Source organism: Arachis hypogaea, chromosome 13 (genome assembly GCF_003086295.3).
Source record: "Arachis hypogaea cultivar Tifrunner chromosome 13, arahy.Tifrunner.gnm2.J5K5, whole genome shotgun sequence".
NCBI classification, from domain to species: Eukaryota; Viridiplantae; Streptophyta; class Magnoliopsida; order Fabales; family Fabaceae; genus Arachis; species Arachis hypogaea.
Genome location: NC_092048.1, coordinates 115959429 through 116031517, shown reverse-complemented (window position 1 = coordinate 116031517; position 72089 = coordinate 115959429). Strand labels below are relative to the sequence as shown.

General features: G+C 39.4%; 1 non-coding gene across 1 annotated transcript; it reads left to right on the top strand.

Annotated features, from left to right (window-relative positions):
* Window positions 1-56060: 56060 nt before the first annotated feature.
* LOC112739618 (small nucleolar RNA R71) lies at window positions 56061-56168 on the top strand. Its single transcript, XR_003170550.1, has one exon. It is a non-coding gene; the product is annotated as a small nucleolar RNA R71 (small nucleolar RNA).
* The last annotated feature ends 15921 nt before the right edge of the window (window positions 56169-72089 follow it).

The window sequence follows — 72089 nt, the reverse complement described above, 5'->3', positions numbered from 1 at the left end:
AGCTATAATGGGGTTAGCATATGACCCCAGAGTCCTTCTGGACTGTTCATTTCCACTTAGGTCCATGATGGAGAAAGGGAGATGATGTGGATTGCAAATAAAATATATTTTTATTTTTATTTTATTTTAATTAAAATTAACCGAATAAAATAAATTAAAATAAATGGAAAATAAAATAAAGTTTTGAAAACAAAAAGGAAATAAAATAAAAGCAAATTGAAAACTAAATTAATTAATTAATTAAAAAGATTTTGGAAAAAGTAATAAAAAAGATATGATTGAAAATTATTTTGAAAAAGATATGATTTAGAAGATATGACTGCAATTTATAAAAAAAAAAATATGATCGAAAAGATATGATTGAAGAAATTAAAAAAATTTGATTTTTGAAAAAGATTTGAAAAGATCAATTTTTGAAATTAGAATTTTGACTTGACTAAAAAAAAAGATATGATTTTGAAAATCTTTGACTAAATTAATGCAAAATTTCGAAATTTATGAGTAAAATAAGGAAATGATATTTTTTTGATTTTTGAATTTTAATGCGGAAAGAGAAAAACAACAAAATGACACTAAACTTAGAAATTTTAGAACAAACACAGAGAACAAACAAGAAAACTTTGAATGTCAAGATGAACACCAAGAACACTTTTGCAGATCAAGATGAACACCAAGAACAAATTTTTGAAAAATTTTTAAGTAAATAAAAGCACAAGGGACACCAAACTTAAAATTTTTAGAAAATCAAGCACAATATTTTCGAAAAATTAGAGGAAAACACAAAGAAGACACCAAACTTAGAATTTTAAAAGATCAAGAAAGACTAAGAACATGCAAATTCGAAAAATTAAAAGAGAGTAAAAGCATGCAATTGACACCAAACTTAAAATATGAAACTAAACTCAAATAAAAGACTCTAAACCAACAAAAATAAAATATTCCTAATCTAAGCAACAAGATAAACCGTCAGTTGTCCAAACTCGAATAATCCCCGACAACGGCGCCAAAAACTTGGTGCACGAAATCACAATCACACTTTTGCAATTCCGCACAACTAACCAGCAAATGCACTGGGTCGTCCAAGTAATACCTTACGTGAGTAAGGGTCGATCCCACGGAGATTGTCGGCTTGAAGCAAGCTATGGTTATCTTGTAACTCTTAGTCAGGATATCAATAATTCTTAGATTTAATTGTAAAAAGTAAAAGAACATGAAATAAATACTTGTTATGCAGTAATGAAGAACAGGTTGAGGCTTTGGAGATGCTTTGTCTTCTGAATCTCTGCTTTCCTACTATCTTCTTTTTCATGCACGCAAGGTTCCTTCCATGGCAAGCTTTATGTTGGGCATCACCATTGTCAATGGCTACTTCCCGTCCTCTCAGTAAAAATGTTCCAAATGCGCTGTCACCGCACGGCTAATCATCTGTCGGTTCTCGATCATGTTGGAATAGGATCCATTGATCCATTTGCGTCTGTCACTACGCCCAACACTCGCGAGTTTGAAGCTCGTCACAGTCATCCCTTCCCATATCCTACTCAGAATATCACAGATAAGGTTTAGACGTTCTGGATCTCAGGAATGGCCGCCAATAATTCTAGCTTATACCACGAAGACTCTGATCTGAATCATGAGGCTAAGAGATATGCATTCAATCTAAGGTAGAACGGAGGTGGTTGTCAGGCACGCGTTCATAGGTGAGAATGATGATGAGTGTCACGGATCATCACATTCATCAGGTTGAAGTGTGAATGAATATCTTAGAATAGAAGCAAGCATGATAGAATGGAAAACAGTAGTAATTGCATTAATTCATGAAGAACAGCAGAGCTCCTCACCCCCAACAATGGGGTTTAGAGACTCATGTCGTAGAAAATATAATATGAAACGTGTAAAGTGTCATGAGGTACAAGATGAATCACTAAAAGTAGTTTTTATAGTAAACTGGTGACCTAGGGTTACAGAAAATGAGTAAGCTAGGGTGTTTAGTGTAAAAATCCACTTCCGGGGCCCACTTGGTGTGTGCTTGGGCTGAGCATTGAAGCTTTCATGTGTAGAGACTTTTCTTGGAGTTAAACGCCAGCTTTTGTGCCAATTTGGGCATTTAACTCCAGTTTTATGCCAGTTCTGGCATTAAACGCCAGAATTCTTGAGCTGACTTGGAATGCCTGTTTGGGCCATTAAATCTCGGGCAAAGCATAGAATATTATATATTGCTAGAAAGCCCAGGATGTATAATTTCCAACGCAATTGAGAGCGTGCCAATTGGGCTTCTGTAGCTCCAGAAAATCCACTTTGAGTGCAAGGAGGTCAGAATCCAACAGCATCTGCAGTCCTTTTTCAGCCTCTGAATCAGATTTTTGCTTAGGTCCCTCAATTTCAGCCAGAAAATACTTGAAATCACAGAAAAACACACAAACTCATAGTAAAGTCCAGAAAAGTGAATTTTAAATAAAAACTAATAAAAATATAATAAAAACTAACTAAAATATACTAAAAACATACTAAAAATAATGCCAAAAAGCGTATAAATTATCCGCTCATCAACCACCGAATCTACGGACATCCTACTGACAAGTGCTTCGACCTAAAGAATGTCATAGAGAAATTGACAAGAGAAGGGCAATTAGATCGGTACTTAGCCAATAAAGTGGATGAACCAAGAAAAAGAAGAAGGGACGAAGAGGTCGGACGAGTTGAACATCCACCTCACACCAAAGAGGTCGGACGAGTTGAACGTCCACCTTACACCGAAGAGGTCGGGCGAGTTGAACTTCCACCTCACACCGAAGTGGTTGGACGAGTGGAACATCCACGTCACACCGAAAAGGTCAGGTGAATTGAACGTCCACCTCACACCGAAGAGGTCGGACGAGTGGAACATGCACCTCACACCAAAGAGGTCGGACGAGTTGAACATCCACCTCATACCGAAGAGGTCGGGTGAGTTGAACGTCCACCTCACACCAAAGAGGTCAGACGAGTTAAACGTCCACCTCACACCCCTGAGAGACATGTTCATATGATAAATGGAGGATTCGCAGGAGGAGGGATCTCTAAATCATCTTGCAAAAGACACCTCAAAGAGGTATATTAAGGAAGGGAGAGAGGTTTGAAAAGGACAACGGAGTGCGAACAAGCCTTCCGAGATTTCAAAAATTCTTGGGGCAACCACCCATTCTTACCAGACCATGGGAAAGTGGAGAACTCATATTATACCTCGCAGTGGGAAGTCGAGCAATAGCCTCAACACTAGTCAGAGAAGACGAAAGTGTGCAACAACCCGTCTACTTCATCAGCAAAGCTCTACAAGGGGCCGAACTAAACTATCAAAAGATAGAAAAAGTTCACATATGCCCTCATACTCGCTTCTCGACGACTCCACCCATACTTTCAAGCTCACACTATCAGAGTTCGGACCAACCAGCCCATAAAAAGTATCCTACAGAAAACAAACTTAGTTGGAAGAATCCTACAGTGGACAGTTGAGTTATCCCAATTCCATCTTCGATATGAAAGCTCGGACAGCCATCAAATCCCAGTATCTGGCCGACTTCATTATAGAGTACACTAACACCCCGGGAACTCCTACAAAATGGAATCTCTACGTGGATGACTCTTCAAACAAAACCGGGAGTGGTGCAGGTGTAATTATAGAAAACGATCAGGGAAGCCAAAATCAAGCTAAATAACCAAGCTGAATACGAGGCACTACTGGCTGGTTTAAAGCTGGCTAAGAAGGTATGAGCTTACCGTGTCCAGTGATTCATAAGTAGTCACCTCACAAATAGAAGGGAGCAACCAAGCTAAGGATCCCACTTTGAAAAATACCTCGGGTAATTCGGGGGACCCTGGACAAAAGCAGAGAACAACTCGGGCAATTCGGGGGACCCTGGACAAAAATAGAAAACAGCTCGGACATTTTGGGGGATATGAGGTCCGACACATACCTCGGGAGCAAAATGCCCGAGCTGATGCACTTTCAAAACCAGCCAGCACCAACAGCTCAGACAATTCGGGGAATATGAAGTCCGACACATACCTCGGGAGCAGAATGCCTAAGCTGATGCATTTTCAAAACTAGCCAACACCAAACCAGGGGGCAATAATAGAAGCCTCATCCAAGAAACACTGCAAAATCCATCAATCTCGGAGGAAGAAAAGGTCCTAACCATATCAGGTCAGGATCATTCCCTCGGAGTCAAGGAAGGAAAATAAACCCTCTCCTCAGGGTCCGGCGACACCAACTGATGATTCTTCTCCTCATCCCTATCCCTACAAATTCTATGGAACCTCCTAAGTCGCACACAGTACTCAGGGTCAGCCACAGTAACACACATTAAAACTATGGAATCTAGTCAGTCAGACATGCCGTCCGGGATCTTAGTAGACATCTCAGTAATGTTAATGCGAGAAGACATAGGTCAACTATTCCTACAGTAAGAAAAAGAAAAATGGGGTTACTACTAAACAACTCGGGCAAATAAGGAAACAACTCGGACAATAACAGTAAAACATCAAGTGTCAGATACATCAGTAAAAGGGAAATCCCAGGACTCACACGAAAATCCAGGGGCACCCTTTGGAGGCAACAATAAGGCAAGAACATAGAGAAGAGAAGTCGGAAATCTATACCCAAACATTTCGAACACCTCTCAAAAAAAAGGTCAAAACAAAAGTGTTCTGTGGGTTACCTGAAACAGTAGGCCGATCTCGGATGAGATCTTCTGTACTGGTCGGAGATGACGTGTCCGGCTGGCTGGTGACGGCCGGAGCTGTTATGTCCGACTTGTTGGACTGGCTTCACTTCTGATCCGTGGTCACCGAAGGGTGGGGGGTACCTGCAAGAGACTCCGATGCTTAAGTTAGCACAGGTATTAAGCAGGTTTATTGTAGAATCAGAGTATGAGTTATACCTGGGTGCTCCAGTGTATTTATAGTGGTTGTAGAGTGACCTTTCTAGATAAGATAAGTTGGTTATCTTATCTTATCTTTATCTTTGAGTTGAGGTCAGCTTATCCTCAAGGAAACCGCCTTTATCTCTATAGGCTTGGATTACCTTTGAATTTTGGTCGTGTTCCTCTATTTGGGCCCTTTATTGGGCTTTCCTGTCGATTTAGCTGACCTCTTTGAGAAGAGGTCGGATAGCCTGACCTGAAGAGGTCGGTCGCTTTGTTACTGAACATCTCGGGTCGGATAGCTCGACCCAGTATGTGAACAGTGCCCCTGCTCGAGCTCGGTCTTTCTTTTTTGGGGTCGAGTCTTAGACTGCGATCCTTCTCTGGTGGAGCCGAACTCGAGCATTTGTCGACTTCTTTCTTTTTGTAGAATTTTTTGAATGTGGAACGTTTTCTTCTAAAAGCGCGCGCTTGTGTATTAGCGCTTTGTTCTTGGGAACGTGCGAGGGTTTAATACCTTCATTAATTGGTATTAATTTCCCCATTTTCTTTGGCTTTATTTTGAATTTCTGTACTCAGAAAACGGTTTCTTTTCTTCATCTTTCTTTGTAACTTCTCCCTTCGTTCTCTCATTTTCTGCTTTTCACCTACATTTTGCCTTTGCGGCGTCATTCAGTGATCCGGCGATTCCGTCTTTCTATCTTCAACCCTTCTGAGGCTCTGCTATTTTCCAGGTTGGTTCCTTTTGCAATTTCTTTTCGTCTTTATTGCTTTATCTTTAGTTTTGTGGTGAAGTTTTGATTTTGCTTAGAGAAAGTTTGGATCTTTCTTGTCGCGCCTGCTTGCTCTGTGTTCTGAGAGTTTCTTCGCCCTTTGCATGAACCTTTTTACCTTTCCTGTTTGTTTGATGCTTCTAGGGCTTTGCTTGTTCTACTGTCTCTTCTGTCCGATACCCAGAAAAACGGCATCTTTACTCACTTAATCGAAGATTGCTCCTTTGGTTTTTTGCCCTGTTGATAGCTTTTCCTGTTTGCTACGATATTTGTTTTGGTTTTTGTTTGATTCTGAGAAAAGGTTGCGCCTTTGACGATTTCTGCTTGGCATGATGCTTTTTGCTGATAAACTGTAAATAGATAGTGACTTTTTGTGTTCTGGCTTTCTTTTTCGAAATGTCTGTTATTTGAAATCTTTTCTTGTTTGAGAGATGCTGGGATGTAAGCTGTGGATTTTTCCTGAAACCTTGCTTTGTTACTGCCTCCAAAGGATGCCCAGGACTTTGGTTTGAGTCTTGGGATTTTCCTTTTCTGTTTGTTCTTCTGTATACTAGTCGAGTTATTTTGCCCCTCGTCTGAGATGTTTTCTGGTAATCCCATCTTCTTTTCTTATTGTAGGATTAGTTGGCCTCATGTCTTCTTGCAATAACATTGTAGAGATGTCTTCTAAGGTTCCCAAGGGAATGTCTGATTGGCTGGACTCCCTTGTCTTGATGCGTGTCTCTGTGGTGGACGCTGATTTTTGTGTAGAGCTGAGGAAACGTCATAGAATTTGTGGTAGCAGCGCCCGGGAGAGGGATTATGAGCTTGTAGCGCCCGATTCTGATGAGAGGGTTTGTTTTCCTACTTCGGTCGAGGGGGAGCGTCCCTTTTTCTATGCCTATGAATATTTCTTCAGTCAGTTGAACATTACCTTTCCTTTTACTACTTTCGAAACCGATTTGTTGTGGTCTTGTAATATTGCCCCATCCCAGCTTCATCCGAATTTCTGGGGTTTTATCAAGATTTTTCAGCTGCTTTGCCAAAAGTTAGGCATAACACCTTCTCAGACTCTTTTCCTCTATCTTTTTATTTCTGCTAAGCCCGGAGGGTCTTCCAAAAAGAAAGCTTCCTGGGTTTCTTTCAGGTCGGCCCAAGGGCATAAGGTTTTTTCCATGTATGATGAGTCTTTTAAAGATTTTAAGAATTATTTCTTCCGAGTCCGTGCTGTTGAGGGGGCCCGCCCCTTTTTTCTTGATGAAAATGATGAGCCTGCCTTTCTTCTAGAATGGCAAAAGAATGTGAGAGTGTCTCGCTATACCTGGGAGATGCTTGACGAGGTTGAACGAGCTTTTGTAGTTGTTCTTGAAGATTTATGGGGGAAACCACCCCATCTTGATACAAAAAGGTTTTTGAGTGACCCGTCTTTGGTCAGAACTGTTTTAGGTACTGTCCGACTTGTTTATATACTTGCTTTTTAGTTTTACTTCCTCTTTTTATGATTGTAACCCATTGCTGTGGTCGATTCTATATTTTTAGAGATGTCGAAAAACAACGATTCTATGAAGGCCTACAAGAAGGCAAAGAAGGCTGCAGCTGCTCAAAATATCTCAGCCAAGGTGGCGGGAGAGGGATCTTCCCAAGTTCCGGTGAAGCCACCTGTGCCAAGTTCTCCTGGCCCGAGGAGGGTAATTCCCACTCCTAGGGTTCGCCTGGCCGAGCCTCCGCAGTCTTCCACTGCTACTTCTGGTGCTCCTCCCAACAAGAAACAAAAAACAATTGAGCCTTTCAACCTTGATGCCCCTGATTTTGACGCGGTCGAGTTTGTAGATCAGCAGATCAGTCCATACGGTGTCCTTCCTATGGATGATGTATCACTTCTTCGTCATTTGGACTTTATAACTCGGAGTAGTGTAAAAATGGCACATATGGGAGCTGCCTTGTACCGAACTGCTCAAAATCTTCCTCTCCATGCCACCAAAGCCTTCATGGAGGACGCAAAACAGGAATTCGACCGGATGAAGGGCTTGAAAGAGGAGCTTGAGGTGAAAGTAGCCAAACTGGAGAAGGATCTGGGGAACGAAAAGGCTAGTTCTCTTACTCTGGCGGCTTTTGTGAGATTGACTGAGGACACTGCATTGAGGCATAAAGATAGTTATGTCACGTCTTATTGGGATGTGATACGTCTGAGGGAGGAGTTGGAGTCTGCCCGAGTTGACTATTCCGAGCTCCAAGGTCACCTTGTCGGCAGTGTAAACACTGCTTATGATAATTTGAAGGAGCAGGTTCAAGTTCTCGCTCCTGAGGTTGATCTTACTCTTTTTAGCTTGGACAATATTGTGAGGAATGGTAAGATTGTTCCCGACGACTAAGATGATGATGATGTCGAACCTCCCTCTGCGCCTGCTGCTAAAGTGTCGACCTCTATAGTTCCTCCTGCTGGGATTGCTCATCCGGAATTAGATCCTGATTGTCAAATTCTGAATAGGGACGACGGTATGGTGGATGCAGTGCCTCTCCAAACTCGCCCTCCTTCACCCCAGACTGATGCTACCGAGAAGGCTCCCTATCTTAACTAATTTTTCTTGGATGTTTGTGTAGATAGCCCGACTTGTGGGCTTTTTAAACTCTTTATTTCTATAATTTGAATATTTTACTGACTGTTGATACTCCTTTTGGTTGCTTGTTTAGCAACTTTTTATTTTGAAAAAACAACAAGTAGATTTTGGGCCTGATCTTGAAGCTTGTTTATAATATTACATTTTATATCATGCATGTTTGCACTTGTTTTTGGCACCTTTCTGGGTTTTGGGAATGCCGAAGCCTTGCTGCTCGGCCTCTTTGGATTGCTTTGTACTTATTGCTTGTAGCTTGGATCCTTTGCGGATGTGTGGATCCAACTCGTGTTTCGGTTTTCTGGCTCTTACTTGTATTTATTTCTGGCCATCCATAACCGATTTCTTTACGTTTTCCAGTTATTTTTGTAGTCCTCTTTTTTTGACCTTTGTAAGGTCTCTTTCAGGGACTACTTTTATAACTTGTCTGTTGTAGGAGACCAACTTCTTTGCGTCGTCCTTTCCTAAGTTATTTTTGTAATCCTCTTTTTTAGACCTTTGTCAGGTCTCTTTCAGGGATTACTTTTATAACTTGTTTGTTGTAGGAGACCGACTTTTTTATGTCGATCTCTTCTAAGTTATTTTGTAATCCTCTTTCTTGGACCTTTGTCAGGTCTCTTTCAGGGATTACTTTTATAACTTGTTTGTTGTAGGAGACCGACTTCTTTATGTCGATCTAAGTTATTTTGTAATCCTCTTTCTTGGACCTTTGTCAGGTCTCTTTCAGGGATTACTTTTATAACTTGTTTTTCGTAGGAGACCGACTTCTTTATGTCGATCTCTTCTAAGTTATTTTGTAATCCTCTTTCTTGGACCTTTGTCAGGTCTCTTTCAGTGATTACTTTTATAACTTGTTTTTCATAGGAGACCGACTTCGTCATGTCGATCTCTTCTAAGTTATAGCAATTCCTCTTTTATAGGGTTGGCCAGACCTCTTTCCAGGGATTTGCTGATAACTTGGGTTGACCTGGTCCGACTTCTCAACATCGGCCAGTCTTTAAGTTATTATTTAGCAATCCGTAAGACCTCGTCAGGTTCTTTTTTTGAATCACTTTCGATAAATTCTTGCATTATTCTGTGTTCATCTTTGCCGATTTGTAGAAGGTGGTTTCTATCTTCCTTTGGTCGACCTTTAGATGAATCGCATTTTCATCTTTATTGGTCTTTTATCGTGATCGTGCAGTGAATCTGTTTTTCACTTTCTGCCGATCTGTTGCTTTATAATCGGATGATGAATGCTTCAGATTAATGCATCTTGAGAATTTGTAGAATATCTAAAATATATTTTATTCAAAAGAAAGTGCAAATATATACATGTTAGAGTTTTTCATCCTTTTAAGTCGGATAATATCTGGATCTCAACTTGGTGCCTCATTAAAAAACCTTTTCAGGAAAAAGAGTGCATCCTATGATGAGATCTTTTACCTTCTCTAGCTATAGTACCTTCTTAGGTTGTAGGTGTGCCACGATCTGGGAAGCTCTCGTCCATTAAGTTCGGATAGTCTGTAGTAGCCCTTCCCAAGTACTTCTATGACTCGGTAGGGTCCTTTCCAGTTTGCTGCCAACTTTCCTTCTCCGGGTCAAGTTGTTCCAATATCATTTAGGATTAGGATGAGATCATTCTCCACGAAACCTCTTGGCACTACCTTTTGATTATATCTTGAAGCCATTCGGCGCTTTAGCGCTTCTTCCCTGATCCGAGCTCTTTCTTGGATTTTCGGAAGTAGGTCAAGTTCTTCTCTTTGAAGTTGAGAGTTGGCTTCTTCATTGTAGTGGACTACTCTAGGCGACCCTTCCTCGACCTCTACTGGGATTATTGCCTCCACTGCGTACGCTAATCGAAACGGTGACTCGTTTGTGGTGGAATGTGGTGTAGTTCGATATGCCCATAGGACATGTGGAAGTTCTTCAGCCCAAGCTCCCTTCGCATCTTGCAGTCTCCGTTTTAACTCAGCCAATATGACTTTGTTGGCAGCTTCGACTTGCCCATTTGCTTGAGGATGTTCGACGGAGGTGAACTGGTGCTTTATGTTCAAGTCGGCTACTAATTTCCTGAAGCCTGCATCTATGAATTGAGTGCCATTGTATGTGGTGATGGAGTATGGAACCCCGAACCTCATGACAATGTTCCTATATAGGAATTTCTAGCTTCTTTGAGCAGTGGCATTGGCTAGGGGCTCTGCCTGAATCCACTTAGGAATTTGACTTGTCCTGATCCCTGGAGAAATGGTCCGAGAAGATCGAGTCCCCATTTTACAAATGGCCAAGGCGAAGTTACGCTGATGAGCTCTTTTGGCGGGGCGATGTGAAAGTTGCCATGTTTCTGGCATGGGGGACATGTCTTTACAAATTCTGTAGCTTCCTTTTGTAGAGTTGGCCAGTAAAATCCCGCCCGAAGTACCTTTTTGGTGAGAGCTTGTGCCCCGAGATGATTGCCACAAATGCCACTATGTACTTTCTCTAAAACTTCCCTTGTGTTAGAGGTCGGCACACATTTTAACAATGGTATTGAAATCCCTCTTTTGTATAGGGTGTTGTTTATGATGGTGTAGTACTGAGCCTCCCGTTTTAACCTCTTTGCTTCCTTCTCATTTGTGGGGAGTGTTTCTTTTTTGAGGTAATTAATTATGGGGGTCATCCATCCTTGATCCTGACTTGTTATAGCTAGGACTTTTTCTGCTTCCGAGATTGACAGGTTCTGTAGCATTTCCTGGATAAGGCTTCTATTGTTGCCCTCTGGTTTGGTGCTGGCTAGCTTTGAGAGTGCATCAGCTCGGGCATTTTGTTCGCGGGGTATATGGCAGATCTTATATTTCCCGAGTTGTCCGAGTTGTTTCTTGGTTATATCCAAATACTTTTTCATGGTGAGATCTTTGGCTTGGTAACTCCCTGTTATCTGTGAGGTGACTACTTGTGAGTCGCTGAAGATGTTGAGTTTTTGAGCTCCAACCTCCTTAGCCAGCTTCAAACCAGCTAGTAACGCTTCATATTCTGCCTGGTTGTTTGAGGCCGGGAACCCAAATTTGAGGGAAAGTGATAAAACACTATTTTATGGTTTATCTTGTGCTCAATTGAGTGGATTTTATCAACTCTTTACCCACTTATTCATACTATTTGCATGGTTTTACATTTGCCTTCCTAATTATGTGCTTTGATTGAAAACATGCTTCTTTGGCCTTAAGTTCCCTATGTTTAAATCCTCTCTTATTACCATTAGATGCCTTGATATGTGTGTTAAGTGATTTCAGAGATTACAGGGCAGGAATGGCTCAGAGGATGGAAAGGAAGCATGCAAAAGTGGAAGGAATACAAGAAGTTGGAGAAATTGCTAAGCTGTCCAGCCTGACCTCTTTGCACTCAAACGGCTATAACTTTAGCTACAGAGGTCCAAACGATGCGGTTTCAGTTGCGTTGGAAAGCTAACATCCGGGGCTTCGCAATGATATATAATTTGTCATAGCTTCCCCGAATCTAGGCGACGCAAACTTGTGAATGACACGCATGTGTCGCATCTGTAAAACTGCAATCCACGCTAACGTGTGGACGACGCCTCCGCGTCGCTTTGCCGCAACCTGAACGTACCAGAAATCACTGGGTGTGATTTTTGGATTATTTTTGACCCAGTTTTCAGCCCAGAACATACAGATTAGAGGCTATAAAGTGGGAGAATGCATCCATTCATCGGAGAAGCTCATAATTCATAATTTTAGTTTTAGATGTAGTTTTTAGAAAGAGAGGTTACTTCTCCTCTCTCTTAGGATTTAGTTTTAGGATTTAGGATTATTTCTTCTCAATTTCCAGGTTTAATGTTTCTCTTATTTATTTTCTATTTTATTGTACACCTTTAATTATTATTTATCCTTCCAATTTAGCTTATGCTACATTCATGTTATGATTTTTTTGATTAATATTATTTGAGGTATTTCAGTTTATGATCGTTTTATTCTATTTATGAATGCTTTCAATTTAATTTAGATATTTTCTTCCTTTTGGCTTTAGTTGAGTCATTGGAGACACTTGAGTTATCAAACTCATTGTTGATTGAAGATTGGAATTCTTCAAGAATTAATTCGAGTTCCACTAGCTCTAGCCTTTCCCAAGGAAAGACTAGGACCTGAGGAATCAAAAATTAATTCATCCACTTAACTTACCTTCATAGTTAGAGGTTAACAAAGTGGAAGAAAAATCCAATTCTCATCATAATTGATAAGGATAACTAGGATAGGACTTCCAGTTCTAATACCTTGCCAAGAGTTTATTTTATTATTTCTATTTTATTTTTCTTATCATTTAACATACTGGTTTCTTACTTTCAAAACCCCCAATTTACAAGACTCATAACCAATAATAACATACTTCCCTGCAATTCCTTGAGAAGACGACCGAGGTTTAAATACTCGGTTATCAATTTTAAAGGGGTTTGTTACTTGTGACAACCAAAACGTTTGTAAGAAAGGTTGATTGCTTGGTTTAGTAACTATACTTGCAACGAGAGTTTACTATAACTTCTAAACCATCAATCTTCAGTTCTTCAAAATGGCGCCGTTGTTGGGGAATTGCAAACATGTGCCTTATTATTGGTTATTGTAAATATTTACTTTTTGCTTGTTTATTTGTTTTTTTTTATTTTTGCTTTTTCATAAATTAAGAGGTTATTGATTTTTTTTATTTAGTTATTAAAATTTTTTTTCAAAAAATTTGTTCTTCGTGTTCATCTTGACCTTCAAGTTGTTCTTAGTTGTTTTCTTCATTTTTGATCTAAAAATTTTAAGTTTGGTATCATTTTATTGTTTTTCTCTTTCCTCATTAAATTCAAAAATATCTTTTCTTTTTATTTTAATTAAATTTTCGAAATTTGCACAAAAAAAAAATTTCAGATTTTTATTTTAAAATTTTTATCTTATTTCAAAAATCAAATTTCAAAATTCAAATTTCAAAATTTTCAAATTTCAAAATCTCAAAATTCAAATTTCAAAATTTAATTTTCAAATTCAAAATTTAAATAACCTTTTAATTTAAAATTGTTTTTATTTTCGTTTTTAATTTTTATTTGTTACTATGAACTCTCACCCCTTTGGCTATGAGTCTGGTTACAATTATGTTGCAGGAAGAAGAAATTACAATGAGAACAGACATCAAGGATGGAACAATCAAAGATGGGAGGAGCCACAAGGATTTGATCAACCCTCATGGCAACAACCACCTCCAATGGACTATCAACAACCACCACCATATGCCTATAAACCCTTTCCTCAACATGACTTTGGACCACAATACTCATAAGCCCCTTTACACCATTTACCTCCATATGACCCTAATACACATCCACCATACCAATCACCCTATGAACCGAATTCGCCATACATAGATCCACCCCAACCTCCATTGGATAATAATACACTCATCTCTAACATCATTGGTCTCATCTCTACACTCCAAAATCTTATATCTCGCATGAACCAACCCTCTACCTCCAAAATTCAACCCTCGAGCTCTAGTGCACTTCCTTTTCAACCACATAATGATCTTTTCATCCCATCACCACCCTCCATGGAAGAGCACCCACATCCATCAATCCAAGAGCAAGATGATCCCAATTATGCTATTGATATGGAACAGGAAAGAAGGAATCATCTTCGCGAATCCATACTTCATAAAGAGCTAGAGGAGGCCCTACGGGTAAAGGTAGGAGAGACCCTTAAAGATGAAAGAGTAGTTGAAAGGAGTTGTCATGGAAAGAAAATCATCGAGGATGAGTACGATTTTTTACTTAAACAACTGGACAAAGCAGCAATTATTAAAAAGGAAGAAGTGGTTGCAGACTTAAGAGATGTTGTACTTCCATGGGAAAGTCAAGACATAGAGCCTCCTTCCAAGACGGTTGCATTTGATGTTGAGGAGGGTGTACAACCTCCAAGGCATGTCATGGTTAAGGACTTGGAAGAGGTCGATCAAGAGATGGAGATTCAAGAAAAAGAAGCACAACCTCCCATGCCCTTGGTGAGCATTGAAGAAGAGATTGAACTGGAAGAAAGCTACCAAGAGAAAGAGGTTGATATTAAGAAACTTGCAAAGAGGTGGAAGTTGTCAGAGAAGAGCACAAGGAAGTGGAGCCTGCAAATTCATTAGAAATACCTCCACCTAAGTCACCATCATCCTTCACAATATTCAAGTGGGTAAAATTCATATCCCTTAGCTTTCTAATTCCACTTGAATATGGGCTACTGGAGACGGATGGTCAACTTAGAGCTCTTTGTGGCATTACGAGTAAGAGGAAGATTGTTAGTGGTTGGAGTTGTCAAGCAAGGTTTAATATGGTTGCATACTCAAAGTTAAAATGCAAAGGTTGGTGTAAAGCTCAACTGAATGGGTCTAGGAAGTTGGTTGGCCGCTTTAGTGAGAATTCAGATTGCTTGCCACCCGGATGGAATCATGATGATCAACACAAAGACGGGTATAAAAGCAAAGTTTGGGATCCTAGAGTCTGTTCTGACATTCAGCATACTGGAAGCCTGAGAACCTGTTTAAAACTGCTCAAGGGCTTTACATGCCTAGTTTGGGATCCCGAAGGATATTGGAATCACAAACATTGGTGGAGATTCCTGGATGAGTTCAAGCATAAGCCACCATAACAGGAAGCTCATCAAATGTCCAACTTAAGGACTTTAACTAAAAGTGCTAGGTGGGAGACAACCCACTATGGCATGATCGTTCCTTTTTCATTTTTTATTTAGTTTTATTTGTTTTCGAGTTTTATTTTATTTTATTGTATTGAACCTGGAGTTTTGCATAACATTCATATTAGCATTGCATTCAGCATACTGCATTATTTAAAAAAAAAAACAACGCACGCGATGCGGCAGCGTCGCTGACGCGTCCGCGTCACAAGTGCATTGGGAGAAAAGAAAAGTGAACAGAGAGTCATGCGAGAGCGTAGCTGGAGGCGTGCCTTTGGCACAAATCGCTCCACGCGTCCGCATCAGGTGGAAAATTTGCCTCCCACGCGACCGCGTCACCCACGCGGCCGCGTGACCTGAAAATCGACGTGAACAGGGTGCATAGCCAAAAGTTCTGCTGGAGTGGTGCTGGACTAGCACTAGACGCACAGCCCTTACTACGCGAACACGTGCCCCACACGTCTGCGTCATATCCCAATATTGGCCACTCACGCAATCGCATGACCCACGCAATCGCGTCACCCATATTTTGGCAAAATAAGATTTCAAACAGAGACTTGTGCGAGCGCGAGGCTGGCCTCGCGCCAGTAGCATAAACTGTGTCATGCGACCGCGTGACCGACGCGACCGCGTCAATCTGCATAAGTGCAAGTCACGCGACCGCGTGTCCCACGTGTCCGCGTCGCTTGCGCCGCACAGCTTAACCTAATCTGCCAAAAATCTTATCTTTTCTTCCCCAATCCTAATTTTTCCTCCCTCCTTTCTTACTTACCTCTTCTTCCCTTCTTTCCCTTCCCATTCTTCTTATCTTTCATTTTATTTTACTTAATTTATTTGCATATTTCATTCATTGCATTTTAATTTTATGCATATTTTTATTTTCTTTTCTAAATTCATTATTTTTCCTTTGGTGTTAAAATTTTCTTATTTAACTGTTGCATCTTCTCTTGAATTATTTTGGGTGCTTCGTGACTTGTTTTATTTTGGTTAGGTAATATTATTTAAATCAATACCAATCTTTTATACCTGTATTACTTTTGCATTGACATGAATTTATATTATCTCTCTTTACCCACTCTTTTCCCCATTGTTGCATATTTTGCACCACTAGTATGCCATGTGCTTCTATTGTTTTCTCACGTACATGTTGAAGCTTCCATGTAAATGAGACCCTTATCATTTGGCATTAACCAACCCATATTTCATTTATTTTCTTATCTTTATTTCTGGGTTACTTTTCTTCCCTTTTTTCTTTCAGGATGGCCACCCGGAAGGAAACTGGAAGACGTTTACATGGGGAGACAACCAAGTCCATCTGCACAATCCTTGGAGAAGAGCATCAGTTGAAGAAACCCGTCCACTGACACATCTTATCATGCACCAAGGACGGTGCAATCTTTAAGTGTGGGGAGGTCGATACCGATCTCCATGGGTTAGTTATTTTCTTCTCAACACCAATGGTTTATTTTCCTTGCTAGTTGTTGCATTTACATGTTTGATTGCATATTTGTTTGATTTTGTGCATATTTTACCACTTGGTTGAAGAAATATTTTCTTTTTCAAAAAAACTTTTAGAGCATTTCACTAATTTGAATAAAATTTAATGTTACACTTGTTTGAAGAAAATTACTGGAACATGGTTTAGAGCTCGAACACACAAAACCTGTGAGATTTTTTGAGCCTATTTGAATTGGTTGCATTTTACCAACCAATATTTTATTTTTGGTGTGTGTTTTTCTTTCTAAAATTGTGATCTTTGTCTTGCTTAATTCTATATTTTCATTATTTGATGTATGCATACACTTACATGATTGAGGCCTTTATTTCACTGAGCTTACATACCCATATGGCCTTACCTTTCATTATCCCTTGCAAACCAATTTTGAGCCTATTTTACCCCTTTGTTCTTTACTTTAGCACGTCATTAATTCTAACGAAAAACAATAATGCCCTTAATGTGAATCCTTGGTTAGCTTAGACTAGTGAGAGTTCTTATGATTTAAGTGTGGAGAAATTGGCTTTGGAAACATTTGGTTTGAGAATTGAGTATGTTAGAATTTTCTGAAAATGTGAAAGAAATGTTTGGGACATGTTCATGCATTCAATAATTTAATCATATGTATTGAGAAAAACAAAAGAAAAAAAATAATATAGATATATATGAAAAAAAAAAGAAAGAGAAGTGAGAAAAAGAAAAGAAAAAGAGCAAATAAGAAAAAGGGGACAAAATGCCCCAAAGTAACTGATGAAAGCAATGCATATATACTGTACTCAAAATCGAGTGCATGAATATGTGAAAAAACATAGTTAATGGGTAGTTAGATTTTGCATTGTAATTACATGGATTGTCTTAAGTTAGGTGGGAAAAGTTTAAGATAATTAAGGATTCAAATTTTAGTCCACTTGGCCAAATATAATCCTACCTTGACCCTAACCCCATTACAACCCTTAAAAGACCTCTTGATATGTGTATCTGTGCATTAAATTTATGTTGATTGTTAGATGAAGAGCAAGCCTTGGAAAGCAAGGTTAGTAGAGAATTGAGAGAATCGAACCTTAAACACTTGAGTGATTAGAGTGTATACACTACCAGTGAGGGTTCGATGCTCAATCCCTTGTTCCCTGCTTTCATGAGCTATTTTCTTCTTGCAAGTCTGTTTGTACTTCATTTTCATGATTTGAATTAGTGAAATCCAGTTCATATTTCTTCTTGAAAGATTTGTTTACTTTTAACTAAGTAGGTAGCAACATTTTGCATGTAGTTGCATTCATATAGATAGGTTGCATTTCATATTAATCTACCATTCCTCTTCACTTCTTTATAGCTTCTCTTAAGCTTAGCATGAGGACATGCTAATGTTTAAGTGTGGGGAGGTTGATAAACTACTATTTTATGGTTTATCTTGTGCTCATTGAGTGGATTTTATCAACTTTTTACCCACTTTATACTATTTGCATGGTTTTACATTTGCCTTCCTAATTATGTGCTTTGATTGAAAACATGCTTCTTTGGCCTTAAGTTCCCTATGTTTAAATCCTCTCTTATTACCATTAGATGCCTTGATATGTGTGTTAAGTGTTTTCAGAGATTACAGGACAGGAATGACTCAGAGGATGGAAAGGAAGCATGCAAAAGTGGAAGGAATACAAGAAGTTGGAGAAACTGCTAAGCTGTCCAGCCTGACCTCTTCGCACTCAAACGGCTATAACTTTAGCTACAGAAATCCAAACGATGCGGTTCCAGTTGCGTTGGAAAGCTAACGTCTGAGGCTTCGATTTGATATATAATTTGCTATAGCTGCCCCAAAGTTAGCCGACGCGAACGCGTGAATGACGCGTCCGCGTCGCATCTGCGAACCTCAACCCGCGCAGCCGCATGGACGACGCCTCCGTGTCACTTGCCCGCGACCTGGACGTAACAAAAATCGTAGGGGGCGATTTCTGGGCTGCTTTTGACCCAGTTTTCAGCCCAGAACACACAGATTAGAGGCTATAAAGTGGGGGAATGCATCCATTCATAAGGGAGCTCGCCAATTTAGTTACTTCTCATGATTTAGATTAGTTTTGAGAGAGGCTCTCTCCTCTCTCTCTTTGGATTTAGGACTTCTCTTAGTTTTAGCAGTAACTCTCAATCCCAGGTTCTTTATTTTTATTTATTTTCCCAATTTAGCTTATGCACTCTTCCATGTTACATATAATTTTTTTAATTAATGTTATTTGAGGTATTTCAGTTTATGATTGCTTTCTTTAATTTATGTTATTGTTGCTTTATATCTGAAGGCATTTTTATTCCAGCAAATTTAATTTTTTCCCCTTTTGGTTTTGGTTAAGAAATCAGTAACTTAGGAGTTATCTTATCTCAACATAATCGATAACTGTTATCTTTGCTAATTGAACTGAACTTCAATAATCCCAACCTTTTCTTAGGAAATAAATAGGATTCAAAGATCAAACTAATTAGTCCCTTGACTTTCCTTTGCTTTAGTAAAGGTTGACTAAGTGGAATTAAGATTCGACTTTCATTGTTATTGATAAGGATAACTAAGTCTGGACTTCCAATTTCTCATACCTTGCCAAAAGTTTATTTTACAGTTATTTATTTATTTTTAATTGCCATTTAAATTACTTGTCATATTTGTTCCTCATTCTTGAAACCCCAAATTTACAATCTCCATAACCAATAATAAGAACATACTTCCCTGCAGTTCCTTGAGAAGACTACCCGAGGTTTGAATACTTCGGTTAACAATTTATTTAGGGGTTTGTTACTTGTGACAACCAAAACGTTTGTAAGAAAGGTTGATTGCTTGGTTTAGTAACTATACTTGCAACGAGAGTTTACTATAACTTCTAAACCATCAATCTTCAGTTCTTCAAAAAATGGCGTCGTTGCCGGGGAACTGCTAACGTGTGCCTTATTATTGGTTATTGTAAATATTTTTCTTTTACTTGCTTATTTATTTCTGTTTTTCCTTTTTAATTTTATTTGCTACTATGAACTCTCATCCCTCTCGCATTGAGTTTGGTTCTAACTTTGTTGAAGGAAATAGAAGTTACAGCAGGAATATGTATCAAGGTCAAACCAATCAAGAATGGATGGAACCAAGAGGATCTAATAAACCCTTTAGGCAACAACACCCTCCAAGATATCACGGACAACGACCATTCTACAATGCATACCCAGCTGATAGATATGGTGGACAACCTTGTAACTACCAACAAGCCCCACCCCGTGCCTATAGACCATCCTCTCAACATAACCTCGAACCACCACACTCACAAGCTTCTCTTAACCATTCGCCACCATATGATCCCTATTTACCCCAGTACCAATCCAATCACTCCCAAGCACCACCACTTTCCTATGTTTCATGTCCAAATCCATCACCCCGAGAATCAGAGGTTCGACTCAAGGAATCAGTAAACAAACTTCAAACAACCATTCGACAACTAGAGCAAGCAGTAATTCAATTAGCTTCTAGACGTTCGAACATTCAAAGACCAACCACAGCCCCGTGTGGACAATCTAACGAAGAACGTAGCATGAAGAAAATACTAGAAACTCCAATGGACAGGACAGAGAATGAATTCGTACTAGAACAAGTAGAAGAAGCTGTCATTACGCAAGAAGAATAGTTGATTGAAGATCTAGGAGACGCTGAACCTCCATGGGAATTCAGAGCTGAGGAGAAATCCATCAAGGACGTTACAGTTGATGCTAAGGAGGACAATACACAATCCCCAAGGCAGGTCGTTTATGAAAAACTAGACAGAATAACCCAGGACACAAATTCCCTTGATGATGATAGTCACAAGTCAAGTTCGCTTAGTGATGAACTTGCATCCGCAAGTGAACTCTCTGAGATCGAAGAATCTTCCCCAATTGAATACGAAGATGATGCGGAGGTAAACTTCTCTCAACCTCCAGTCTATGACTCAAGTGATGAGGAAGACATAGAAGACTTTGATCAGGACACAGATGCATTTGAAGATTCTTGCAAAGAAGTGGAGGAATTCACAGAAGAGCACAAGGGAGTAGAACTTACAGAACCACCGAAAACACCTATCCCAAGGCCATTACCACCCAATACAAGCTTCAAGTGGGTACAATCCTTAGCTTTAATCTTTACTTTTCCACTTGAATATGGTTTGCTTGAAACAGATGGCCAGCTTAGAGCTCTCTGCGGCTTTAAAAGTAAGAGGGAAATGGCTCGCACTCAGAGCTGGTGCACAAGGTTCAATAAGGTTCCACGCTTCAACTCGAAGTGCACGGATTGGTATCACGTTCAATCGAATGGATCTCGAAAAATGTTTGGTCATCTTGCTGAGAATCTAATTTCCAAACCGCCCGGATGGAAAAGTATAGATCAAAACGAAGGCGAATTTAGAACCAAAGTTTGGGATCCTGGAAAATATTCTGATATTCATCACCCCGGGAGCCTGAAAATCTGTTTGAAGCTGCTCAGAAGCTTCACATGCCTAGTTTGGGACCCCGGAGGTTGTTGGCATTCCAAACATTGGTGGAGATTTCTGGATGAATTTAAACACAAGCCACCATAACAGGAAGCTCATCTAATGTCCAACTTAAGGACTTTAACTAAAAGTGCTAGGTGGGAGACAACCCACCATGGTATGATCGTTCCTTTTGCAATTTTAATTTTATTTAGTTTTATTTTTTTTAATTTTATTTTTATTTTATTGAACCTGGAATCATGCATAGCATTCACATTAAGCATTGCATTCTGCATACTGCATTCTGCATTCTACACAAAAAAAAATCGCAGGTATTGGGAGAGAATAATGAACAGAAAGTTACGCAGGAGCAGCGCTGGAGGCGTGCCAATGGCACAAATCGTCCCACGCAACCGCGTCGCTGACGCGACCGCGTCATATCGGAATAATGACCTCCCACACGACCGCGTGCCCCACGCGGCCGCGTGACCCACGCGGCCGCGTGACCAGGATTTCGACGTCAAAGTGGTGCACACCCGAAAGTTGTGCGAGAGTGGTGCTGGATTGGTGCTGAACACATAATCATTCCCATGCGGTCGCGTGACCCATGCGACCGCGTCATATCCTTCTAAAGCCCACTCACGCGATCGCAGGCCCCATGCGATCGCGTCACTTAAAATTTGGCAATTCATGATTTTGAACAGAGAGTTGTGCGAGTGCGAGGTTGCCCTCACGCCAGTCGCATAAAATGGGTCACGCGACCGCGTGACCGACGCGACCGCGTCAATCAGTTTAAGCGCAATTCGCGCAACCGCGTGCCCTACGCGGCCGTGTCGCTCGCGCCGCACAACTCATTCAAAATATCTTATATCTTTCTTTTCCAAATCCTTATTTTTTCTCTTTTCTTATTTCTTTCTTCTTCCTTTCTTATTTTGTTTTTCTCTTCCATTCTATTTTATTTAATTTATTTGCATACTTTCATTCATTGCATATTTTTATTATTTTACCATTGGTGTTCAAATGTTCCTATTCCACTGTTACATCTTTTCTGGTATTTTCTTGGTGCTTAGTGACTTATTTAATTCTGATTGAGTAATATTATTTAAATTAATGCCAATTTTTTATATCTGTATTACTTTTGCATTGACATGAATTTATATTATCTCTCCTTCCTCACTCTCTTCCCAGTTGTTGCAAATTTTGCACCATTGGTATGCCATGTGCTTCTATTGTTTTTCTCACGTACATGTTGAAGCTTCCATGTAATTGAGATCCTTATTATCTGGCATTAACACTCATATTTTATTTATTTTTTATCTTTAATTTTGGGTTACTTTACTTTTTTTTCTCTTCTTCAGGATGGCCACCAAAGAAGGGAAAGGGAAAACTTCTAAAAGGGGAGACAAACAAGTCCATCTGCACAATCCTTGAAGGAAAGCATCAGTTGGAATAACCCGTCCACCTGCACATCTCAGCATGTACCGAGGACGGTGCAATCTTTAAGTGTGGGGAGGTCGATACCGATCTCTATGGGTTAGTATTTTCTTATCAACACCAATATTTTATTTTCCTTGTTAGTTGTTGCATTTGCATGTTTGATTGCATATTTATTTGATTTTATGCATTCAGCTACTACTTGGTTGAAGTAATATTTTCTTTTCCAAGAAATTTTTATAGTATTTCACTAATTGAAAAATTTTTATGTTAAAACTTGTTTGAAATTGTATTTGGAACATGGTTTTTAAGCCAAAGAACACACAACCTGTGAGATTTTGAGCTTATTTACATGGTTACATTATTTAACCATAAATTTTTATTCTTGTGTGTTTTCTTCTCTATAATTGCAATCTTTGCTTTGTTCCATTCTATATGTCTATTATTTAGTGTATTTACATGCTTTCATATGATTGAGGCCATTACTTGTTATTAGCTCACTTATCCCAAATAAGCCTACCTTTTACATCACCCTTGTTAGCCACCTTGAGCCTTTTTATCCCCATTTATTCTGTTCTATAACCACATCACTAGCCTTAAGCAGAAAAATAATTAAATATCCCAATTGAATCTTTGGTTAGCTTAAAATAGAGATTATGTATCAATTAAGTGTGGGAAAATTATGGGAACATGGGTTCATAAGGGAATGTATTAAGTTTTTACTTTGATAAAATATTGGAAATTTGGGTACCTACTCATGTGAGACCAAAAAAATTAAAAATCCATGTGCATTGATAAGTTATGTTTATTTTTCAGCTTTAAAAAAAAAGAGAAAAAAAGAGAAAAAGAAAAAATATATATAATATAAGTAAATAAATAAGGGGACAAAATTACCCCAATATTAAGTTTAATAAAAGATCAATGCACATGTGATAAAAATTAAAGAAAATTTGGTACATGAGTATGAGAATTATACAAAAGTGGGAATTATGGGTAGCTAGACATGAATTTAAAAGTATATAGAGTATATGTATATTAGGTAAGAGCTTAGGTTAATTAAAGATTCATATTATAGCTCACTTGGCCATACATATATCCTTATCTTTACCTCAGCCCCATTACAACCTTGAAAAAACCTCATGATGTTTGCATTGGTACATTAAATATTTGTTGATTGGTTAGATGAAGAACAAGGTTTAGAAAGCATGACTAGAGAAGAGTAGAGTGAATAACCCCATACACTTGAGAGATTAGAGTGATATACACTACCAGTGAGGGTTCAATGCTTGATTCTATGTTCCCTGCTTTCATGAGCTGTCTTCTTACAAGTTTACTTGCTTTTTATTCTACGATTTGAATTAGTGGAAATTAGTTTGTATTTGTCTTGGAGAACTTGTTTACTTTTAAACCAAGTAGATAGAAATATTTTGCATATAGTTGCATTCATATAGATAGGATTGCATTTCATATATCCTACCATTCCTCTTCATCTTTATAGCTTCTCTTGAGCTTAGCATGAGGACATGCTATTATTTAAGTGTGGGGAGGTTGATAAACCACTATTTTATGGTTTATCTTGTACTCAATTGAGTGGTTTTTATCAACTCTTTACCCACTTATTCATACTATTTGCATGTTTTTACATTTTCCTTCCTGGTTTTGTGCTATGATTGAAAACATGCTTCTTTGATCTTATATTTGCTTATTATTAATTCTCTCTTATTACCATTAGATGCCTTGATATGTGTGTTAAGTGTTTCAGAGATTACAGGGCAGGAATGGCTCAGAGGATGGAAAGGAAGCATGCAAAAGTGGAAGGAATACAAGAAGTTGGAGAAACTGCTAAGCTGTCCAGCCTGACCTCTTCGCACTCAAACGGCTATAACTTTAGCTACAGAGGTCCAAAGGACGCGGTTCTAGTTGCGTTGGAAAGCGAACATCCGGGGCTTCGATTTGATATATAATTTGCCATAGCTGCCCTGAAGTTAGGTGACGCAAACGCGTGAATGACACATCCACGTCGCATCTGCGAACCTCAACCAGCGCGGCCGGATGGACGACGCCTCCACCTCACTTGCCCGCGACCTGGACGTAACAGAAATCGCAGGGGGTGATTTCTGGGCTGCTTTTGACCCAGTTTTCAACCCAGAACACACAGATTAGAGGCTATAAAGTGAGAGAATGCATCCATTCATAAAGGAGCTCGCCAATTTAGTTACTTCTCATGATTTAGATTAGTTTTGAGAGAGGCTCTCTCCTCTCTCTCTTAGGATTTAGGACTTCTCTTAGTTTTAGGAGTAACTCTCAATCCCAGGTTCTTTATTTTTTCTTATTTTTCCAATTTAGCTTATGCACTCTTCCATGTTACATATAATTTTCTTAATTAATGTTATTTGAGGTATTTCAGTTTATGATTGCTTTCTTTAATTTATGTTATTGTTGCTTTATATTTGAAGGCATTTTTATTCCAGCAAATTTACTTTTTCTCCTTTTGGTTTTGGTTAAGAAATCAGTAACTCAGGAGTTATCTTATCTCAACATAATCGATAACTGTTATCTTTGCTAATTGAACTTAACTTCAATAATCCCAACCTTTTCTTAGGAAATAAATAGGATTCGAAGATCAAACTAATTAGTCCCTTGACTTTCCTTTGCTTTAGTAAAGGTTGACTAAGTGGAATTAAGATTCGACTTTCATTGTTATTGATAAGGATAACTAAGTCTGGACTTCCAATTTCTCATACCTTGCCAAAAGTTTATTTTACAGTTATTTATTTATTTTTAATTGCCATTTAAATTACTTGTCATATTTGTTCCTCATTCTTGAAACCCAAAATTTACAATCTCCATAACCAATAATAAGAACATACTTCCCTGCAGTTCCTTGAGAAGACTACCCGAGGTTTGAATACTTCGGTTAACAATTTATTTAGGGGTTTGTTACTTGTGACAACCAAAACATTTGTAAGAAAGGTTGATCGCTTGGTTTAGTAACTATACTTGCAACGAGAGTTTACTATAACTTCTAAACCATCAATCTTCAGTTCTTCACGGACCAACGAAAAATGTGCACTAAAAGGGACATAGCTTTGCCCAAAAAGCCACGGCTCCACAACAAGGCTATCGAAATTGTTTAGACTAACTAAAAAGGGTTCTACGAGAACACTAAAAAGTTGTCAGACAAGTTAGCCTAGAGGTCATCTCGCCCAAACAGGAGACAGACAAAACAAGATCTGATCAAAAAGAGGTTGGACAACAAAGTACCCACACTCTACAAAGACATCTCGCAACGGCCAGAGGAAGGCCAGGAATGCTTTGATGAAAGGTACGAAGTCTTGAAAAAAGACACTACTTAAAAGGCAAAAGCACAAATCAGAAAGGCGCTAAAAAGTCATCCAAACAAACTATAAAAAGGTTCCCCATCGGAACACTACCTAAAAAAGTTGTTGGATTATGACTAAAAAGCCCGAGCAGTGAAGACAAACAAGTCGGAAGAAGGCTGAAAAGTCCTCTCAACAAACTAAAAAGGGCAATACCAGACTCGCACAAGGAGAAACTACTCAAGATCGACCAAAGTCAGGATGCTTGAGCACGACTTCCCTAAAGAGATCGAAGCTCTGAAAGCACAATCTCACGAAAACGTCCAAACTCAAGTAGGGGAAAATTCGTACAGGTCGACGTCAGCTAAGAAGAGGCGCAAGTACGATCTCAAAAAAGAACAAGCCAAAAGGTTGGGAAACAACTTAAAGCTCAAATGTGCTTAGCTAAAAGGGATACAACCCCGCTCAAAGAAGGCACAATCTCAAACAGGGCTACGAACGTCATCCGAGACTAAAAAAAGGTTCTATATAAAGAACACTAAAAATTCATTGGACAAGTCACTAAAAGCCCGGATATCAAGCCGCAAGGATAACTTCGCCAGAGCAGAGGGTTGTCAACATAAAAGCAAGGCGTGATCCAAAAGGCAAGGGTAGAAAATCCACACTACCACTCAAAAGAGGTCGGACTGGGAAGTACCGAACCTCTAGAAAATCTGCAAGGATTGCAAAGCAATGAAGAAACAAGCCAGACAGATGCTTGAGCACGACTTTCCCAAAGAGATCGAAGCTCTGAAAGCACGATCTCACGGAAAGATCGAACTCAAGCAGGGGTACTGTTCATACATCGGTTCGAGCTATAAAGGACCGGGATGGCCGACCTCTTAGAAGGTTGGCCCATGTCCTACCTCTTAGAAGGTTGGCCCATGACCGACCTCTTGGAAGGTTGGCCCATTACCGACCTCTTCACCAAGACCTCGGCCAAATCGCCATAAGAGGCCCAAACAGGCCCAAACGAAGGAACACAACCCAAATCTAAAGGCAGCCAAAGCCTAGAAAGATAAGGGCGATTCCCTTAAAGATAAGATGACTTCACTCAAAGATAAGATAAGATAAGATAACTATCTTATCTCCAGAAAGGTCACTCCACACCACTGTAAATACACTGGAGCACCCAAGTATAACTCATACTCTGATTCTACTAAAAACCTGCTTAATACCCTTGCTAACTTAAGCATCGGAGTCCCTTGCAGGTACCACCACCCTCCGGTGACAAAGGATGAGCATCGCCACCAGTTCCATCAGGTCGGACACGACAGCTCTGGCCACCAGATCCAACAAGTCAGACACGACAGCTCCAGCCACCAGATCCAACAAGTCGGATACGACAGCTCTGGCCACCACAACAGATCTCATCCGAGATCGACCTACAGTTTCAGGTAACCCTCGGAACAAAAGGTCTTTCAAAATTTTTGACAAACATTTTCTACTCCACAATTGCTTCATATCAAGCTCGCAAGAAAATCGAATACATATTTCTTCCAAGCGGAAAATGCAAAGACAACAAAAGTAAACTAAACAATAAACAAGTCTTAAAAGAAAGATGAGGAAAATGCGAGAACCAACCTGGAAGAAAATGGGAAGAAGGGAAGAGCACGACAAAGAAATGACAAAACTCGAACGATCCCCTTCATGCTGGCAAAAGCAAGCAACCTTCCAAAACACCAAGATTGGAAAAACTTGAAGTAGCAGGGATGACCAACACGACACGAGGGAGCACTTGCAGTAAAGAAAACAAAGTAAAGTGATCTTTCAAAGGCAAAGAAAATTGAAAATAGCTCCAGGGATTACTTATAAGGTATAAAGGGATCAAAACGGCTCTCTCCCCCCTCATTGAGCGCGCGTGAATCCCCAGGAGTAACTGCAGCATGACATTCGACAGTCATTAAAGCTCCACTAACGTTCAAAAATTCAAAACACATCGGGTAGTGCCGACGAGGTCAAAAACCTGACATCCCAAGCAAAAGTCACAGAATGCTTGAGCCCGACCTATAACAAGAACGGACTCACACAAGGACACTGTTCATACCCTGGGCCAAACAAATAAAAGTCAGGCCCAATAATGCAAAAAGGGCCACCAATAAAGGCGAACTTCATCATAAGCCTGACCTCTTTAAAGAGGTCAGACAATTACATAGAGGTACAACTCTACTTGACTAAAATAAAGTAACTGCCTCCTTAAATCTCTACCTCATCTAGAAGGTGAATCCCAACAAACTCCCAAGATAAAGGGAATACTTATCTATCAGAAAAGATAGAACTGCTCCAACAAAAGTGGTTATCTACTCTACTAATAAATACACTGGCACCCCCAGGTAAAACTCACGTTCTAATCTACAAAATCTTGCTTAAAGCCCTTGCTAAATTAAGCATCGAAGTCTCTTGCAGGTACCACCCCCCACCTCCTCACGAGGAACCCGGACCGGCGGCACCTCGGCATCACAAGTCGGACGCTGCCACTCAAAGGGACATAGACCTCACGTTCAGGCCCAAATTGACATTTCAAGTAACCCTCGAAATGCCAACCAACATTATATGAAGAGCATCATCTCTTCTCCTTACCCAAGCAATGAAACACGTTTTTGGTTGCATGAGGAGAAGGAAGTATACTCCATAACCCTAACCTCTCATTCAAATCCCTATAACTTCTAATCTGGAACTTCGATTGATGAGCCATCAGCGGCCACGCGTTCGTCTCGAAATCTTCTATAAGACTCATTAAACAATTTGGTAAGAAACTTAAGTTCTCTTACCCATATCTTCTCATCTCAGTTTCCAAAATTTGGGATTTTGGGTATTAAAGAATTGAATGATTTTGATGATTTAGGTGAACTCTGGCAACGGAAAATTATCGGGTTGCCCAATTGCTCATGGGGAACCCTTGTAAACACTCTAATTATATGAGATTGGGTAGTGAAATTAGTGGTTGTGTATGTAACTGTGTGAAATTAAGTTGTGTAAATATGAATTGGAGTAATAATGATAATGTTAGAGACTTGTGCTCGAGTATTCAGAGCTGGAAACTCACTTGGAGAAGGTTTGGAGCTTTTGTATCGAGGGCTTGCAGTGCATTGTGTCTTAGGGAGAAATTAGCCAAGTTATGGTTTCGGTTTCTTGTAAATAAAATATAATGTGTCGTGAAAACTTAGCCTAGTTGACTGTAGGCTAAGTTGAACTAGACGGAATTATTAAGGTTTAGTAAGTTTGGTGAAATTGTTGAGTTTAGTAATGTGTTGATATATTGATGATAGTATTGCTTTGAATACAATTAGTATAGTTTTGTGTGTTAGTAATTGATGACTATGATGATTGAAAAGGATTGATGAATGATAATGAGTTGTGTTGAGGATTTATGATGGTAGTAATTAGTAATGATGATGGTTTGATTGATATTGAAATTGTCTAGTTTGATTTGTAGATGAATTTGAAGTGAAAATGGTAAGATTGAGTTTGGACATATTGTAGAAATAGTAGGGAATTGTATTGAGTATATTGAAACTGATTTGAGTGTAATAATCATGGTTGGAATTCAAAATTTGGAAAGGTTAAACGTTTTGGTATTTTTGGTAAAAGTAAATTTTTTATCAACTTCAACGAGCCATAACTCGGCCTCCGAACCCTCAATTTCTGTCAAACTTATTTTCAAAAGAAAATGGGTCCGTGAGGTTTATGCCATTCGAACAACGGACGAAAAATATTTAAAACAAAAGAGTTATACACATTTGAAGTGTGGTGTACGAAAAGTGAAATCTGCAACTTTGCCGTTTTTGGAAGAAAAAGGAGGTAGGCATACGCAGACCACCATATGCGACGCAGACAGAGGGCACTGCCCAGATGTCTCGCATACGCGGAGTAAGCCCTGCATACGCAAACCATTGGTTTCTGGTGGCTCGCGTACGTGGACACCATATCATGTACGCGGAACCCACTTTCGGCAGCATAAGTGAGTTTTTGAAGTCTTACCAATTCTCTAGTTTTCCAACTTCTTTAAATTACCCGTTAGGGTCCGATACCTAGTTTACAAGCCTAGGAGAGAGAGTGAACCTATAGAGGAGAGTTATGGATTGGAGAACTTGAGTTGAGGAGTATGAACTAAGTGGACTATGGCAAGAATTATGATGGACTAAATGAGAACGTTAAAGTATTGATAAAATGTGAGGAATGATCGAGTTAATATGAATGATTTGAGGAAGTGTTGAATATGATATGAAGAATGATGTAATGATGTGATGCCATGGCATTTTGGCCAGTTTCACTGACCTTTTCTTTACTGTTTTAGGGTAGTTTCATGCATTTTTTTAGTAAATAAGCAAGTTTTGGGTAGAAGTACACTTACATCTTGATTCAAGCAAACATGGTGAACTTTACATGATTTCATGAGAATTATGCATGAATTGAATGACTGATGCACGAAAACTTGTCTCTCAACAATTTTCTCTTCGGCAAGTATACCGAATTGTCGTCAAGTAAAAACTCACAATAGAGTGAGGTTGAATCCACAGGGATTAACGGATTAAGCAATCAATGGTTAATTGATTTTCTTAGTTAGATGAATCATATTGGAGTGATAAGTGATAAGGAAATGTAAATGGCATAAAAATAAAGAAAGCAATAAAGTGCAGAAAACTAAATGGCAAGAAAGTAAATGACTATAAAGTAAATGTAAGAACTAAAAATAAAATGAACATTGGGATCAAGAGATATTGCAATCCTCTGTATCAAGTTCATTCTCATCTCTTCCTCAATCAATGCATTCATTGATCTCCTTGGCAATCTTAAGTGATTGGATCCCAATTCCTTGGCAATCCAATCTCTCTAAGCTTGAACAATTTCCCAATTCCTTGATTTAATTACTCATGGGAAGAGATGAAGTTTGGTCACTGATTATACCACACACATTCATAGATCAAAGTATTGGTAGGATTAAATGTCACAATATCCATCCAACCCCCAACCTAATCCAATGTGAGATAGCATTTCTAGCATGATTTCCTCATTCCTTTTCCAAGGTTCAGAGGAAATCTAAGTATGAGCAATTTCTCTTCCGAGACAATTACCCAATTGGATGAAGATTGAAAGCTCTCTAGTAAAATCAAGAGAAAAAAAGAAGAAGAAGAATAAGAACTACAATTGATCCATTGAATCACAATAGAGCTCTCTAACCCAATGAAAAGAGTTAGTTGTTCATTGCTCTACTTAAACCAAAAAAAAAAGAAAGAAAGTGCGGAAAAATAAAGATGAAGGTTAAAACTGAAAATAAAACTTCAAAGTTCATAAATGAAAATTACAACTAAAATGAAACTACTCCTAAGGAAGAAAAGAAGAGAAAAGGAAGAAGAGTGGTTGAGGGGAGGGGTCCGAAGACCCACTCCCCTTGGAGTGTGCCAATTCACAGAAGTTCGAATCGGTCTTCACTCTCTCCCCCTTCCTTCAATTCTCCGTTCCCGAATTTATTCAATGCAGAAACTAAGGCCTTTTTATAGGCTCTCTTAAATTACAAAATGAAATAAAATTAAAAGCAAATTACAATGAAATGAAAATTAACTATTCTAGATGCTTCTTGTGGCCTTGATTGGTTGACAATTGTGGGCTTCCTTGCTTGAGCTTTGAAGTGGATTTGAGAGAGAAGTGAATCAAGTTGAGGTCCAGGTGATAATTGTTAGTACTACCGTTAGCCACACTAATGCTACAGGTGTGGCGTTAGTGCTGAAGCTAGTGTGGCTAACATCACACTTGCTACCCAGCTGGGGTTTTTGGGACTTAAAAGATCCCCCTATTTTGTGCTCCAATTTTATGTCCATTATAGAGTATTATATATCGTTTGAAAGCTCTGAACGTCAGCTTTCTAACGCAACTAAAATCACCTAAATTGGACCTCTGTAACTCAAGTTATGCTCCTTTGAAGTGGACAAGGTCGCTGGCATAATCGCTGACGTTATTGGAAAAAGTGAGTGCCAATAACGTCCACGTTCAGGGGATTAATATTGCCAGGTTCTGGAGCTTAAAATTAGTGTGCACCCCATACTATTATATATTGTTGGAAAGCCCTGGATGTCTACTTTTCAACCCTTTTGGAAGCGCATCATTTGGAGCTCTACAGGTCGAGTTACACTTCTTGGAAGGTGAAGAGGTCAGCTGGCCTTACTACAGGTTGATACCATGTTCATCTTTGTACTTTCGGGGCAGGTTTTCTCCCTTAATTTTAGTGTCCACTATGTACTGCCATATATGCTTGGAAAGCTATGGATTCCTACTTTCCAATGCCACTAGAATCACCTCATTTGGAGTTTTGTGGCTCAAGTTATTCTTGTTTGAAGAAGGCATGGTCAGGCTGCCGGGTGAAATTTTACCCACGTTAGTGGCACTAATGTGGCCACTAACGTAGGCCTTCTTTGCTTCGCAAACGTTAGTGGTGTTCACTTTTTCCACTAACTTTAGAGTTTTCCTTTTCTTCCACGTTAGTTCCCACGTTAGTGTAACTAACGTGGCCACTAACGTGGGTCTTCCTTTGCTTCGCTAGCGTTATTGGCACTCACTTTTGCCAATAACGCTGCTCCTTCTTCAAAGTTAATGCCATTAACGTTCTCACTAACATTCCAAACTTTCCTTCCTTCCACGTTAGTGCCCACGTTAGTAGCACTAACGTAGCCACTAACGTGGCTCTTCTCTGCTTCTTTTGGCCTGAATTCAAACAAACAAAGTGCATCAAGATAACATACAAGATGATCTTTATATACTAAGTGTGCTAATAATGCTCAAAATTAAAACTTCACTTAGTGTGATCTATTTTATCATATTTACCCTGTATATTAACTAAAATTCACCTATGCTTGAGATTTTGTTTCATGAAGAGTTTTTTCATGCTATTACTCATTTATTGGCAAAATTTGTATGAAAACTAAACAAAAATCTACTGAAATAACTACTAAAAATAGGTAATGATGCACCTGCATCACAACACCAAACTTAAATCTTGCTTGTCCCCAAGCAAGGAAAGAATTATGCACAAAGGATTCTTTTTATTGGAGTGTGCTGAAGAATATCTTATGATGCCTTGGTGAGTGAAGTGATTAAGTGATAATGAAGGCCAACTCCAATTATATGCTTATGCAAGGGTTCCAGTGTTCATTAGTCCTTACATCTTGGAAGTCTTAGATCTTAGGAGTGTCATTCAGATGCTATTATGGAGTCCTCTTTATAAATTATCACCTTGAAGTAGTATTTATTTGTCTTGGCCTCGACTCTAGGTGTCATATCTCAAAGCAGCCCTTTAGGATAAGTTTTCAATCAATACTCCCAACCCAGTTGGGTTAAGGTATTAGGTGATGAAGCACCCCTTAGGATTTACTTGCTCAGGCCTCTTTCTTTGACACAAATTCACCACAAGCATGTAACTAGGACAATAACTCCTTGAGTTTTTGTATCTTTCTTTTTCGTCCTAGTAATTGATGCTCAGAGCCTTGGGCTTTTTCCCTGTTTTTCTTTTGTTTTCTTTTGTTTACTGCTTCTTGGATCAATAGATTTTTGAAAATTTCCACAACACTTCTCCAAATTTCAATTCCTGTCTATGAGCTCCCATGCAAGTTTTCATAAACATGTAACCTCAATACACAATCATACAATCAGAACCTCCACTCCTCTTAATCTTTAGCTTGCCTCAAAATTGATAAAATTCCTCAACACTTTCCTTTCAAAAGAATGATTTCTTCGATGCATTTTTAAGTATAATGGGTGCAAGCAGATTAAAGATAAAGGTGCAATGATAAGTAGTGAACCATGCTTATTACTAAAAGCAACTTAACAGAACAGAGGTAGACCACAGAATTCAAAACAAGAGACATTCATGATTACAATTAAGTCTACTGGGAGTAAATGAGAAGGAAAGGAACTTTACAATCTTTGTAGCTCATCTTCGCCCTTGTTGTCCTTTCTTACAGACTTCCTCCCTCTAATCACCATCTTAGAATAAGTGCTTTGCCGGCAAACAACAAGTAGGAGCAGTGGTGTTGAGATTGTGATTCAACCATGAATGTCAAAAAAAGAGAAACAAGCTATGTGTAACGCATAAAATTAAGCAAGCTTGGTTAAGAATGACACTACAGGCCTAAGAAGCAAAGACACTATGATTGTACAAACAAGTGGTGTTGCTGGATACATTGCATAGAAAAATAAGTGGCACACCAAACTTAGTGTGACACTTTCTCTTAGAATTGATGCAATTACCTAGAAAGATTAAAAACATATTGTTGCAGGGAAACACCAAACTTAGAATGTGATCATATGCCAATTTTATTTGAAAAGAAGCTAAATAAAAGAAACTGTTGTATTAATAACAAAATCACCAAAAGTCAGAGCTGTCACGAACAGGGGCTTCTTGGTGAGGCATTAACACAAACAGTTACAGAGCATAAAAAACAAAGAACAAAAGTAATTATATGAATAAACCAAAACAAAAGAAAATGTCTAATCTAGGTAATCAACCAACCGGTAGTTTGTTAATCACAATTAATCCCCGGCAACGGCGCCATAAACTTGATGCACAGAAACTTGTCTCTCAACAACTCTCCCTTCGACAAGTATACCGAATTGTCGTCAAGTAATAACTCACAAAAGAGTGAGGTCGAATCCCACAGAGATTAACGGATTAAGCAATCAATAGTTAATTGACTATCCTAGTCAGATGGTTCAGATTTGGATGATGAGCAGCAGGAATTGTAAATTGATAGAAAAGAAAGAAAAAGCAAAAAAGTGCAGAAAAGTAAAATGGCAAGGAAAATAAATGTAAGGACTAAAAATAAAATGAACATTAGGATCAAGAGATATTGCAATCCTCCGGATCAAGTTCATTCTCATCTCTTCCTCAATCAATGCATTCATTGATCTCCTTGGCAACCCAATCTCTCTAAGCTTGAACAATTTTCCAATTCCTTGATTTAATTGCTCATGAGAAGAGATGAAGTTTGGTCACTGATTATACCACACACATTCATATATCAAAGTATTGGTAGGATTAAATGTCACAATATCCATCCAACCCCCAACCTAATCCAATGTGAGAGAGCATTTCTAGCATGATTTCCTCATTCCTCTTCCAAGGTTCAGAGGAAATCCAAGTATTAGAAATTTCTCTTCCGAGACAATTACCCAATTAGATGAAGATCGAAAGCTCTCTAGTAAAATCAAGAGAAAAGAAAGAAGAAGAAGAATAAGAACTACAATTGATCCATTGAATCACAATAGAGCTCTCTAACCCAATGAAAAGAGTTAGTTGTTCATTGCACTACTTAAACAAAAAAAAAAAGAAAGAAAGTGCAGAAAAATAAAGATGAAGGTTAAAACTGAAAATAAAACTTCAAAGTTCATAAATGAAAATTACAACTAAAATGAAACTACCCCTAAGGAAGAAAAGAAGAGAAAAGGAAGAAGAGTGGTTGAGAGGAGGGGTCCGAAGACCCACTCCCCTTGGAGTGTGCCAATTCACAGAAGTTTGAATCGGTCTTCACTCTCTCCCCCTTCCTTCAATTCTCCGTTCCCGAATTTATTCAATGTAGAAACTAAGGCCTTTTTATAGGATCTCCTAAATTACAAAATGAAATGAAATTAAAAGCAAATTACAATGAAATGAAAATTAACTATTCTAGATGCTTCTTGTGGCCTTGATTGGTTGACAATTGTGGGCTTCCTTACTTGAGCTTTGAAGTGGACTTGAGAAAGAAGTGAATCAAGTTGAGGTCCAGGTGCTAATCGTTAGTGCTACCGTTAGCCACACTAACGCTACAAGTGTGGCGTTAGTGCTGAAGTTAGTGTGGCTAACGTCACACTTGCTACCCAGTTGGTATTTTTGGGGCTTAAAAGATGCCTCTATTTTGTACTCCAATTTCATGTCCATTATAAAGTATTATAAATCGTTTGAAAGATCTAAACGTCATCTTTCTAACGCAACTGAAATCACCTCAATTGGACCTCTGTAACTCAAGTTATGCTCCTTTGAAGTGGACAAGGTCGCTGGTATAGTCGCTGACGTTATTGGAAAAAGTGAGTGCCAATAACGTCCGTGTTCAGGGGATTAATATTGCCAGGTTCTGGAGCTTAAAATTAATGTGCACCCCATACTATTATATATTGTTGGAAAGCCCTGGATGTCTACTTTCCAACCCTCTTGAAAGCGCATCATTTGGAGCTCTACAACTCGAGTTACACTTCTTGGATGGTGAAGAGGTCAGCTGGCCTTACTACAGGTTGATACCATCTTCATCTTTGTACTTTCGGGGCAGATTTTCTCCCTCAATTTTAGTGTCCATGATGCACGGAAACTTGTCCCTTAACAAATCTCCCTCGGCAAGTATACTGAATTGTCGTCAAGTAAAAACTCACAGTAGAGTGAGGTCGAATCCCACAGGAATTGATTGGTCAAGCAACTTTAATTAGAAGAATGTTCTAGTTGAGCTAAGCAGAAAGTGAGTTGAGAATTGTAGGAAATTAAATGGCGGGAAAGTAAATAGCAGAAATTAAATGACGGGAAGTAAATTGCAGAATCTTAAATGGGGAAGGGGAGTTTAGCATGAAAGTAAATGGCATAAAATAAAGAGAATGGGTAAGATGAGAAATGGGGAATTTATTGGGCTTAGGAGATGTTGCATTCTCCGGATCAAGTTTATTTTCATCTCTTCCTCAATCAATGCATTCATTGATCTCCTTGGCAATCTTAAGTGATTGAATTCCAATTCCTTGGTAACTCAATCTCTCAAATCAGATCAATAGCCAATTCCTTGGTCTAATTGCTCATGAGAAGAGATGAAGTGTGGTCACTGATTATATCACATGTATTTCCAAATCAAAGTATTGGGAGAATTATATGTCACCATATCCGCCCAAACCCCAATTTGGTCCAACATGAGAAAATATTTCTAGCATGATCTCTTCATCCCTTTTCCAAGGTTCAGAAGAGATCCAAGTATGAATAGCTTCTTTTCCAAGATAACTACTCAATTGGATGAAGATTGAAAGCTTTCTAGTAAAATCAAGAGAAAAGAAAGAAGAAGAATAATGAAAACTATTATTGATTCATCAAATTACAACAGAGCTCCCTAACCCAATGAAAGGGGTTTAGTTGTTCATAGCTCTGGGAATGGAAAGCAAAGATGGAGAGTACATTCTGAAAGTTAAACTAGAAGTGCAGAGAAAGTAAAATACAGAGAGTAATTCTAATAGTGTCCAAAAGCTCCTTCTCTAGTTCAAAGCTACTCCTATATATACTACTCTTCTGATCTTCTAGTTGATTCTTCAAGTCTTGGATATGGGCCTTTGGATCTTGAGTTGAAGCAGTTATCTTCTTCAGTGGGCTCAGCTTTACTTGCAGAGAAAGTGTGAAGTAGGCAGGGACTTTAGCTTAGGGCGTTAGTGGTGTTAACGTTAAGTGAAAATGTAGGGTTGAGAACGTTAGTGACAATCACCTTTTTCACTAACGTTCCTAACCCAAAGTGGTCCACGTTAACTTCAACGTTAGTGGCACTAACGTGACCACTAACGTTGACCCTTGGCCCTTCACAAACGTTACTGGGGTTTACCTTTTTCAATAACGTTGAGAGTACCCCTTTCTCCCTACGTTAGAGTTCACGTTAGAATAGTTAACGTGGCCTTTAACGTAGGCTTGCCAAATCTTCAAGAGCGTTAGTGACACTTACCTTTGTCACTAACGCTTCAGAACGCCCCTACTTCCCACGTTAGAGTTCACGTTAACTAGGTTAACGTGACTTCTAACGTGGTATTCATAGCCATCTCCAACGTTAATGACAAAGGTGAGTGTCACTAACGTTGGCTCATCATCCCTCTCTTCCACATTAGCTTCCACGTTAACATAGTTAACGTGGCAACTAACGTGGGCTATGATGGCTCACGAAGGCGTTATTGGCAATCACTTTTCTCATTAACGTTGCAAGCTAGCCTTCATTCCTCGTTAGTGGTCACGTTAGCTAGACTAACGTGATTCTTCCTTGCTTCCTTTATCCTGAAATCAAGCAATAAAGTGCATCAAAGCTCTAATCCAAGTTATGAGACATGCATCATTCAATTTGTCCTTTAATTCATGCATAATTCTCATGAAATCATGTAAAATTCACAATGTTTGCTTGAATCAAGATGTAAGTGATTATTTACCCAAAACTTGCTTATTTCCTATGGAAATGCATGAAACTACCTAAAAACTATAAAGAAAAGGTCAGTGAAACTGGCCAAAATTCCCTGGCATCACAACACCAAACTTAAAGCTTGCTTGTCCCTTAGCAAGTACTGGAACAAGAGAATGATGAATGAAATGACAAGAGGAATGAATCATTATTGTGGAAGTCATGTTCTTGGTTTTATGGGGTTTCATGCATAGCAACTTAGGTTCATTCCTTTACTGGCTTTCAGACCTTTATCATGCCTTGGAATACTCACTTGATTGTACCTTTTGAGACTTTTATTTATTGATCCCTTTGTCTTTCCAAGGTTTATTTCTTCCTTAGGCTAAGTGTTCTGTGAGGGGGCGACTCTTTAAGATAAGCTTTCAGCCAACACTCCCGAATCAGTTGGTTCAAGGTGCTAGGTGTTGAAACACCCCTAAGGACTTACTCCCTCAAGTCTCTCTCCCCATACATGCACACCACAGGCACATGGTTTGTTATTTTCTTTCCTTGAGGTCTTGGTGTCCAGCACCTCTTTGGGTTACTAAATGTTCTGTAGCAAGGTTGCTCTTGATAGTGGATTTTCAGTTGATAATCCCGGGTTAGTTAACCCAAGTTACCAAGTGATGAAGCACTCCTAAGAACTTATTCATCCAAGCAGATCCTTGGTACAAGAGCACCACAGACACATCCCTCAAGTTTCAAGCCCTTGGTGCCTAGCCTTATTCTTTATTAGCTTTTCTTTCTTTTTCAACTCTTATTGTTCTTTTCCTTTTTCTTGTTAGGATCTTATTATTTAGCTAGTCTCATGGGGTGTGTTTCAAGCATATGATTCAAGACAGATAGTTGCCTTCCCACCTTGTTGGTGAACCAACTTAGCTAAGTGATTACTACACCACAAATTTAAGGACCTACTCCACAACTTGAACATCACTCTGGTCTTTCATAACATCTCTTTTTATTGGACTTAAAAGGACAAGCATACAATAAGCAAGATGAGAATGAAAACAGGCAACTTGAACCAGCAAGCATAGACCTAAGTAGGGAGAATACTAAAGACAAAATTGAAATTCCTAAACTACCATGGAAGCATGTTCTATTTCATACATGATTTTCCTTATTTAAAAGACTTGAAAAAGAAAGATGGAACAATGAGGGAACTCCACCACCTTTTACTCTTGGGGGTGCTCATGCTCTCCATCCTGTTTGTCCTCCTTGTGTTTTTCTTGAGTGCTTGCACTCCCACTTCCCTTGCTTTTTCCAATCAATTTTTTCCAGAAGCCAGCATCTTCCATCTTCTTTTTCAATGTTTCCTTCTGCTGTTTCACCTTCCTTTCCTCTTGTTCTGTGAGATCTTTTTGGACCTCATCATACCTAGGGATTGCAGAGTGTAGATTATGCATATGACTAGACATATAGTTCAACTTGGCTTGAGTGTTTATGTTGAACTCCTCCCTATGTAGTTGCCGTCCTTCATTCAGTACGCTAAACTCATTGAATGCCTTCGCCTGAGCTAGCTATCGTTGATTGAGTTCTTGAAGGCGTTTGTCTTGACGCTCTTGCCTTTCAGTCACTTGATTGATGGCTTGAGTGAGCTGGGAGTAGTGTTCCATTTGCTGTTTCTGCCACTCCCCTTGTTGATTCATCCAATTAGAAAGCAGTTCTTCTTGATGATCCATCCTTTGGGCTTGAATGTGCAGTTGTTGTTCTTGTCCCTCCATATAACTCCTCGCTAGCTCCTCAATGGCTCCGTGAATGTGATTCAAGTTGATGTTAGTTGGATCATAGTACTCCTCTTGCTGATATTCTTCCTGTTGAGGTTCTTCTTGGTGAGGTTCTTCTTGTGGTGTTCTTCTCCCTATTTGAGACCTTCTTTGTTGTTGGGCGGGTGTCACATACGTTATACGCTGGAGTGTAACCATCCTTCCAGGGTTTACCCAAGTTGGATTGCTGTCCTCGAAGACTACCTTGGCTTTCGTACACAGCCTAAGAATGGTGTTGAGGAACCAAAGTCTAGCACCTGGATCATTCTTCTCGGCTGATTCTTGAATCCCCTCAGCTATAATTTCGTTCACATTGATTCCTCCACCCTTTACTAAGCAGTGTACCATAGTAGCTCGAGTAACGTTGACCTCAGAATTGTTTGTAGCTGGGAGGATAGATCTCCTCACAAGTTTAAACCATCCCTTGGCTTCCAGGATGAGGTCTCCTCTCCTGATGAACCGAGGTCTTCTATTTGAATACCTTTCCCAGTCAGATCCTATAACACACATATCATTCACAATTTCTTCAAGTTCATCATTGTCAGAGACATTACTTATTCTCACGTGATAACTGGGCTCATCAAAATGTGGTGATTTCAGCTGAAGAACCCTTGTTATGGCATTGGAGTTGAAGTCCACCTCTGTTCCTCTCACGTAACTTTTGAAGGTGGGGGCCTTGGTTTTGTCTTTCCTGACCACATTTGCATAGAATTCTTTGATGAGGTTTGCATTTATCTTTGCTTCTGGGTTCGTGAGCCTTTCCCAACCCCTTTGTTCGATCTTCTCTCAAATCTGTGGGCATTCATCTTCGTTGAACTGGAATGTTAACTCAGGCAATATCTTTTTGAGCTTTATCCGTTCAAATTCACGTTCATGGAATGCAGTTTTGAATTTCCCTTCATCAAAAGGGCTGCTCTCAACCGGTTCCTTTCTCTTTTGCCTCTCGGAGCTTGATGATGCCATGAGTAAGAGTTGATGTGTGAAAGTGTTGAGGGGTTGTGGATAAGTGGTGGAATTTGGTTAGGTTGGGATAGGATGTAGCTTGAAGAAATGTACTTCGAGAGTGAGAGGTTTGAAGGAGTGGTTGCTGGAATGTGAAGGGAAGTACGGACTAGGAATCACTTATATAGGAACATGATGAGTAAATGAAATGTGTGGATTGATGGGGTGGTTGTGTGATGGACGGATGGGGTTTTGAATGGGATGAGAACAAGGATCATCAACTTTATGATGGGGTTGGTTCAGTTTCCAAGCTTGTTCTCCTTCCAATGTTGCATGGCAACAATTTCCAATGCAATCTCCCTGGAGACACATGTATAATCTTCTCTTTTTGTGGTGGCCGAACCCTTCAATTTCCCCATCAATTCTCCTTCAAAATAAAAGAAATATGATTAAAAGAAAACTTGTGGAAAGTGGTGGCAAACTTTAAAAGACAAGAAAGAGTAACTACTTTTTAAATTTTTGTTGTTAACTACTAAATGCTATTCACAAATACAAACCAACTGACTAATTAAATTTCTATGTATGCAACCTTGGTGACACCAAACTTAGTTTGTGGCAGTGTGGTGTAAGATGATTTGTTCAAGGTGCTAAGAGTGACATGCTATGAGTTGCATTCATGTCCTCTTAGTGTGCCTTGAACACCAAACTTGTTCTTCACTATATGTTGCATAAAAGGATTTATTCAAGGATATGTCAAAGTTGATTTGCGATCCATGAACCTTGCTTTATTAACTACTTTAAAAGCATGTAAAACATGGGTTGCCTCCCATGAAGCGCTTCTTTAGCGTCACTAGCTTGACGTTCTTCCTTTGTCATGGTGGTTGGTAATGCTTCAGATCTTCCCCCCTTGCAGTAAACCTGTCTCCATTGGCTTCATCAATGATCTCTACATGTTCTAGGGAGAGAACTTTGTTGATGGTAAAAACCTTAGGTAACTGAGATGGGATGGTGGGGAGATGAGGTGGGATATATAGGAAGTAAGGTGAGATTACTTTATCCCCTGGAGAGAAATCTTCTGTAGGGATCTTTTTGTTCCTCCATCTCCTTGGTATCTTCTTCTTTATTTCTTTTGCTGTTATCCTGCTCTTTGTGGTCTCTTTTCCTAGGGGGATTTTGTTGCTGGTCCCATATGATTCTGGTGGTTTTGGCTCCACTTGAGTTTTCTTTAGCTGTGACAGCTGCTGATTATTTTGTTCATCACCCAAAGGAATTCCTGAGTGTACAGCTTGTGCCTCAATGCTTGTTTCTCCCACCATTGCTCTGTCATGCTCTGTCCTTAGTTCCTTGCCTTCCTGACCTGCTTCTTGTGAGGGTTTGAAGACATTGAAAGTGAGTTGTTCGTCATGTACCCTCAGTATTAGCTCTCCTCGCTCCACATCTATGAGCGCTCTGGCTGTAGCTAAGAATGGTCTTCCCAATATGATTGGGTGAAGATGACTTTCTTCCATTTCCAGTATGACAAAGTCTATGGGAAGGAAGTAGTTCCCAACCTTCACCAGCACGTTTTCAACCACTCCTATTTCTTGTTTTTGAGTTTTGTCCGCCAGCCTGATGGCTACGTCTGTGGGTATCAGCTCATTGATTTGCAGCCTCATCATAAGGGATAAAGGCATTAAGTTGATGCTTGCTCCCAGATCACAGAGTCCTTTATCAAACATTGTTTCTCCTATGGCACAGGGGATGTGAAAACTCCCTGGGTCCTTCCTTTTTGTAGGCAGCTCTGGTTGAATGAGAGCACTGCACTCCTTATTCATCACTATGGTTTGTCCTCCCTTGAGTGAACTTTTCCTGGTCAACAGCTCCTTCATGTACTTAATGTATGAGGGCATTTGTTGGAGGGCCTTGATGAATGGTATGTTTACATGGAGAGATGCAAATATGTCAAGAAACCTTGAGTATATTCTCTTCTCTACACCACCATTGAGTAATTGGGGAAAGGGTGCATAGAGTCTCAGCAGCTCCTTCTATGTAATTGTGGTTTCTTGATGATTCTCTTCATGCTTTCCTGCTGATGTATCTTCAGGTTGTTCTGATGGTTTGTTCGGCTTTTTCTCAGTCTCCTTATCACTTATAGTAACCATCTTGCAATCTTCCCATCTGACTTTCTTTGCTTCACCTCTCGAATTTTTCTCTGTGTCACTTGGGAAGCTATCAGTAGGTTTGGGAATCTTCTCAGATAAGTATCCCACTTGAAATTCCAGCCTCTTGATGGTGTCTCCCCGATTCTTGATATTGGCTCGCACCTCCTCTTTGAACACCTTGTTATCTTGAATCTCCTTGCATATGCCTTCAAGTAGAGTCTCAATCCTTGATAATCTTTCTTCCGATGATGAAGAGTTGAGATTGGAAGGATGAGAAGGGCCATTTTAACTTTGATATGGATGTTGAGAAGTGTTGTTGGGTGGGTGTTGGTATGACCTCTGTGTGGAGTGTTGGTGAGTTGCATTGTTGTTGGGGTTGTGGCGTCTCTGATCTTGGCCTTTGTCTTGTTGATTTTCCCACCCAAAGTTTGGGTGGTTCCTCCAACCAGGATTATACGTTTTAGAGTATGGGTCATGGTTCTGCCTAGGTGAATTCCCAATGTAGTTGGCTTGTTCCTGATCACCCTCTGCTTCTTCATTCACTCCTTCTTGGGTTGCTGCTAAAGTGGTAATTGCTGCTACTTGATTCCTCTCCATCTTCTTGGTGAGGTCAGCTAATTGCTTAGTAATCATCTTGTTTTGAGCTAGCAGTGCATCCACATTGTTCAACTCCATCACTCCTCTAGTATTGCCTCTTTCAGAAGCATAGAAGTAGTCATTCTCTGCTACAGTCTCAATGACATCTATGACTTCTTCAATGGTCTTTTTCTTGTTCAGAGATCCCCCGGATGAGTGGTCTACTGCCTTCTTTGATTCATATGAAAGACCTTCATAGAAAATATGCAACTGCACCCATTCATTGAACATATCTGGCGGGCATCTTCTTGTCAAGTCTTTAAACCTCTCCCATGCTTCATATAGAGTCTCACCATCCTGCTGCCTGAATGTTTGTACCTCAGCTCTCAACCAGTTGATCTGTTGAGGAGGATAGAATCTTGCCAAGAACTTATTCACCACATCTTCCCAAGTTGCTAAACTCTCCTTTGGAAAGGATTCCAGCCATTTAGATGCTTTGTCCTTGAGCGAGAAGGGGAACAGAAGTAGTCTATAGGTGTCAGGATGAACACCATTAGACTTCACAGTATTGCATATCCTTAGGAAGGTGGTTAGATGTTGATTGGGGTCTTCTTGGATACTTCCTCCGAATGAACAATTGTTCTGAATAAGGGTGATGAGCTGTGGTTTTAGTTCAAAGTTATTGGCATGTACGGTTGGTGTTTGGATGCTACTCCCACAGTTTTCTGGGTTTGGGTTAATGTAAGAACCCAGAACTCTTCTCTCTTGTCCAGCCTGATGCGCTGGACCTTCTCTGCCATGGTTATGAGCCTCTTCTTCATGATGGTTTTCCATATTCTCATCCATGTCTAGTTCAAAGTACTCTTCCTCTTCCTCAGCACCAACTACTCTCTTTCCTCTTGCTTCCCTCCTTAATCTAAGGAAGGTCCCCTCAGGTTCAGAATCAAAGGAAGTTGAAGCCCCGCTTCTTCTACCTGTCATACAACCAACAAGGCAAAAGCAAGAAAGATAGATGCAGACAGTAATTTTCACAGAAATGTTGTTAGCGTGAGTGATGCAATATATCAAACTGTTAGTGGGTTAGTGACTGAATTATAAACAACTAGGAAAATGGGTAGGGGAAAGGGAATAAAATAGCTAAACAGAAAGTAAATTACTCAAATGAACTTAAACAAAATAAAAACAAATGCTCAATCTAGTTATCCACCAATTTAATCATTGTTGATACAAAATCAATCCCCGGCAATGGCGCCATAAACTTGATGCACGGAAACTTGTCCCTTAACAAATCTTCCTCGGCAAGTATACCGAATTGTCGTCAAGTAAAAACTCACAGTAGAGTGAGGTCAAATCCCACAGGGATTGATTGGTCAAGCAACTTTAATTGGAAGAATGTTCTAGTTGAGCTAAGCAGAAAGTGAGTTGAGAATTGCAGGAAATTAAATGGCGGGAAAGTAAATAGCAGGAAATTAAATGGCGGGAAAGTAAATAACAGAAATTAAATGACGGGAAGTAAATTGCAGAATCTTAAATGGGGAAGGGGAGTTTAGCATGAAAGTAAATGGCATAAAGTAAAGAGAATGGGTAAGATCAGAAATGGGGAATTCATTGGGCTTAGGAGATGTTGCATTCTCCGGATCAAGTTCATTTTCATCTCTTCCTCAATCAATGCATTCATTGATCTCCTTGGCAATCTTAAGTGATTGAATTCCAATTCCTTGGTAACTCAATCTCTCAAATCAGATCAATAGCCAATTCCTTGGTCTCATTGCTCATGAGAAGAGATGAAGTGTGGTCACTGATTATACCACATGTATTTCCAAATCAAAGTATTGGGAGAATTATATGTCACCATATCCGCCCAAACCCCAATTTGGTCCAACATGAGAAAATATTTCTAGCATGATCTCTTCATCCCTTTTCCAAGGTTCAGAAGAGATCCAAGTATGAATAGCTTCTTTTCCAAGATAACTACTCAATTGGACGAAGATTGAAAACTTTCTAGTAAAATCAAGAGAAAAGAAAGAAGAAGAATAATGAAAACTATTATTGATCCATCAAATTACAACAGAGCTCCCTAACCCAATGAAAGGGGTTTAGTTGTTCATAGCTCTGGGAATGGAAATCAAAGATGGAGAGTAAATTCTGAAAGTTAAACTAGAAGTGCAGAGAAAGTAAAATACAGAGAGTAATTCTAATAGTGTCCAAAAGCTCCCTCTCTTGTTCAAAGCTACTCCTATATATACTACTCTTCTGATCTTCTAGTTGATTCTTCAAGTCTTGGATATGGGCCTTTGGATCTTGAGTTGAAGCAGTTATCTTCTTCAGTGGGCTCAGCTTTACTTGCAGAAAAAGTGTGAAGTAGGCAGGGACTTTAGCTTAGGGCGTTAGTGGTGTTAACGTTAAGTGAAAATGTGGGGTTGAGAACGTTAGTGACAATCACCTTTTTCACTAACGTTCCTAACCCAAAGTGGTCCACGTTAACTTCAACGTTAGTGGCACTAACGTGAACACTAACGTTGACCCTTGGCCCTTCGCAAACGTTACTGGGGTTTACCTTTTTCAATAACGTTGAGAGTACCCCTTTCTCCCTACATTAGAGTTCACGTTAGAATAGTTAACGTGGCCTTTAACGTAGGCTTGCCAAATCTTCGAGAGCGTTAGTGACACTTACCTTTGTCACTAACACTTCAGAACGCCCCTACTTCCCACGTTAGAGTTCACGTTAACTAGGTTAACGTGACTTCTAACGTGGTATTGATAGCCATCTCCAACGTTAGTGACAAAGGTGAGTGTCACTAACGTTGGCTCATCATCCCTCTTCTCCACATTAGCTTCCACGTTAATGTAATTAACGTGGCTCATAGTGGTTCAATCCAATGTTAGTGACAAAGGTGAGTGTCACTAACGTTGGTGATTCTTGCTCCATCCATGTTAGAGTCCATGTTAACTAGGTTAACGTGGCTTTTAACGTAGCCAATATGGGCTTAGTCCAACGTTAGTGACAAAGGTGAGTGTCACTAATGTTGGCATCATCTTCTTCTTCCATGTTAGAGCTCACGTTAACTAAGTTAACGTGGCTCTTAACGTGGCCAATTGCCCCTTTTGGAACGTTAGTGGCACTTACTTTTACCACTAACGTTGGAGTTCTACTTCTCTTCCACGTTAGCTTCCACGTTAACATAATTAACGTGGCAACTAACGTGGGCTATGATGGCTCACGAAGGCATTATTGGCAATCACTTTTCTCATTAACGTTGCAAGCTAGCCTTCATTCCACGTTAGTGGTCACGTTAGCTAGACTAACGTGGCTACTAACGTGGTTCTTCCTTGCTTCCTTTATCCTAAAATCAAGCAATAAAGTGCATCAAAGCTCTAATCCAAGTTATGAGATATGCATCATTCAATTTGTCCTTTAATTCATGCATAATTCTCATAAAATCATGTAAAATTCACAATGTTTTCTTGAATCAAGATGTAAGTGATTATTTACCCAAAACTTGCTTATTTCCTAAGGAAATGCATGAAACTACCTAAAAACCATAAAGAAAAGGTCAGTGAAACTGGCCAAAATGCCCCAGCATCAGTCCACCATGTAGTGCCATATATGCTTGGAAAGCTCTGGATTCCTACTTTCCAATGCCACTAGAATCACCTCATTTGGAGTTTTGTGGCTCAAGTTATTCTTGTTTGAAGAAGGCACGGTCAGGCTGCCGGGTGAAATTTTGCCCACGTTAGTGGCACTAACGTGTCCACTAACGTAGGCCTTCTTTGCTTCGCAAACGTTAGTGGCGTTCACTTTTTCCACTAATGTTGGAGTTTCCCTTTTCTTCCACGTTAGTTTCCACGTTAGTGTAACTACACTAACGTGGCCACTAACGTGGGTCTTCCTTTGCTTCGCTAGCGTTATTGGCACTCACTTTTGCCAATAACGCTGCTCCTTCTTCAAAGTTAATGCCATTAACGTTCCCACTAATGTTCCAAACTTTCCTTCCTTCCACGTTAGTGCCCACGTTAGTAGCACTAACGTAGCCACTAACGTGACTCTTCTCTACTTCTTTTGGCCTGAATTCAAACAAACAAAGTGCATCAAGGTAACATACAAGATGATCTTTATATACTAAGTGTGTTAATAATACTCAAAATCAAAACTTCACTTAGTGTGATCTATTTTATCATATTTACCCTGTATATTAACTAAAATTCACCTATGCTTGAGATTTTGTTTCATGAAGATGTTTTTCATGCTATTACTCATTTATTGGCAAAATTTGTATGAAAACTAAACAATGTTTTTCATGCTATTACTCATTTATTGGCAAAATTTGTATGAAAACTAAACAAAAATCTACTGAAATAACTACTAAAAATAGGTAATGATGCACCCGCATCAATGACAAATTGGATAATGCATAATCTCATGACTTGGAATAGAGCTTTGATGCACTTTATTTGCTTGATTTCAGGACAAAGGAAGCAAGGAAGAGCCATGTTAGTAGCCACGTTAATCTAATTAACGTGACTACTAACGTGGAATGGGCATAAGCTTGTAGCGTTAATGAGAAAAGTGATCGCCAATAACGCCTTCGAAGCCATCATAGCCCACGTTAGTTGCCACGTTAATTACATTAACGTGGTAGCTAACGTGGAGGAAAAAGGGAGCTCCAACGTTAGTGGTAAAAGTGAATGCCACTGACGCCCCAAAATGGCACACTTAGCCACGTTAAGAGTCACGTTAATTCAATCAACGTGAACTCTAACGTGGGAGGAGGAAGAAATTGTCAACGTTAGTGACACTCACCTTTGTTACTAACATTGGAGATGGCAATTGCCACCATGTTAGTGGCCACGTTAAGCTAATTAACGTGAACTCTAACGTGGGAAGGAGGGGCGTTTGGAGCATTAGAGACAAAGGTAAGTGTCACTAACGCTCTCGAAGCTTAGGCATGCCCACGTTAAGGGTCACGTTAGTTATACTAACGTGAACTCTAACGTGGGGAAAAGAGGCAATTAGCAACATTATTGGAAAAGGTGAATGCCAATAACGTTTGCGAAGGACCAAGAGGCAACGTTAGTGGTCACGTTAGTGCCACTAACGTTGAAGTTAACGTGGATCATTTTGGTTTGGAACGTTAGTGAAAAAGGTGATCGTCACTAACGTTCTCGAACCCATATTTTCACTTAACGTTAACACCACTAACGTCCATGCCTAACTCACACTTTTTCTGCAAGCAAAGCTGAGCCCACTGAAGACTATAACTGCTTCAACTCAAGATCAAAGGCCCATATCCAAGACTTGAAGAGCCAACTAGAAGATCAGAAGAGTAGCATATATAGGAGTAGTTTTGAACTAGTAAAGGAGCTTTTGGCATTTTGGAAAATTACACTCTGTATATTTTACTTTCTCTATAATTTCTAGTTAATTTGACAATGCATTCTTCTTTATCTTCTTCCATTTCCAGAGCTATGAACAACTAAACCCCTTTTCATTGGGTTAGGGAGCTCTGTTGTAATTTGATGGATCAATAATAGTTTTCATTATTCTTCTTCTTTCTTTTCTCTTGATTTTACTAAAAGGCTTTCAATCTTCATCCAATTGGGTAGTTGTCTTCGAAAAGAAGCTATTCATACTTGGATCTCTTCGGAACCTTGGAAGAGGTATGAAGAGATCATGCTAGAAATGCTTTCTCATGTTGGACCAAATTGGGGTTTGGATGGATATAGTGACATATAATCCTACCAACACTTTGATTTGGGAATACATGTGGTATAATCAGTGACCATACTTCATCTCTTCTCATGAGCAATTAGACCAAGGAATTGGCTATTAATCAAGATTTGAGAGATTGAATTGCCAAAAAATTGGAATCCAATCACTTAAGATTGCCAAGGAGATCAATGAATGCATTGATTGAGGAAGAGATGAGAATGAACTTGATCCGGAGAATACAACATCTCCTGAGCCCAATGAATCCCCCATTTCTGATCTTACCCATTCTCTTTATTTTCTGCCATCTACTTTTATGCTCATCCTCCCAATTCCCCATTTAAGATTCTCTAATTTACTTTCCGCCATTTACATTCTACTCTTTATTTCCAGCATTTACATTTTCTGTTTTTTACTTTCCCACCATTTACGTTTCTGCAAATCTCAACTAAATTTCTGCTTAGCTCAACTAGAACATTCCTCTGATTAAAGTTGCTTGACCAATCAATCCCTGTGGGATTTGACCTTACTCTATTGTGAGTTTTTACTTGACAACAATTCGGTATACTTGCCGAGGGAAATTTATTGAGAGACAAGTTTCCGTGCATCAAGTTTATGGCGCCGTTGCCGGGGATTGATTTTGTATCAACAATAATTAAATTGGTGGATAACTAGATTGAGCATTTTTCTTTTGTTTTGTTTAATTTCATTTGAGTGATTTACTTTCAGTTTTAGTTATTTTCTTCCCTTTATCCCCTACCCGTTTGTGGTGTTATCTTCAACTTTTTTACAATTCAGTTCACTAACCCACTAACTGTTTGATATATTGCATCACTCACACTAACAGCACCCCTAATAGGAGTAACTTCTCCATCAATTCTCTTTCCTGCTGTTTGCTCTGTTGGTTGTATGACAGGTAGAAGAAGTGGAGCTTCAACTTCCTTTGATTCTGAACCTGAGAGGACCTTCCTTAGATTAAGGAGGGAAGCAAGAGGAAAGAGAATCGTTGGTGCTGAGGAAGAGGAGGAGTATTTTGAACCAAACATGGAGGAGAATATGGAGAATCACTATGAAGAAGAGGCTCACAACCATGCCAGAGAAGGACCAGCAAATCATGCTGGGCAAGAGAGAAGAGTTCTGGGCTCTTACATCAATCCAAACCCAAGAAATTGCAGAAGTAGCATCCAAAAGCCAACCATACATGCCAATAACTTTGAACTAAAGCCACAGCTCATCACCCTTGTTCAGAACAACTATTCATTCGGAGGAAGTGTCCAAGAAGACCCCAATCAACATCTCACCACCTTCCTAAGGATATGTGATACTATGAAGTCTAATGGTGTTCATCCTGACACCTATAGATTGCTTTTGTTCCCCTTTTCACTCAAGTATCTGATGGAGCAGTTGGTTTGTTGTAGTGCTTGTGGTGTTGAAGGTGGAATGTCTTCAGCCAGTTCTGTAGGCTGACTTGTAGTGGCTGCTGGTGGTCTGATATATTTTTCGTTAGGGACGTACTGATCATCCCGTGGAAGTAAGAATTTGGTGTCCCCAGCTCTGTAGGAGGCTCCGACTACCGAGACGAGATCTGAAACAAAGGCAGGAAAAGGTAAGTTGCCCGCAATTTGTACGTGTCCCATTGCATTTCGGATGTGTCTTGGTAAATTGAGGTGCTGGTCTATAAGGATACACCAGAGTAAAACAGCCATGTCTGCAATGAAGGAGGACTCGTGAGTGCTCGAAAAGACGTAATGAGACATAATATGTGCCCATACTCGAGCCTCCAAGGTAAGTGCTGAAGCCGATATCCCTTTTGGTCGGGATCGATGGTATCTGTAGATCCATCTGTAGATCCATCTGTAGATCCCTATAACCCTGAGAACGGCGTCCTAGTCAAATTGGTATGTCTGGCACTTGAGTGAGGCTTCTTGAAATGCGTCCAATCTTTCTAGAGCAGGGGGGAGATCTAAATCTTGTTGAATGGCCTCTTCAGTTATGGGACTTGCTTCTAACGGACATAGACAGACTGCATGGTTCACATGTGAAAGTTGGAGTAGAATTCTACTACCCATGAGAGATTAACCTGCCGTGGGTGTCTCTATAGGAATCTCCATTGTCTTTGTTCAATTTGTGGCTCAACAAATTCAGCAATGCGGGTCGGGAGGATCAAAAGGTATTCATTGTTGTAATTCCTCTCTGCCAGGATGGGGAACATCTGCTCACAGTAGCGGTTAGGAAACCGCACAGTGTCCTTTGCTGGGAAGGCTTTTCTTTTTCATCGACCTTGATTATCCTCTTGATTCTTTTTGTTGAGGGCTTTACTGCTGATGAAGATGGCTCTGCCACTAATGCTCTTTTTGTTCCTCACCTTGCTGGTGGTTTGGGAGTAGCTTTCTCTTTGCCTTTCTTGGTGGCCATCCTGAAAAAAGAAAGAGAAAGTAATATGTAAAGCGAAGGGTTCGAACAAGGGAGCGAACATTATGGTTGATAATCAATGCACGTTAAAGAGGGATGTCGTTAACACATGGTCTAGACTACATATGAAAACTTCATCAAAGGTAATATAACAAGTGCATGTGATGGCAATTGAATGCGAGATGTTTATTGGCATGCCGGCAAAGGCATGAGTAGCATAGATCAAGCATTCAATGTCCAAGTTAGATTACCAAGTCTTTCAAACTAATAACCTGTTTGTATTGACAATTAAATTAAATTAATGAAATATAAAATTGGTTTTGTGAAAAACATGCATTAAAGTAGTAAGTAAAAATAATGTGTAATGCCATACGGGCATTTTCACAAACACTTGGCATGCATGTTGAATATGTTATTGGAAGTAGTAAATTTAGTCATGCAAGCAACCCTTTTGAAAAGTAATATATAATTGTCAAATAATTTATAATAACTCACAAGCAAAATATGAAAGAAGATAATGACCCAAATAAATTTCTAATACCAATTAAAGGAATAAAAATAAAAGCAAAAGGAAAATGGAATGTAGATAATGAAAGAAAAAGAAGAGGTAAACATAAATAAATAAAAATAATGGAAAAAAATGAAAATAAATAGAGAAAGAAAAGAACCTTGGTAATGGATGTGAAAAATAAGGAAGAAGAAGGTAAAAAATGAGAATGGGTAGAGAAGGGGGAAGGGGGGAGAAAGAAATAATAAGGGTAAAGAAAAATTAGGATTTGGAAGAAGAAAATATAAGATATTTTGGCTGATCTGGATATTCTGTGCGCCGCATGTGACGCGGACGCGTGAGTGACGTGGTCGCGTGATGTGTGATAAATACAGGTGACGCGGACGCGTGGGTCACGCGGTCGCGTGACCTGATTTGTGCGATTGGCGTGAGTGCAGCTTCGCGTTCGCGCAACTCGCTGTGTTAAACTCATTTTGCCAAAACTTATGGTGCCGCGATCGCGTGATCGACGCGATCGCATGAATGGTCATGTTGGAAAGATGACGTGGCCGCGTGGGGCACGCAGTCGCGTGATGAGGCTGGTGCTTCTAGCATCATTCCAGCCCAGCTCCATCGCAACTTGCTGCCATACACCATTTTTACGTCGATTTTAGTGTCACGCGTTCGCGTGGGTGACGCGGACGCGTGGGAGGCTTATTTTCCAATTGACATGGCCGCGTGGGTGACGCAGACGCGTGGGCATGTTTGTGCCTAAGGCACGCCTCCAGCCACGCTTTCGCGTGACTCTCTGTCTAATTCTCTTTTCTTCAAAACACACTGGTGACGCGGACGCGTCAGTGACGCTGCTGCGTCACATGCGTGTGTGTTTTTTTTTAAATATACAGGGATGATGAGAAGATTCATTAACATCATAAAAATAAAGTAAAAATAAAACTAAGACTGAAACGGAACGATCATACCATGGTGGGTTGTCTCCCACCTAGCACTTTGCTTTTACATCCTTAAGTTGGACACTTGTTAGGCTCATTCTGCTTCTCTTGGTGGGTTTTCCAAGAGGAAAATCTCTAGTTCCTTTTGATTCTTCATCTTCTCACCATGATAAAGCTTTAGGCGATGTCCATTGACCTTTAGAAATTTGGAGTTAGTAGGATGACGCAGGTGGAAAACTCTGTATGGCTCTACCTTTTCTACTATGTATGGACCTTCCCATCTTGATCTCAGTTTACCCGGCATGAGCCTCAGTCTGGAGTTATAAAGAAGAACTAACTCTCCTGGTTTGAATTCCCTCCTTTTAATGTTCTTGTCATGGACAGCCTTCATTTTCTCCTTGTAATGCCTGGAGTTGTCTTACGCTTCTAGGCGGAGGTTCTCTAGTTCTGCTAGTTGCAGCTTTCTTTCAGCACCAGCTTTTGTAAGATTCATGTTGCACTCTCTTACAGCCCAGAAAGCCTTGTGTTCCACCTCTACGGGGAGGTGGCAAGCCTTCCCGTATACCAGGCGAAAGAGGCTCATCCCAATGGGTGTCTTGTACGATGTTCTATATGCCCAGAGTGCGTCTTGTAGCCTGGCACTCTAGTCCTTCCTATGAGGTTTTACTATCTTCTCCAGAATACGTTTAATCTCTCTGTTAGAGACTTCTGCTTGCCCATTGGTCTGGGGATGATAAGTTATTGCTACTTTGTGAATTATCCCATGCTTTTTCAGTAATCCTGTTAGTCTCCTATTACAAAAATGGGTGCCTTGATCGCTCACGATTGCTCGTGGTGATCCAAAGTGACAGATAATATGGTTTCTAACAAAGAAAACAACAGTGTTAGCATCATCAGTGCGGGTAGGAATTGCTTCCACCCATTTAGAAACATAATCTACGGCTAACAGTATATAAGAGTAACCGTTAGAATTTGGAAATTGACCCATGAAGTCAATGCCCCAAACATCAAAAATTTCACAAAAAAGCATAATCTGTTGAGGCATCTCATCCCTCTTGGATATATTACCAAACCTTTAGCATGGGGAACAAGATTTACAAAATTCAGCAGCGTCTTTAAAAAGAGTAGGCCACCAGAATCCACAGTCTAGAATTTTTCTAGCTGTTCTTTGAGGGCCAAAATGTCCTCCACTCTCATATGAGTGGCAAACCTCTAAAATAAACTGGAATTCTAATTGAGGCACACACCGTCTAATTACCTGGTCAGTACCGCACCTCCATAAATATGGATCATTCCATATATTATATTTGGACTCACTTTTCAGCTTGTCTCTTTGATGCTTAGTAAAATTTGGAGGAAACATGTGGCTAACTAGATAATTAGCTACAGGTGCATACCAAGGGACTTCTTCAGATACTGCTTGTAAGCTATCAAATAGGAAATTATCATTTATAGGAGTGCAGTCACCCTTAATGTGCTCAAGGCGACTCAGGTGGTCTGCCACTAAATTCTGGTTACCACTCCTATCCTTAATTTCTAAATCAAATTCTTGTAGCAGCAATATCCAACGTATTAGCCTTGGTTTGGACTCCTTTTTAGCAAATAAATATTTTAGAGCTGCATGGTCTGAGTACACTACTACCTTAGTACCAAGTAAATAGGCTCGGAATTTATCCAGAGCAAAAGCAATAGCAAGAAGCTCTTTTTCAGTAGTAGTATAATTAGACTGAGCAGCATCTAAAGTCTTAGATGCATAAGCAATTACAAAGGCATTATACTAACACATGCTCTTAAATCGCACATACAGTCAAAAAATATCACACCTCCAATGGTACAACTAACCATACATGGACCTGGATCACTACATTTTTCAGGTATTCTCCCCCATTAAAGCAGATATAGAACTACCTAAAGGAATAGTTTCTAATTCATTAATTTTATCTTTATGTATGCACAAATCCTTTAGAAACTTTGCGTATTTAGGTAGGGGAACAGTTACCTCGACCTTTTTGAATATTTCTACCATTTTGGGGTCAAGTTCCATCTGTTTTCTGGGCTTCCTTGCAAGTTGTGGAAAGGGAATAGGAGGGGCGCGATTTGTAGCTTCAGCATCCCTTGGGGCTTCATTCTGTGGTTGAGTTTTTTCTTCTTCAATTATGTCTTGTACGTCCTCTTCTTCTTCAGCATCTTCCACTTCCACCACATCCTCTGCTGGCACGTTTTCTGGTGGGTTTGGCTCCTCATGGTTCCTCTCTTGTAATGTGGTTCCGGATCTCAAAGTGATAGCGTTGATGCCACCTTTGGAATTAGGCAGTGGTTGAGAAGGAATTCCATTAGAGCTTGAAGGTTGATGTGTAGAATTAAGTGAGGAATCTATCCGGGAGACGAGAGCTTGTAAAGTGGCAGTCAAGCCATTCAGACTAGAGTTCAGCTGTGCCTGCATGTCTTGTTGTCCTTGCACAAGAGAACGGAGCATATCGTCATTTGATGAGGAATTAGAATAAGCAGTCTGAGAAACTTGTTGCTGGGTTTGCTGGGATCCTTGTGACTATCTTAGGTGAGGTTCCCTGTAAGGTTGGTTCTGATTCTGCTGTCTGTTGTTGTTGTTATTCCACCTCTGGTTTTCATTATTGTTTTTGCCTCCTCTGTTAAAGTTGTCTCTCCAGCCATGGTTAGAATTATCTCTCCAGCTTTGGTTGGAGTTGTCCTGCCATCCATGGTTATTGTTACCACCTTGGTTGTAGTTGCCACCTTGTTGATTGTATCCTTGATTTGGGCGGTCATAGAAGTTGTGAGTGGCTGCCACAGTGTTGTCTTCCTGGAGCTGCGGACATTCATCAATATAATGACTATAATCAACACAGATCCTGCATACTCTTTGTGAAACTAATTGTTGGCTTTGTTGTGGTGAAAGCTGAGCTTGTTGTGCCTGTTGTTGATCTAACTGCATCTGCTTCAGTAGGTTGGTCATTTCACATATGTTCTGGGTGAGAGCAGTAGTTTCTTTGCTAGAGGAAATCTCTGCAACATCTTTGGGATGGTTGCGCCTCTGTCTGTGATTCCTAGTGGACTCAGCTAAGTCGCTGATCAGTTGCCATGCTTCATCTGCGATTTTGTACTTTTTCAGAGAACCATTACTGGCACCTTCTAGTGTAGTCTTATCCTGGGGGTTCATGCCTTGAGTGAGTAGTAGCTGATCAATACTAGTTTACCAATCATGTGATGGGGACATGCGTCTAGGAGATTGTTGAAGCGCTCCCAATATTCATAGAGAGTCTCTGATTCACCTTGAACAATGCAGGAGATCTCTTTTTTCAGTCTATCTGTGACTTCAGCTGGGAAGTATTTTTCCAAAAAGTCTCTCCTGAGTGTATCCCAGTTGGTAACAGTTGCTTCAGGTTGGGAGTAGTACCACTCCCTCGCCTTTCCCTCAAGAGAAGACGGAAAAGCGATTAATAGAATTGAAGTTTCATCTGCACCATGATGCCTAACAGTAGAACAGGCTGTCTAGAAATCCATAAAGTGCTTGATAGGCTCTTGAGCAGGTAAGCCATGAAACTTGGGCATCAAGTTGATCAGTGCGGTTTTTAGTTCAAAATCTGCAGCTGCAGTCGGGTGATGCACTTGATACAGCTGCAGTGTAAAATCTGGGACTCCTGCCTCCTGGAGAGTAATCCTCCTAGGTGCTGCCATGTTTCCTGCACGTGAAACAACTTGATCAGTAGTAAATGAGCTTGTCTCGCTCTCAGATGGCCGTTCAGATTCGCCCTCAGATGAGACTGGTGAATTGATAATAATCACTTCACCATCCTCAGAGACTAACCGAGGTCGAGTTCGTCTAATATGTGAAAGAGTTCTTTCAATTTCAGGATCAAATAGGACTAAACTCGGATCAGGCAATGAACGCGTCATTCAATGAGAAAGACATGTAACTCATGGTAACAGAAATAAAAATAAAATATGCAAATAAAAATAAAATATATACACTAATTAATAAATTGGCATACTATTGCAACTCCCCGGCAACGGCGCCAAAAATTGATGCGTGGCAGAAGTTAACCATTTTAAAGATTTCAATTAAGAGGACAGCGTTACACGTATAGCTCTTAACCGGCTAAGATCTGCCTCACCAATTTAAAAATGGGTTGTCACAAATTTTAGAAATAAAATACTGGGAGTATGAGTCCCAGGTCGTCTCCCAACGAGTTGCAGGAAAGAGTGCTAATTTATTAACTAAGGGTTTTTAGAAAAATTGAGTTTTGATAATGAGTAATTAAAATGATTAAAAATTAAAGCAATAAAAATAAACTAAGAATAGTTATTGATACTCTGAATAAAAGGCCTTGACTGGAGGAATAATTAAATGGAATTTCTATCCTTGTTGGAATCTTCTCAAGTGTAGTGTAATGTTAAAAGGTTGTTGTTCTCACTCGATTACCCCTTACTAAATAAGGAAAAGTATGGTGATTAAACTAACTCTCACCCTCAAATCCTAGTCCTCTCCCTTGGGGAGGTCTAGTGCTAGTAGGTGTGGAATTAGCTAACAACGTCCAATTCAACCAAGCACTTAAACATTCCAACTCAAGTATCTCCTCTTAATCAACCCCCATGTCAAGTAAAAATTCTACTCCATTGACATGAAATTAATAATAACAAAAATATGAGAATACATAATTAAATAAAATAAAATAGAGAATTAGAATTAATTAAAATAAAAATAACTCTATATATTAATAAATTCAAAACGCAGCATAATCATCTGAACAGAGTCAATGAGTAACTAATTAAAAATAAGGGAATAAGGAAACAAACTAAAGTAATGTCTTCAACAGAGGTAATGACTCTCAGCATCCAAAATTCCAAGCAAAAGCATAAACTATCAATGTAATGCAAATCTAGATTCAGATCTAAAACTAAGAGTAATCCTAATGTGATGAATCTGAATGTGTGTAGATGTGTCCTTGAGTTTCAGCATGTTCCCTAGGTTTAGTCTGTGTTTCTGGGCCAAAAATTGGGTCAAAATGCAGCCCGAAATTGCCCCCAGCGTATTCTGTTATTTCTGCAGATCGCGCAGGTCACGCATACGCGTCATCCACGCGTTCGCGTCATTCAACGTTTTTCCTTGCCACGCGTTCGCATCGTTCACGCGTTCTCGTCATTCGTGCAGACTCCAATCCACGCGTTTACGTCAGGCACGCGTCTGTGTCATTGCAAATTCTCCATTTCGCACGTTCGCGTGGGCCATGCGCTCGCGTCATTGCTCGCTGGTCATCTCCTTAGTTTCTTGTGCTCCTTCCATTTTTGCAAGCCTCCTCTCTAATTTCCAAATCATTCGTGCCCTATGTAGACTGAAACACTTAACACACGGATCACGGCATCGAATGGAATAAAGGAGAATTAAAATACATATTTAAAAGTCTCTAGGAAGCAGGTTTTCAACCATGGAGTGATTTTGGGAAGGAATTGTAAATACATGCTAATCATATGAATAAGTGGGTAAAGATTTGATAAAACCACACAATTAAACACAATATAAATCATAAAATAATGGTTTATCAATATGCGAACCCCTGTTTTTCAAAACATAAATTTAGGATTTTAAAGGCATTTCTCCAGCTTTCAAAACCCTTTTAACTCTTGTTTAAAGCCTGGTAGGTGGAATTTGGGTAGTGGAGTATAATTAGGACTGTGAGGAAGGTAACTTAGAGATGAAGAAAGTTTGAAAAGTGATGAATTATGTATGAGAAGTGTAGAGATGTGATATACATGTGATGATTATGGCCATGGCAAATGATTATGAATGATTATGAGTAATTATGAATGAAAATTGAATTATTATGTTGCTTATTCACTTCTTTATCTGGGATACAAGTTTTCCCGGTTAGATGCCGTGGCTTGCCACCACGTGTTTCAAATTGAGACTCGATACTCTATTGACCCTACGTTGCAAGATGTGGTTGGGAACTTTAATTCCCCGAAAATTCCTCGAATGAGCTGAATTTACTTATAAGTAAGAAAAAGCTATGCATAGTCTCTTGGGATGCGCACACGAGGGACTATCCAGGGTTTAGCAACCAGACATGTCGTGTTGGCTCGATAACTGAATGATGAGGCTCATCAACCATAGGGCATGCATGCATCATATGCTTCTATGTGCTTGTTTGGTGTGCTTTGTTTGGAATGCCTAACTGATCACATAAACTATTTGCTACTTGTTTATCTGCTGTATCTGAATTCTAATTGTGATTTCCTTGCATGTAATATCTTTGTTTGAAACAAATGATTCCAATGGCGGTTTGAAGATTCGGAGGAGTTGGAAAGGGGAGTGTTAGACTAGAATGAAGATCCTTAGTTAGTTGCCTAAGTTATTTTGGTTTAGATATGTTTTATATGATTACATCAAATGTCAAAAGTTTTAGGGTCACCTCTGGCTTTTTCGGGACCTTATATGTTAGTTATCTGGGCACTGTTACCATACTGAGAACCTCTGGTTCTCACCCCAGACATATTTTATGGTTTTCAGATGCAGGACGTGAGACACCTCGCTGAAGTATTCTGGGAGCTTCTGAAAGCGAAGATCTTTTGTGCTTTTGGGACTTATTTTGGCTTATATGTATATATGTAGATATTTATTATCTCCACTATTTATGTATATATTATGTTTTGTCCCTCTTAGAGGTCGATTTGGAGAAACAGGTTCTATAAACAATCTTTTGGGCCTTTTGGGATTCTCATGTATGTATGTATATATGTTTATATGCTCTGTCCGATTTTAACTTTGTGAGCCGAGTCAGAAGATTTGGTATCTATATCTTGGAACTCGTTTTGTGTATATTCATGTTTAGTTTACCCTTATCCTGTTTCGTTTACGTTAACGCTTTCGCGAGTGCTACGTTTTTCCGTTTAACGTTTTGTTTTAACTTTATTTCAAAGGCTCCTAGATACATGTATAAGATTTTACTTTTAGAGGTCGTAATACCTCACCACCTCTATTTTATGACTTATTCATAAGACTCCGTGTGACAGGATATTACATTATGGTATCAGAGTAGTTCGTTCCTGTAGAGCCTGAGGAATGGACTGACTATGCTTCTGTACAGACTCTGTGTGCGTGTCTATGTGCTATTAGGATATCTAACTGATATATGTGGCATAAACGTGCATGATCATGCATTTAGGACTTTGAACCACTAGACTTGAGATATTGAGACTGATCACTTTGATATCGATTGTTTGGTGTGTATAGGAACCAGATGGCACCTCATGGACGCGTTCGTGGTCGAGGAAGAAGTCCAACAAGTAATGAGGAACCCGAGACAAACATGAATAACCCAGTTAACCTCATGGCTACTTTGGAAAATATGGCTGCTGCTATGCAGGCCACTGCAAAAGTGTTGGGTCAGCAGGCGAATAACGGAAATGGTGAGAATGGAAATCAGGGCCCGATGACGTTGGTAACTTTCTTGAAAGTTAATCCACCAATATTCAGAAGGACCACAAATTTGACAGAAGCAGATAATTGGTTCCAGGAAATGGAGCGCGCATTACAAGCACAACTAGTGTCGGAAGATCAATGCGTTGAATTTGCAACATATCTGCTTCTGAGGGAAGCACTGCATTGTTGGCTAGGTACACGACGCCTTCTGTAGCAGGGTGACAATGCTATACCCTAGAATGCCTTTAAGAAATAATTTTCAAATTCAGTCCGGACGGTGAAGGAACTTGAATTCCTACAGCTAAAACAGGATACAATGTCAGTGACAAAATATACGAATAAATTTGAGGAATTGTGCCGGTTCTCTCGAATCTGTCAGAGCGCTTTAGAAGACTTCGAGAAGTGAAAATGCATTAAATATGAGGGAGGACTGTGGACCAACATTCTGAGCACTGTGGGTCCTATGGAAATTACAACTTTTTCTGAGCTAGTGAACAAAAGTAGAGTGGCTGAGGATTGTGCGAGGAAGGCTATGCTAGAGAAAGGAGATCACAGGGGATCCTTCCAGAGAAACCAAGGCAGAAATTTTGCACCAAGGGGCAAGAACTCTAAGCAAGGAGGCTATATTCCACCAATACCTCAGGGACAGAATGCTCATAGGAGAGGCAATAATAACAACAACAATCAGCAGGGAAGAAGATTTGGGAAACAGCCGTAGACTGTGACAACTTGCGTGAGATGCGGGAATTACCACCCGGGGACTCCGTGCAGAGCAGGGTTAGGAGTATGTTATGTCTGTGGGAGAGCCGGGCATATGTCCTAGAACTGTCTGGATAAGAAGAGATATGATGTTGGGAGAGCACAGCAGCCAAGACGAGTATTCACTACATCTGTCACGAGTGCCGAAGGGTCTGATATACTGATCCAAGGACTGAAATCTATTCTAAACTTTTCTCCTCCCCCGACACATTCACCGCTAATATAACATGATACCCTAACATTCATATCCAGAGCAATTTACTACCATAGAGTTCAAATAATACCCCTTTGCCACCACCTGTCCTTCCGACCCTCCTGACATAAAATGTATCGAACTTTCGGAACAATCAAGCATAACATGGTTCTTAGATAACAAATCCAATCCCAAGATGAGATCGAGACCAATCATTGGCAAACAAATCAAATCATGGACAAACTCTCGTTGTTGGACTCCTGAAGTATTTCCGGATGACATTCCTAAATTTCCTCCTTCTCGAGAAATCGAGTTTGCGATCGAGTTGGTATGTAGAGCAGAATATCGATTGCGCCATACAAAATGTCTCCTTTGGATTTAACTGAGCTTAAGTCTCAGCTTGAGGAGTTAATGAGCAAGAACTTTATTCGCCCAAGCATTTCACCGTGGGGAGCACCAGTATTACTGGTGAAAAAGAAAGATGGAAGTATGCGTCTGTGTGTGAATTACAGGCAACTGAACAAGGTCACGGTAAAGAATAAATACCCACTACCGAGGATCGACGATCTAATGGACCAATTACAGGGAGCTGGAGTTTTCTCTAAGATTGACTTACGATCCGGTTATTACCAGATAAGGGTGAGAGATGAAGACATCCCTAAGACTGCTTTCAGAACTCGATATGGTCATTACGACTACACTGTAATGTCTTTTGGGTTGACGAACGCTCCTGCAGTATTTATGGACTACATGAACAGAATTTTCCATACGTCTTTGGATAAGTTTGTTGTTCTCTTTATTGATGACATACTGATTTATTCTAAGACTGAGGAAGAGCATGCAGAACACTTGAGAACTGTGTTGCAGATTCTGAAGGAAAGAAAACTCTACACAAAACTGTCCAAGTGTGAGTTTTGGAAAGACGAGGTGAAGTTTCTGGGCCATGTAGTAAGCAAACAAGGGATAGTTGTAGATCCTTCTAAGGTAGAAGCAGTAATAGATTGGGGGCGACAGACCTCAGTGACTGAGATAAGAAGTATTTTGGGTTTAGCTGGTTATTATTGAAGGTTCATAAAAGGTCTTTCACAAATAGCTTTACCAATGATGAAGTTAACCCGAAAAGATGCGCCATTTTTCTAGACGTCCGAGTGCGAAGAAAGCTTTCAAGCTTTAAAGCAGAAGTTGACTACAGTGCATGTGCTCGTGTTACCTGAACCAAATGAACCATTTGTGGTGTATTGTGATGCCTCATTGAAAGGTCTAGGGTGTGTGCTGATGCAACACCGGAATGTTGTGACGTATGCCTCACGACAGTTAAGATCTCATGAAGTCAATTATTCGACGCACGACCTGGAACTTGCTGCGGTTGTGTTTGCGCTGAAGGTATGGAGGCATTACCTCTATGGGGTTAAGTTCCATGTTTTCTCTTATCATAAGAGTTTGAAATATCTCTTTGATCAGAAAGAGCTTAATATGCGACAGAGGAGGTGTATGGAATTACTGAAAGACTACGACTTTGAGCTGAGTTACCATCTAGAAAAAGCGAACGTTGTGGCGGATGCCTTAAGTCAAAAATCACTATGTGCTACATGGATGATGCTTAAAGAGGAGCAACTGTTCAATGCATTTGAAAATCTGAATTTAGGAGTTAAAGAAGTAGCTGGGGTGTATGTTTGAATCAATTACAGATCTCGAGTGCCTTTAAGGTTGAAATTGAGAAATCTCAACAAGATAACCAAGAATTACAAAAGGTACTGTCGGCAATTGAAACAGGGAAGCAATGAAGAGTCTTGTGGGGCAAAGACAGAATCTGGAGGTACAAGGAGAGAATTTGCGTACCGAATGTTGGGAATTTGTGACAAGACATCCTAAAAGAAGCCCATCAGAGTAAGTTCTCAATCTAGCACAAAGATGTATCACGATCTAAAGTCGATGTTTTGGTGGCCTGGTATTAAAAATGACGTAGCGGCACATGTTTCAAAGTACTTAACTTGTCAGAAGGTAAAGATTGAGCATCAGAGACCATCAGAAATCCTTCAGCCTTTAGAGATTCAACAATGGAAGTGGGAGAGTATCACGATGGATTTCGTATCTAGTTTGCCGAGGACCAGAATCGGATTTGATGCAGTATGGGTAATTGTAGACCGACTAACTAAATCTGCTCACTTCTTGCCCATTCGAATAAAATGTACCTTAGAGGAGCTAGCACGTTTATATATAAAAGGAAATTGTGTGACTGCACAGTGTGCCTACCACCATAATTTCTGACCGAGATCACCGTTGCACTTCAAGATTCTGGGGGCATTTTAGAGAGTTTGGAACCCAGTTAAGCTTGAGTACAACTTACCATTCTCAAATAGATGGTTAATCTGAAAGGACAATCCAAACTCTAGAAGATATGTTGAGGCCTTGTATTTTTGACCAACCGGTGAGTTGGTATCGGTATATACCGTTAGTGGAGTTCGCGTACAACAATAGCTACCATACGAGCATCGAAATGGCTCCATTTGAGGCTCTGTATGGTAGGAAATGTCAATCTCTGCTATGCTGGTATGAAGCTGGGGATCAAGTTTGTTAGGGTCTGAATTTGTAACTGAAACTACTGAACAGGTCAAGAAGATTCGAAACAGAATACTCACTGTGCAGAGTCACCAGAAGAGCTACGCCAATCAGAGGCGAAAACCATTAGAGTTTGATGAAGGGGACCACATTTTCCTTAAAGTTACTCCAACAACCATAGTGGGTCGAGCAATTAAAGCAAAGAAACTGAATCCTCGTTACATCGGTCCGTTTCAGATTCTGAAGAGAATTGGGCCAGTAGCCTATAGAATTGCATTACCACCACAATTTTTGAACCTGCACGACGTATTTCATGTGTCACAGCTTCGGAAGTACACTCCTGATGTCAGTCATGTGTAGGAACCTAAACCCATCCAGTTGAAAGAAAATCTGACATTTCTAGGGACTCCGATCAGGATTGACAACTCCAGTATTAAGCGGTTGCACGGAAAAGAAGTTATGTTAGTCAAAGTTGCTTGGAGTCAGGATGGAATAGAGGAGCATACATGGGAAATCGAATCCGATATGCCGAAGGACTACCCACACCTCTTTTTAGGTAATTGAATCTGAATTTTGATGGCAAAATTCTTAATTAGGTGGGTAGAATATAAATCCCGAATAATTAGCAAATAATTAGCGAATAAATTAATTATTAATCAAGAAAATTAAAAATGGAATTTTATAGTTTAATGAGGTTGAGCTAATTAAAATAAGAATTTTGACAGTAATTTTAAAGAATTTGGCCCAAGATTAGGTTGAACGGGCCAAACCAGGCAAACCGAACTCGTATTGGGCTTAAGGCCCAACCCAATCTAACCCAAACTTAACAACTTAGCATCCCTTCTCTTTCTCCATGTTCATTTCATGCTGTAAACATTTGAAGAGGGGGGGAGAACATATCAATTCCCAAACCCTTGAATCCAATTCAAATCTAAATAACTTCTCGCTCTGATTCCCGCACTGTTTGCGGTCACACGACCACAGCGTCGAGCTCTACGAATCCATCAGAACAATTTTATAGATAAGTCTCATTCCTATCTCAGATGCTTTTCCCCTAAACTTTCAAAATTTATGAGAGTGTATGTTGAGATTTTGTTGGTTTAGTGTTTTAAATTCGAGTTAAACTTGCGGGAATTGTCGGGTCTAGCTCGCTTGAGTTGTGGGCAAGGTAAGCACCCTCAAACCCTTGGTGTAAATATTGAATTAATGAGCTATATATTAATTGTGGTTGAAATTGTGATCTTAGATTGGAAATTCAATGTTGGTTGGAGTAAAGATTGAGAATGTGGGGCTTGGATTGAACCTTGGTGATTAGAGGGTCTCTTGGTGAAGTTTTGGAATCTTGGAAGTTTGGAGAAAGTCAAATTGTGAGGTGTTCTGGGTTTATCAGGGAATCGGCCAAGGTATAGTTTCGGTTTCTTGTAAATAAATATAATATGTCGTGAAAACTTAGGTTAGTCGACCGTAGGATAAGAATTGAATTATTGATGTTGTTGATGACTAAGGATGGTTAATATGTATGCTAGTTAGTGAATTGAGCTTGTGATTGATGCTATGATGACTTATGTGCTTAATCTTGTATATGAGATTGGTAAATGATGATGATGTATATTGTATTGAATTGAATGTAGAATGGTTGAGTTGGTTGTTATTTGGCATGAGGAAGTAGATGGTGTTGATAATATATGTATATGTATATATGAGTTGTTGATATGATTATATTGTTATTGGGAATGAATTATTGTGTGAGGGGAATTATATATGTAAAATTGGTGTGTTGAGGAATGTGGAGACTTGGTTTGACGTGGTTTGGTAAGTTCTAAGAAGGGTTGATTCTGTTATGGTAAGGTTTGGTTTGGTTTTGAAAGGTTTGATATTGGTATGTTTTGAAAGTTGTGATTTGTAAACTTAATGAAATCTCTGATTTTTGACCAACTTTGACAGAGCATAACTTGGCATCCGAACTCCCAAATTTTATCAAACTTCTAGAAAGAAAATTTGGTCCGAGTGGTTTATACTGTTCGAAGAATGGATGAAAAATGTTTTAAAAAGAAAAAGTTATGCGCGTCGGAAGTTCGGCGTGTAAAACTGAAATTCTGCAACACTTGAGCATTTTGGCCACCCTGCATAACTCGCGTACGCGAGCCTCGCACACGACGCGGCCATTCTCTTCAAGTTTGGAATCTCGCGTACCCAAGCAAGTGTACGCGTACGCGAGCAGTCGAAAAGTGATACATAGACTCTTGGAGATGCATAGACTCCCCGGAAATTCCCCCAATGAGTTGAATTTACTTATAAGTAAGAAAAAGCTATGCATAGACTCTTGGGGATGCGCGCACAAGGGACTGTCCAGGGTTTAGTAACCGAACATGTCGGATTGGCTCGATAACCGACTGATGAGACTCATCAGCAATAGGGCAGGCATGCATCATATGCATCTATGTGATTGTTTGGTGTGCTTTGTTTGGAATGCCTAACTGATCGCATAAACTACTTGCTACCTGTTTATCTGCTGTATCTGAATTCTAATTGTGATTTCCTTGCATGTAATATCTGTGTTTGAAACAAATAATTCCAATGGCGGTCGGGAGGTTCGGAGGAGTTTGAAAGGGGAGTGTTAAACTACAATGAAGATCCTTAGTTAGTTGCCTAAGTTATTTTGGTTTAGATGTGTTTTATATGATTACACTAAATGTCGAAAGTTCTAGGATCGCCTCTGACTTTTCCGGGATATTATATGTTAGTTATGTGGACACTGTTACCATGCTGAGAACCTCTGGTTCTCACCCGATACATATTTTGTGGTTTTCAGATGCAGGATGTGACATAACTCACTGAGGCATTCTAGGAGCTTCTGAAAGCGAAGATCTTTTGTGCTTTTGGGACTTATTTTGGCTTACATGTATATATGTAGATATTTATTTTCTCCACTATTTATGTATATATTATGTTTTGTCTCTCTTATAGGTTAATTTGGAGAAACAGGTTCTGTAAACAGTATTTTGGGTCTTTTGGGATTCTAATGTATGTTTGTATATGTTTATATACTCTGTCTGGTTTTAACTTTGCAAGACAGGTCAGAAGCTTTGTTATATGTATCTTGGAACTCTTTTTGTGTATATTCATGTTTAGTTTACCATTATCGTGTTTCGTTTACATTAACACTTTCGCGAGTGCTGCACTTTTCTGTTTAACGTTTTGTTTTAACTTTCTTTCAAAGGCTCCTAGATAAATCTTCTTTTCAACTATATTATATATAAGATTTTACTTTTAGAGGTTGTAATACATCACCACCTCTGTTTTATTACTTAAGCATAAGAATCCGTGTGGCAGGGTGTTACAACTACCGGATGGCACAGACACGATAACGAGGCCTAAAGTTCGACCAAGCAACAAACACGGAGCACAGCGCCAGAAGCACGCTGAGACAAAGAGGGCGGAAGCTCAGACTATACGTGGAAACTCAAAACTGATGGAAAAATGTGGCGACAAGATGCGTTGCGACGACAATGACATAGTGTAGACAACGGCGAAGGTGCAGATCACGACAACAGCGGCAGAGTACCAGGCAAAGGGAGCACATACAAAGACCAAAGTGATGCGATTAGAAGCAACCACGACCATGGAGACGCGATGATACAAGCGAGCTGAGACAACGTTGAATCAATGGATGGCGACGGTTGGACCAAACTCAACGGCGGCCATTGGTCGGTGGCGGTGATGCGACTTTAAAAAGAGAACAGCGATGCAGGCTAGGGTTTTTTGAGAGAGGGTGTCCCTTCTTGACTCCTTTATTTCCAAAATTGGGTTCTATTCTATCTTGTTTTTGAATTTTGTTTCTCTTTTTTTTTGAATTAGGTCCAATAATGAAATATGAATAAATGGTCAAATTAGTCCCTGAAAGATCATTCATTTTTTTAAATTAGTTCTTAAAAGATTTTTTTAATCAAATTCGTCTTTTAAAGATTTTAAATTAGTCATGTTAGTCTTTTTGCCATTTTCTTTGTTGATGGTGTTAAACTTTACTAATATGGCATGTTAAGTGACACCACAATACACTCTTAGGAGTTTCAATTGACTATTAATATAATAAATTTATAAAATTAGATCAAATCAAAACTTAATTAAGGAGAGAACTTGAGATATTGAAATCTTTCAATTTGGGGTTAATTTGATCTAATTTCATAAATCAATCATGTTAATAGTCAATTAGGACTACTAGGTATGTATTGTAATATTATTTAACGTATCACATCAACAAACTTTGATATCGTTAGCAATGAAAATGATGGAAGAATTAACATGACTAATTTAAAATATTTAAAAGACTAATTTGATTAAAAAATCTTTCAAGAACTAATTTGAAAAATAAGTGATCTTTTAGAAATTAATTTGATTATTTACCCAATGAAATATCTTAAAATAAGATGGATCCTAAACTAATATAATCAAGCTCAAATTATAACATTAACAACAGATAAATATTGTGGCCTCGGGACCCACACTCTACATGCCTTGGGAGACTCTCACACGGCAACAACTTCTTGAAGCTCTTACTCCTTTACGTGGAACACCCAAAATTTTGCCATGCAGTTTCAGCACCTAAAATAAATTTAACCTCTCATCACAGTAGAATCTTCTTTTTTTTTCTTGGATAGTTATCACTCAGCTAATTTTTTCAGATATTATCAAAGGATGAGTGTAATACGGAGATATTATACTAATTTAGTGTAATGCACCAATATGGGGGATTGAGAATACAATAAAAAATCATTATTAACAATTTCAGGTATGGACAAAATGCTATGAAAATGAGACTAATAATTTGTGAATAGGACCAAAAATATAGAAAATGAGACTAACGATTTCAAGTAGGACAAAAATGCTTCTGAATTCTATGCCATCATGAAATTGATAGTGTAAGAACCGAGGCTAATTAACCGTTTAAGTAAATAATTAATATTCCCAAAATAGGATCTTAAAATTTAGAATGAGAATTTGAGGATTTAAATATGATTTTTGGACTCAATAGATTTTTCTGAGTCAAAAAATGTATTTTCTACGAAAAATCGAGTAAAACTGCGAACAGACAGCCGAACCGGTCGAACCGGTTTAAGTCTGTCTGGTACTATGCGAGAAAAATTAAAAACAGTTGAAAACCTTAGAAAAATATTTGAAATGAAAAACCGGGCGTTAATTTTAAAGGTTTGACCCAAAGTTAGGCCAAACGGGCTAAAAATGCTAACGGGTTGGACCGGGCCCAAGTTGGGCCCAAGCCCAACATATATATAGGGTCATTAATAAACCCATTTAGCCTCATCAACACAAAAACACAACACATTGCAGCTAAAAAGGGAAGAAGGAAAGAAACCCCCATTAACATTATTCATCCTCATCTTCCCAAGCTCATATCTTGAGCTACAGAGCTCCGATCGGCGCACCGTTTGCGGCCACGCTATCCTCGCGAAGAGCTCTACAAAACCCAACCAAGAAATTGGTAAGAAAATCATGAAATCCCTCTCAGTTTTTCCATCCAAGATTTTGTATTTTTACGGTTTTGGATTAAGTAAGATTTTAAGTGTTTAGGTACACTCTAGCCCTTGATTGACATTGGGTTTTGGCTTCCAAAACTGTTGGATAAGGTGAGTTATTCTTGAACCCTTGTGAAATTGTGATTAAATTGAACCCTAGGTTGATTGGTTATGAATTATGTGTATTATAGCTTGAAGTTGTGATTATTGGCAATTATTGGAGCTTATTGATGATTGTTGGTGCTTGTTGGAGTTGATTGGTGGCTTGGATTGTGGTTGGAAGCTTGAATTGTGCTCTATTTGGGTTTTGGTACACATTAGGAATCAGCCAAGGTATGGTTTCGATTTTTTCTATGTAATATATAATATTTCTGGACACTTAGGCTAGTGACCCATAGGATAGGTTTGAATTGAATTGATTGTTAGATTTTGATGATGCATGATGATGGTGTTAAGTTGATAGTATGTGATGATTTTAATACTTGTGATGATTGGATATATGGAAATGAGAATTTTGATGATGCAAGATAAATGAAGTTTGTGAGTGGTGAGAATTGGTATAAATATGTAATATTGAATGTTGATATGCAGAATATGAAATTGTGGGGTTATATAGGTGGAATTGATGGATATAGGGTTTGAATGGTTGAAATATGATGGAAAGGCAAAGTGTAGTGATTGGTAATGTTGTATGATGAGATGCAATAGGTTTGATTTGGTTTTGGATATGAAACTTTAAGAATGAAGAAATTGTAAACTTCTGTAAAACTGAAATTTTGATAAACTTCAATGGATTATATCTTGAGCTACCATGATTGAAATTCAATGCATTATATATCAAATTAAAGATAATTGAAAAAGATTTAAAATGGTTTAAATTTTGTGGAAATTCGAATTTGGCAGAAAAATATATGATTGTTGAAAGTTTAGTGTCAAAATCTGAATTTTGTACATGCTGCAGAATTTGTGATTTCTAGTTTGTGTGCGCACGCACAACCTTGTGCGCCCGCACAACCCATGAGTTTTTCGAACCTGTACGCACGCACATTCTAGTGCGTACGCACACACAGGGATGTGGATACTGGTGAGAGCGCTGGCACGCTCTGTGCGCTGATGAGCGGATAATTTATACGCTTTTTGGCATTGTTTTTAGTATGTTTTTAGTATATTTTAGTTAGTTTTTATTATGTTTTTATTAGTTTTTAAATAAAAATCACATTTCTGGAATTTAATATGATTTTGTGTATTTTTCTGTGATTTCAGGTATTTTCTGGCTAAAATTGAGGGACCTGAGCAAAAATCTGATTCAGAGGCTGAAAAAGAACAGCAGATGCTCTTGGATTCTGACCTCCCTGCACTCGAAGTAGATTTTCTGGAGCTACAGAAGCCCAATTGGTGCGCTCTTAATTGCGTTGGAAAGTAGACATTCTGGGCTTTCCAGAAATATATAATAGTTCATACTTTGCCCGAGATTTGATGGCCCAAACAGGCATTCCAAGTCAGCTTAAGAATTCTGACGTCAAAACGCCAGAACTGGCACAAAAGCTGGAGTTAAACGCCCAAACTGGCACAGAAGCTGGCGTTTAACTCCAAGAAAAGTCTCTACATATTGAAGCTTCAATGCTCAGCCCAAGCACACACCAAGTGGACCCGGAAGAAGATTTCTGCATTAATTACTTGTTTCTGTAAACACTAGGCTACTAGTTCTCTATAAATAGGACATTTTGCTATTGTATTTTTATACTGAGATAGACCTTTTCACGTTTGGGGGCCGGCCTCACGGCCATGCCTAGACCTTGTTCTTATATATTTTCAATGGTGAAGTCTCTACACACCATAGATTAAGGTGTAGAGCTCTGTTGTTCTTCATGAATTAATGCAAAGTACTACTGTTTTTCTATTCAATTCACGTCTACTTCTTCTCTAAGATATTCATTCACACCCAAGAACATGATGAATGTGATGATTATGTGACACTCATCACCATTCTCACCTATGAACGCGTGCCTGACAACAACTTCTGTTCTACATGCAAACAAGCTTGAATGTGTATCTCTTGGGTTTCTAATCTAAGATTAGAACCTTCGTGGTATAGGCTAGAATTATTGGCGGTCATTCCTGAGATCCAGAACGTCTAAACCTTGTCTGTGGTATTCTGAGTAGGATCTGGGAAGGGATGACTGTGACGAGCTTCAAACTCGCGAGTGTTGGGCGTGTGACAGACGTAAAAGGATCAATGGATCCTATTCCAACATGATCGAGAACCGACAGATGATTAGCCGTGCGGTGACAGCGTGCGTAGAATATTTTCACTGAGAGGACGGGAAGTAGCCATTGACAACGGTGATGCCCAACATAAAGCTTGCCATGGAAGGGAGTATGAATGATTGGAAGAAGGCAATAGGAAAGCAGAGGTTCAGGAGGAACAAAGCATCTTCATACGCTTATCTGAAATTCCTACCAATGAATTACATAAGTATCTCTATCTCTATCTTTATTTTATGTTTTATTCATCTTTTAATTATCAATCCTCCATAACCATTTGAATCTTCCTGACTGAGATTTACAAGATGACCATAGCTTGCTTCAAGCCGACAGTCACCGTGGGATTGACCTTTACTCACGTAAGGTATTACTTGGACGACCCAGTGCACTTGCTGGTTAGTTGTGCGGAATTGTGACAAAGTGTGATTCACGTTGGAGAGCTCCAAGTCTTTGGCGCCATTGTTGATGATCACAATTTCATGCACCATGCGCACACACAA